At 41.8% G+C, this 71,917-nt stretch overlaps 4 protein-coding genes and 4 long non-coding RNA genes across 13 annotated transcripts in view; 5 read left to right on the top strand and 3 right to left on the bottom strand.

Annotated features, from left to right (window-relative positions):
- Positions 1 to 9,929: 9,929 nt before the first annotated feature.
- LOC135342677 (uncharacterized protein K02A2.6-like) lies at positions 9,930 to 11,771 on the top strand. The gene has a single exon (XM_064539485.1). It carries the CDS (start codon positions 10,275 to 10,277, stop codon positions 11,769 to 11,771), a length of 1,497 nt encoding a protein of 498 aa, XP_064395555.1. The 5' UTR covers positions 9,930 to 10,274.
- Positions 11,772 to 27,288: 15,517 nt separating this feature from the next.
- Positions 27,289 to 27,767, top strand: LOC135340402 (uncharacterized). The gene is made up of 3 exons (XR_010396342.1): positions 27,289 to 27,409; positions 27,463 to 27,594; positions 27,645 to 27,767. It is a non-coding gene; the product is annotated as an uncharacterized LOC135340402 (long non-coding RNA).
- Positions 27,768 to 30,859: 3,092 nt separating this feature from the next.
- Positions 30,860 to 31,460, top strand: LOC135340446 (uncharacterized). The gene is made up of 4 exons (XR_010396361.1): positions 30,860 to 30,971; positions 31,130 to 31,195; positions 31,256 to 31,353; positions 31,404 to 31,460. It is a non-coding gene; the product is annotated as an uncharacterized LOC135340446 (long non-coding RNA).
- Positions 31,461 to 32,067: 607 nt separating this feature from the next.
- LOC135340477 (uncharacterized) lies at positions 32,068 to 32,457 on the bottom strand. The gene is made up of 3 exons (XR_010396383.1): positions 32,411 to 32,457; positions 32,202 to 32,332; positions 32,068 to 32,134 (listed from the first exon to the last, which is right to left on the bottom strand). It is a non-coding gene; the product is annotated as an uncharacterized LOC135340477 (long non-coding RNA).
- Positions 32,458 to 34,278: 1,821 nt separating this feature from the next.
- LOC135340389 (uncharacterized) lies at positions 34,279 to 36,297 on the bottom strand. Of its 2 annotated transcripts, none has more exons than XR_010396340.1 (4): positions 36,078 to 36,297; positions 34,936 to 35,182; positions 34,800 to 34,870; positions 34,279 to 34,412 (listed from the first exon to the last, which is right to left on the bottom strand). It is a non-coding gene; the product is annotated as an uncharacterized LOC135340389 (long non-coding RNA). The 2 variants fall into 2 exon arrangements; XR_010396339.1 differs by lacking the exon at positions 34,279 to 34,412 and adding an exon at positions 34,688 to 34,730 and having other exon boundaries at positions 36,078 to 36,295.
- Positions 36,298 to 40,059: 3,762 nt separating this feature from the next.
- LOC135338734 (uncharacterized) lies at positions 40,060 to 45,154 on the bottom strand. The gene has a single exon (XM_064534814.1). The coding sequence runs from the start codon at positions 44,404 to 44,406 to the stop codon at positions 40,189 to 40,191; it is 4,218 nt and encodes a 1,405-aa protein (XP_064390884.1). The 5' UTR covers positions 44,407 to 45,154; the 3' UTR covers positions 40,060 to 40,188.
- Positions 45,155 to 47,787: 2,633 nt separating this feature from the next.
- Positions 47,788 to 56,542, top strand: LOC135338914 (uncharacterized). 3 transcript variants are annotated; one of them, XM_064535010.1, is made up of 17 exons: positions 47,788 to 47,960; positions 49,597 to 49,685; positions 49,829 to 50,125; positions 50,181 to 50,453; positions 50,503 to 50,567; positions 50,665 to 50,863; positions 50,929 to 51,264; positions 51,323 to 51,631; positions 51,701 to 51,808; positions 51,979 to 52,087; positions 52,371 to 52,392; positions 52,934 to 53,476; positions 54,316 to 54,436; positions 54,828 to 54,968; positions 55,441 to 55,500; positions 56,099 to 56,158; positions 56,318 to 56,542. In XM_064535010.1, exons 2-17 carry the CDS (start codon positions 49,619 to 49,621, stop codon positions 56,383 to 56,385), a joined length of 2,778 nt encoding a protein of 925 aa, XP_064391080.1. In that variant the 5' UTR covers positions 47,788 to 47,960; positions 49,597 to 49,618; the 3' UTR covers positions 56,386 to 56,542. The 3 variants fall into 3 exon arrangements, with proteins under 3 accessions (XP_064391080.1, XP_064391095.1, XP_064391087.1); XM_064535025.1 differs by lacking the exon at positions 56,099 to 56,158; XM_064535017.1 differs by lacking the exon at positions 55,441 to 55,500.
- A 13,752-nt stretch (positions 56,543 to 70,294) lies between these two features.
- Positions 70,295 to 71,917, top strand: part of LOC135339174 (uncharacterized) — a 3,611-nt gene continuing 1,988 nt past the window's right edge. For all 3 annotated transcript variants that reach the window (XM_064535324.1, XM_064535331.1, XM_064535333.1), the window contains exons 1-4: positions 70,295 to 70,407; positions 70,579 to 70,657; positions 71,322 to 71,624; positions 71,669 to 71,917. The exon at positions 71,669 to 71,917 is cut by the window's right edge and continues 24 nt beyond it. In XM_064535324.1, coding sequence (XP_064391394.1) covers positions 70,357 to 70,407; positions 70,579 to 70,657; positions 71,322 to 71,624; positions 71,669 to 71,917 — 682 coding nt within the window. In that variant the 5' untranslated portion in view covers positions 70,295 to 70,356. The remainder of the gene's footprint in view (positions 70,408 to 70,578; positions 70,658 to 71,321; positions 71,625 to 71,668) is intronic.

A 71,917-nucleotide genomic window follows, 5' to 3' on the forward strand; every position in this document is an offset into this window, starting at 1 on the left:
CTTGCACAATGGCAGCTAGCTAGCTAGCTAACTACACGCGGCCTTTGTTCGAGGTATCCTCCGTATTTACAGCTGAAGTGATCCCGTACCAAAAACAGTGGAAAAGGGTCACTACAATAGAAAGTTAGAATTGTGACTTGTTTGTTGCTCTGTTAGCTGACTCCAGGATCCCAGGAGTCATATCATACATGTACTTCTCTGAGACTCCAGGCATCTTTGCTGTGATCCTAGTCCACTGGGCATGCCTCATTACCACTAAAACTCTGTTCTCAATGCATGCCTCTAGTCTGGTTTAGTTTTATTGCTCCTGCATGAGTTGCTGTGCTAGACAGTTCAGTCATACACCACTACATGCATTGCATTATATCACTCTTCTGGTTTCTTTATAATCATGTCACTAGCCGAGGGTTTGCACTTCAGTGCTCTAGTTTCCACGTCAGCACAATGCACAGTACATCATAGGGTACAGCTAGGGATGATCTCACACAAAAGGTTGTGAACAATTGATTCGAGGCTCTAGTTACATACGCTTCAACTGCATCCCATTGAATAGTACATGTGTAGCTTATAATTATGACCACAAATCTACTGCTTGTTTTTTCCATTAGCCACTCAAAATCTGTCATCAATTCCTTTTTTAGTCACGGTTTAATAAAGCTGTTGTGTTTGACTATTCTATTTATTTATAGTTGTCTAAACTGAACATGAATGTTTATATAATGAGTGCACTTTTCTCATAATTATTATGATTGTGGTTGTTGTTGTCATGGTAGCGTTCTAGTAAACTGGTCAGCTTAGAATGCATTCTTGTAATGATACTTTTCCAGAGATTGATCAGACAATCTTTTTCATGGCATTTAAACGTACTGGTTAAACGGAGTTAATCAGGGAGACTCCCATACCCATCGTATAATCCTGCGCATGCGTACCGCTGGTCAGCTTAGAATGCATTCTTGTAATGATTCTTTTCCAGACTTCACAAAAGAATTTATTAACGTGGACATAATTTAGAGTTAATTACAAATTCGCTAAATTAGTACCCTTTTTCATTATCACTTGTCATATTCCTTTTGTAGGACAACCGGCCAGTAGTGAGGGTGTTTCTGCCACAAAGCTGCCAAACGGAGATGCATAAGTGACTTGTGCTGACTCTGATGTCGTTTGTCTTGTTTTGTTTCAGTCTACCATCGCTCTCGACAGAATTCTAGTTGCTCTCATTGACTCAATTGCGAGTTCAACAACCTTCTCTGTCAGCGACACCTTTGCTAATGGCCGTGTGATAGTTTACTCTTGGAATAGCTCACAATCCATCTTCGACGGGAAGGTATCACTCATTAGGCAACTCAATCCACCGACAAGTGGGTGTATTTGGTAGCTCATTTTCATACTGTTTACTGTGTTTTGTGTACAGGTGCACCTTCTACCTTGTCTCCTACCGACCCCCCACCTGTTACTGGGTTCCAATTTCCATTGGTCACAGGAGTAATAGCTGGTAAAGCAAAACAGTATTAAAATTAATGTTTAGTAAAAATAGTGTGAAAAGGTTCACTTGATAGTTGTAGATAAATGATATTGTTTCACCAGACTGCCATGCACAATTTAACAACCAGTTTATATACTAATGCCTGCACTAATTGAATTCTATGGTTAGTCCTGATGAGTCTTGGTGGATCTTGAAGAGGCATGCTCGATCTTGAAGATGCATGATGAGTCTTGAAGAGGCATGCTCGATCTTGCCAGGTCTATGTGTGTGTGTGTTCTACTAAGAGTAACAATAATGTGCTAACATAATATAATAAACAACATCCATAATTACATTATTACATCGTTCCCCTCTGAAAAAGAAAATCCGTCCCGGATTATACCAACAATCAGCCAAATACCGCATGAATCGATCAGGGGGGCGTCGTAATCGGTGAGGGTAATGTCGTTGGTGGGCTATCGGCTGAGCTGTAGCATCATTGTCATCTTCAAGCAACTGCAGGTGAGTGCCAGCAGGTGTATTGCTCGGTGAAAGATAGGCTGGTCTACTTTTACGGACATGTTCAAGTCAAATGGTTGGAGGACATGGTTTAAGCCGATCAAAGTGAATTATCGGACGTTGACGTGGGTTCTGCAATCGATAAACTGAGTCCGATAGTTGTTTGAGGATTCTGTACGGTCCCGTCCATGGTCGGTGGAGTTTTCCGCTGACACACTGAGGAATTACTTTGGAGTGTACCCAGACCAGATCGTCTTGGGCATAGGCTTTTCCATGTGCTTTCTGTCTGTCCTGGAGAGGGGCACGGTTAGAGTGCTTCTGTGGTTGCACAATCCGGACACGCCTGGCACCATTTGCAAACATCCTTGTGATAGCCAGGCCAGTAGAACTGATCACGTACTCTTGAGAATGTCTTCTCCTCCCCCAGGTGTCTCCTTTGTGCACCTGCGTGTGCTTCTTTGAGAATCTTGTCTCGTTTATTAACTGGAAGGACATAAGTCTAGGTGAGGTATCTTTTAGATACTGTCGATATAGTTGACCATTTTGCACGCTGAGCTGCCGTCTTGTCGGTCTGCTCAGTGCTTTAATTTGATTTTCAGTTTTGGTTTTTTGTCTTGAAGTTTAGCTCGTAATACAGGTCCAATAATGGGGTCCTGAAGCTTGTGGTGTAACCGTTCTCGTCCTCAATATTGCATGTCATTCCCATTGCGTGGTGGCTTTTCCAAAGGAATTGGTGGCTGTTGACAGATACTTAATTCTGCCTTCTCAAAATTGATGCTTGCCTTACGTTCTTGCAAAAAATCGAGACCCAAAATGGCTTCTGTAGTTAATGGACTTACCACAACAACTCTTGTTGGATAACTGTGCCCATGCAGTGAAATGTCTACTCTTGCTTGCCCATGCACTGTCAACGGACTCCCATCGACTCCTACCAGTCGTACTTCAGCCCATGGCTCCAATTGTCGCTGCATGTTGTCCCAGGCGTCCTTGTGAATCAGGGTGACTGCTGCACCTGTATCGATAAGAAAGGATAGTGCTTTTCCATTCACCTCGCCTCCGACACGAAACCCGCCTGTAGGTGTTACTATAGATACTATTGTACTCTATTGTACTTGTGTGAGTGTTTTTTAAACGTTGAGTCGTATTTTCAGTATATCTTTTCAGTATATCTACCGTCCTGCGTTGGGTCGCACAGGGGGTTAGAAGTTTTCCTGGGCCGTCTTTTGGGGGGCGTTGCATACTCTAGACGCATGGCCTGTCTTTCAATTTCACAATTTCACGATCAGAAACATCACTTCTCCCACCAAATCTGGCTGGCTACTTGCCTCCAGCTTCTCCACTCTGTCAATTAGCTTTTCTACAAGGGCAACCAATTTTGGGTCAGAAATACTGGGACCCGTGGTCCTCCAGCTCTGCTCCAGTGACATTAGCAACCTCCAGCTCAAGGGTTGCAGAAACAGTGGCGTCCAGGTTTGCAGGTGTCCTCTGTCGCACGCCAAAAGCGATCTGTGGGTTGTCCAGCTGAGCCAAATAAGCATTCAGGGCAAGCGTCTCTCGGGCTTTGTCGGGGTAAGCCTTGTCTGCCTGGAACAGGAGGTCTTCAGCTAGATCCGCCCAATTTTCAGTCTTCTTCTTTCGGCGGGTCTGGAACTCGGCCTGATAGCGAGTCTTTTAGCTTGCCGGCTCGAATCTTTCTTTCAGAGCTTCGGCTGTACTATTCAAACTGGCTTTTGTTTCGGCTGGTAGTCTCTGAAATGCTGTCTGGGCTCGTCCGGTCAATCGCACCTTCAGCCACTTTAGCTGGTTTGCTTCATCCCAATCATTGATCTCCACAACGTTCAGCTTCCTTGTCCATTGAATGCCTCTTGCCATTTTGCAATCCTGCCGAGCACGCCAATGTGAAAAGGTTTACTTGATAGTTGTAGATAAATGATATTGGTTATTCACCAGACTGCCATGCACAATTTAACAACCAGTTTATATACTAATGCCTGCACTAATTGCATTCTATGGTCAGTCCTGATGAGTCTTGGTGGATCTTGAAGAGGCATGCTCGATCTTGAAGATGCATGATGAGTCTTGAAGAGGCATGCTCGATCTTGAAGATGCATGATGAGTCTTGAAGAGGCATGCTCGATTGAGATAACTTCAATAATTCATTAAATCAGAACTCTGATACATACAAAATACACAGGCTATTTATACAAAAACAATACTAGAAAGAACCTTCTAGAACAATAGTACAGAAATGACTAAATAAGAACATGAAACCACTAGAACTAACACAACACAGTATTTACGGAATCACAGGTTTACAGTACAGTATTTACGGAATCACAAGTCTTTATCTTAATGTTAGTTCCATGTCATAAGGATACCACATTTCCTCCCCTGTTAAATGTTAGTGTACCCACCATATCGATCAGGCCTGTTGCGATTTCTTTGCGGATATTGTCGAGCTGTTAATGCACCAGTCGAGGGTGACTCATCAGGTGGGGTCGGAGACGGATCAGTTGACTGATCAGGGGAAACTTCAAAATCTTGCAAATCCTTGTGAGCTGCCGTATCGTCGAAATCGTTTGGATTTGTTATATCGTCTTGTGACGACTCGGTGGTGGAAAGAGAATGAGTTCTATCACGTATGTGGTCGATATGTCGACGTAGTATCCTGCCATCACCAATTTCCACTTTGTAAGATACTGGTCCTGTCTGTTGTACAATGCTTCCTGGAAGCCATGTACCGTTTGTTCGGAAATCTTTGAGCATTACTTGTTGACCAACAGAGAATGTCCTTGGTTTAGCATGTTTGTCATGTTGCTGTTTCTGTTTCATCTGCTTGTCAGATACATTTCCCTCTGTGTTTGGTTTGAGGAGATCGAATCGTGTACGTGTGAAGGAACAGTTCACTCGGTGAGACGTTAGTGGTAGCATGTGGAGTTGAGCGGTATGACAGTAAAAACTGAGCCAATCTTGTTTTCAAACTCAGTCCTTCTCTCTCTCCAGCTTTCATGGCTCTTTTGAACGTTTGTACAAATCGTTCAGCTTGGCCGTTCGTGGAGGGATGGTATGGAGCACTTCGTATGTGTCTTATGCCATTGGCTTGAACAAAATCGCTAAATTCTTGGGATGTGAATTGTGCACCATTGTCGGAAACAATCTGTTCTGGTAGTCCATATCGAGCAAATAGTGCTTGCAGTGCCTCGATCGTGTTTTGAGACGTATAGTGGAAGACATCTGAATCACTTCTGGCCACTTGGAATGGGCGTCTACAACCACTAGAAACATTTTGTTCAAGAATGGACCAGCGTAGTCAATATGGATCCTTTTCCATGGGCTGTTTGGCCAAACCCAAGGATGGAGTGGTGCTACTGCAGGTTTAGAGGCTTGTTCCTGGCACGATAGGCACGCTTTTGCTTGGTTTTCGATGTCTTTATCGAGTCCACTCCATCACACGTAACTGCGGGCAATAGCCTTCATTCGGGACATTCCAGGGTGGTTCTCATGGAGAGCACGAAGGGTCTTTGCATGCAGGTTCTGTGGAATGATTGTGCGAATTCCCCACATCAAGCAACCACTTTCGATGCCAATTTCAAGACGGCGGTTGAAATATGATTGTAGATCCGGTGTCACTTTCTGTGGCCATCCTGATTTGACATACTTTAACACCTTGCTTAAGGTTGGGTCACGTCGGGTAGCCGTCTGCACCTGCTGAGATGTTACAGGAAGAGCTTCGATTTGAGCCACATTGAAAGTGTGAATAGCATTATAATGTCAGCCGTTTCGTACGAATCTTGTACTGGCAAGGGGAGACGTGATAATGCATCAGCATTGCTGTGTGCTTGAGTGGGCTTGAATTGGATATTGTAATCATAACCTGAGAGAAAAATTGCCCAACGTTGGAGACGAGCAGCTGCTAGGGACGGTATTCCTTTCTTTGGGCCAAATATAGCTGTCAGAGGTTTGTGATCAGTGATTAACGTGAATTTCCTGCCATACAAATACTGGTGAAACTTCTTGGTACCAAATACCAATGCCAGTGCTTCTTTCTCGAGTTGAGCATAGTTTTGTTCGCTTGTCGTTAGCGTGCGTGAAGCAAAACAGATTGGTCTCTCAGCCCCGTCTGGTAGTACATGAGAAATAACAGCTCCAATGCCGTAGGCTGACGCGTCCGCAGCCATGTTGATTGGTAGGTCCGGGTCATAGTGGGTGAGCACATCAGATGATGTAAGTTGTTTCTTTGCTTCTGTAAAAGCTTCCTGACATTCCTGTGTCCATTCCCACTTATGACTCGCTTGCAGAAGTTGGTTGATTGGGTAAAGGATGCTAGAGAGATTCTTGATGAACTTTCCGTAGTAGTTCAGCAACCCGAGGAAGGAGCGAAGTTCTTGAACATTCTTTGGTTCTGGAGCCTGTGCAATAGCATCAACTTTACTTGGAAGAGCTTGGATTCCCTCTTTGCTGATCTGATGACCAAGATATTCTACCGACTTGGCCAAAAAGATACATTTCTCCTTCTTCAATTGCAACCCGTGTTCCGTAAAAAGTTTGAGGACTTGCTCCAGATTGTGTAGGTGGTCTTCTTCATCCACTCCTGTTATCAACAGATCGTCTAAGTAGCAGATAACGTGAGGCACTCCACGTAGGATGGTGTCCATCAGTCTTTGGAATATTGCTGGGGCTGACGCCACGCCAAAAGGAAGTCGACTGAACTGGTATAACCCTTGATGGGTGTTGATAGTCACGTATTTGGTAGAGTCCTTATCGAGTTCGACCTGTAGATACGCTTGTGACAAATCAAGCTTAGTGAAAAGGGAGCCATTTGCTAGTGTTGCGAATAGGTCTTCGGGTTTAGGCAAGGGGTACTGATCAACTTCAAGGTCTTGGTTGATAGTCACTTTATAGTCGCCGCAGAGTCGAAAACGTCCGTCTTTCTTGGGAACTGCGACCAACGGTGCTGCCCAGTCACTGCTAGGTATTTTCTGGATGATACCTTGTTGCTCCATGCGGTCCAATTTATCTCCAATAGCCTCTTTGGTTGCATAAGGAACAGGACGTGGTTTGAAAAACCGAGGAGTAGCATCTGGCCGTACTCTGAGAGTGGCTTTGTGTGAGGTCACAGTACCTAACTCGTCCTTGAACAATGAATCGTATTCGTGTAACAAATTCTTTAGTGTACCTGCAGGGGGAGATTTGACAGTTGCAATACATTTCCAGTCCAACTGGAGGTACTTCAGCCAATTGCGTCCAAAAAGACTTGGTCCACTTCCAGCAACCACCACCAGCACCAGCCGAGCCACCTGTTCTCCATAATTAACACACACATTAATCTGACCCGTTACCATCATAGCCTCATCTGTATATGTCTTTAGCAAAATATTTGACTTACGCAGCTTGAATTTAGAGAACTTGGCCTTTCTGGTGGCCTCAGAGATAATAGATATTGCAGCTCCGGTATCGATTTCCATCTTGAGTGGAGTATCCTCGATCTTGACTGTAACTGTGATCGGCTGTGTAGAAGGCTCGGTCAATCGGTATAGGTGGTAAGTGTCAGCTTCTGAGTCGGTCGAGCTGTTCCCATCTGGTTCCACTAGGTGAGTTTTGAATCGTCTCTTCTCTGTCTTCTTGAACTGAGAGGGTGGGTTGGAGCGGCAGGCTGGTGCTATGTGTCCCTGCTTTCCACATGAGTGACACTCTGCATCCTTGAAACGGCAATCAGCTGCAGAGTGATTCGACTTTCCACAGCGGTAACAAGGTTGGTTTGGCTGCGGTCTCCTTTTGCTTTGTATGCTCTTGATGGAGGGGTTGCTGGCCTTGAGTGCTCTGGTGTTGCTTTCTGCTGCTTCCATTCCCTGTGCGATTTCCATTGCTCTCTTCAAAGTAAGTTCTGTTTCGGCTAATAGTCTTCTTTGCATTGCTTCGCTTCGGAGTCCTGCAACGAAACGGTCACGTAGGGCTTCAGTGAGATACGCCCCAAAATTGCAGTGTGTTGCCAGCTTGCGTAGAGCTGCATCGTATTCTGCTAAAGATTCGTCAGGGACTTGATCCCTTTTTTGAAAATGAAAACGTTCTGCGATCACCGCTCGTGTCGGTTCGTAGTGCTTCCGTAGTGCAGCAAATATTTCTCCCTTTGTCTTCGATTTGGGAGCCTCAGGTGCAAGCAAGTCACATAGAAGACTGTAGGTCGTTGCACCAATGGGAATAGGTACTTGCTTATCATCAGGGACTGTATTCGCCGTGAAGTAGAGGTCTACCTGATCCAGGTAGGTCTTGATAGACTCTTGGTCTGGTCTGTAATTGTTGAGAGTTCCATAGTGTGTGGCTGCCATTGCTGTAGGCTACTTGATCCACAATCCTCGTCGCCAGATAACTTCAATAATTCATTAAATCAAAACTCTGATACATACAAAATACACAGGCTATTTATACAAAAACAATACTAGAACGAACCTTCTAGAACAATAGTACAGAAATGACTAAATAAGAACATGAAACCACTAGAACTAACACAACACAGTATTTACGGAATCACAGGTTTACAGTACAGTATTTACGGAATCACAAGTCTTTATCTTAATGTTAGTTCCATGTCGTAAGGATACCACATCGATCTTGCCAGGTCTATGTGTGTGTGTGTTCTACTAAGAGTAACAATAATGTGCTAACATATAATAAACAACATCCATAATTACATTAGGAATAATTGTGGTGGTGATTCTGCAATTGTTTGGAACAGGCATTGTAATTTGTATTATAAAAGATGCAGAATGAAGGTAAATAATATAATTATAAATTATAAGTCAATGCACGTCGCTAGATACAAATACATTGACCTTGATACGCAGTAACTATTAAAGCTACCGAGTCAGATGGAAGAGTGGATTGGTGCTCAACGTTTGCAGGAATTGAGCAGCCCAACAAAGCTTTTGCTCCAGTATTCAAGAGGAACATTGCTTATGAGCAAACAAAGAAACCACAGAGATAGAGGATCGATGACTCACAAGCCCCGGTAACAACAGAGGGAGAGTATGAGAGCATTGAGCCAGTTCATGAGTACGAAGATGTGCTTCCCAAAAACTAATTAATTTTATATCTCAACATTTTTGATTTTACAAAACTAGATTTAAATTAGATGGGCATGGCCCGTCCTCCATTATTAAATTGCTTTATTCATTATTTTTGTGGTCACAATCTTTTGTAGACCAAACCGTATAGCACGAAATTTTCGCAGGTGCAAATTTTTTGCTATTTGGCTCCAGAGCCCTCAGTAGAAATGTTCATGGGATCTAATATTCGCGGTTAATTGCCAGGAGACCACACCCACCAATAAGCAGCGCATGGGAGTGTATCCAGTTTTAATTTTCTGCCCTCGAAAAACGAAAACTTTTCACCTCACGAAAATTTCTCGCATATGCATGGATAACTAGATAACGCTAATAATGTAGTTCAAACAAATTCGTAGATCTAGAAGACATATTCAAGCGTATGACAGTGTGAGCACATAGAGTAAAAATGGAAGCTTATACACGTTCAAATAAAATCTCAATGCAAGCATAAAGTTGTAGCTGTACCCATTTAGCCAGTACCATATCACAAGTATGTAAGTTAAGAAAGATTAACTATACACAGAATTCATTTTAAAAAGTCAAACCATTGTTCTCGTGGAATATAGTTTTTATACATCTGCTTTAAATGGTTCAACTTTGTATCTTGGAGTGTTCGTATCCTTCCTAGATCGATATAGTTCTCGTTTACGCCTGGAAAGCAGTTAAACTCAGGACTTTTAGTGTGAATCCTTTCCAGCATTTCCATGACACTGATGAGGATAACGTACGTTAACCATTGAAGTATTAGGTATAGTTTTCCACTACTTCATAAAGGAAATGTCACATCCTTGAGGCATAACAACTCTTTCACTGAGGCGTTCTTCCTCCACTTTGGATTTTGTAATAGAACTGTAGTAATGTGCATAGTGTTTACTTTTAGTTGTGTTAATTAACTCATGTCCTGTGGTTAACTTTACTTCCTGTATTGTACTTTTCTGTTATTGTGGTTTCTGTTCGTTAGTAGGTTCTTTCTGTATAGTTGTTCTTTGTTCCCTTTGTGCCTAGCTATAGGGGCCCGCTCCAGGCGGCTCTTTGTGTATGGGAGCCTCTGCTCCACTGCCTTTTGTCTTGTACATATGCATTTTATCAGTTGTTGAATACGATTTCACTAAACTCAAATGTCTGCATGAACCTGCGACATAACAATTGGCGACGAGGATTACAACGGCAACCAAACCAAGTACTACCCCATGGCTCATCTCTCAATCGGCACTATTGGCTCCTTCCAACCCAGCACGGAGGATTGGAAAGCGTATACAGAGCGACTTGAACTCTTTTTTGTCGCTAACAGCATTGATGACGCAGGCATACGTCGTGCAACACTTCTCACCGTGTGCGGACCGTCAACGTATGGACTCGTCTGTGATCTCCTTGCTCCCGCAGCTCCTACCGAAAAAACATTCGAAGAACTTGTTGCTCTGGTTCAGGAACACCAGCAGCCTACACCCTCACCCATCGTCGAGAGGTACACTTTCTTTACAAGAGTACAACACTCAGGAGAGACGATCAATGACTATGTGGCCCAGCTCCGCAAGATTGCTAAACACTGCCAGTTTGGCGAAACCCTCAACGACATGCTCCGAGACCGTATTGTTTGTGGATGTCGAGATAAGAAGCTCCAGTACAAGCTTTTGGCTGACCTTGACAGCGCTCTGGCTGTTGCAAAGGCATCGGAACTAGCTGATCGTGGCACCAGAAATCTCTCTGGACAGGACGCGTCTGTAAACCGTCTATTGGACAACCGTCGACGCAAGCCTCCACCCCCTCGGGAGAAACCTCCCTCAATTGGCCCAACACAACCGTGTTTTCGTTGTGGTGCAGCTCATCCGGCAACTACGTGCAAGTTTCGCACAAGCACTTGTCACTACTGCAAGAAGCAAGGGCATATCTCAAAGGTCTGCAGAAAGAGAACAAGAGACTCAAAAGCAGACAAAACTGCATCTAGATCTACTAACCAGCTGACTGGTTCTGATGATGATGAGGAGGACACAGATGAGTACAGCTTGTTCTACTCCTCCGCTGGCCGCACTCAGCCAATCACTGTACCTGTTACTCTCAATGGACTGGATACGACCATGGAAATTGACACAGGTGCAGCCCTCTCTGTGATGAATGAACACACATACCGATCGCTGTGGCCTAAACGGCTCAAACCCACTTCAATCCGACTCAAGACCTACACTGGTAAGCACATTGTGGTAAAGGGCATAATTCGTGTGCACGTTCTGTACCAAGCACAGCAGGCTGAATTGGATCTCCTTGTTGTCGCTGGCAAGGGACCCTCCTTGCTTGGACGAGACTGGCTAAGACTGGATTGGCACAGCATTAAATACTCAACAATCGTGGCCGACGATCTCCAAGAGATCTTGGACAAGCATTCCACAGTGTTTGGGAAGGACCTCGGGCACATCAAGGATGCTCCTGCCACTATTCATATTGATCCAGCGCACAAACCTCGATTTTGCAAGGCCCGTCCTGTTCCCTACTCTCGCTGCTCGAAGGTGGAGAAAGAAATTTCACGTCTTAAAGAACAAGGCGTTATTGAACCGGTGAAGTTCTCCGATTGGGCAGCTCCTGTCGTACCGGTGGTCAAGAAGGATGGCTCTATCCGACTGTGCGGTGACTACAAGGTTACTGTCAACACTGTGGCTAAACCTGACACTTACTTACCCTCTACCTCGCATTGAGGACATCTTTGCCTCTCTGGCAAATGGTAAATCATTTACTAAGTTAGACCTTGCACACGCCTACCAACAGATCTCACTGACGGAGGAATCCAAGGTCCTGACTACTGTCAACACTCACAAGGGTCTCTTTCAGTACAACCGTCTACCGTTTGGGGTCTCAGCTGCTCCATCGATATACCATGGAGAGCCTCATGCAGGGTCTACCTCACGTAGTGGTGTATGTTGACGACATCCTCGTGACAGGATCCACTGAAGAAGAGCACCTCCGCACTCTAGAAGAAGTCCTAGACAGACTTGAGAAGGCCGGAGCTCGCCTGAAACGTGAGAAATGCAGATTCATGCTTCCCATGGTGGAGTACCTAGGTCACCGGATCTCTGCTGACGGTCTCCAGCCCACGGACACAAAAATCAAGGCATTGAAACAAGCACCCATTCCCCGGAATGTTACTCAGCTGAAGGCATTTCTAGGCCTCCTGAATTATTATGGCAAGTTTGTGCCAATCTGCTCGCCCCCCTTCACAGGTTACTACGGAAGGCTACTGCCTGGATTTGGGGCCCTGATCAGCAGAAGGCGTTTGACCAGGCCAAGCAAACGTTGACATCAGACAGAGTCTTAGCACACTATGACCCATCTCTACCTCTCATCTTGGCATGTGATGCCTCGCCGTATGGAGTTGGAGCTGTGCTCTCTCATCGTTTCCCGGACGGCACCGAGAAACCTGTGGCCTTCATATCCCGCTCACTTGGTCCGGCTGAAAAGAAATACTCCCAGCTGGACAAAGAGGGGTTAGCTATTATTTTTGGTGTTACACGTCTCCACCAATATCTGGTTGGCAGACAGTTTACCATATTGTCTGACCACAAGCCCCTGCAGCACCTATTCAAAGAGAACGCAGGTGTTCCTGTCCTCACCTCAGCTCGACTTCAACGATGGGCACTCATCCTAGGCGCGTACAGCTACACGATCGAGTACAAGCCAAGACCAGACCATGCCAATGCTGATGTCTTCAGTCGTCTCCCCCTCCCAGAATGTGCTACCGAAGTACCGACCCCTGGAGAGAATATCCTGGCTATCAGCATGCTGGAATCCCTACCAGTCACGGCAAAAGAAATCACATCCTGGACAGAGAAGGATCCGGTCCTCTCTCGAGTTCGCCGTATGCTTGCTTCTTGCTGGAGAGACAACACCGACGCAGAACTCAAACCCTACCAGCAACGACACACTCAACTTAGCCTCCACGATGGCTGTGTCATGTGGGGAAGTCGCGTGGTTATCCCACCTCCAGAAAGGGAGAGAATTCTCGAGGAACTTCATGAAGGACACCCGGGCATCTCGAAAATGAAGAATCTCGCCCGATGTTTTGTATGGTGGCCCGGAATGGACAAAGCACTCGAAGAGAAAGTCAAGCTGTGTGACGCCTGCCAGCGAACCAGGAAACTCCCTCCAGTGGCACCGATTCAACCCTGGGAATGGCCAGAACGCCCCTGGGCTAGGCTGCACATCGACTACGCTGGCCCTCTTCTCGGACACATGTTCTTGGTCGTAGTAGACGCCCACTCGAAGTGGATGGAGGTGAAAGCTGTACGGCACGCTACCACGGCTACTACCCTCACTGAACTCAGGTCGATCTTCGTGACTCACGGCATACCTGAATTGCTCGTGTCAGACAACAGATCAGTATTCACCAGTGCTGAATTCAAGGACTTTGTAAAAACACAAGGAATTCGACACACTACCTCAGGACCATACCACCCCTCAACAAATGGATTGGCAGAACGAGCCGTCCAAACCTTCAAGGCTTACATGAAGAAAGCCCCTGATGCCCCACTCAGAGACAACCTATCTCAGTTTCTCTTTCAGTACAGAATGACGCCGCACTCCACAACAGGCATCTCCCCATCTGAGCTACTACTGAATCGCCGACCTCACTCTAAGCTTGACCTAGCTCCTGACTCAGAAAGTTCGCGCAAAACAGCTGAAGCAAAAGATTGGTCATGATCAGCATGCTGTGGCTCGAAAGTTCGATGTTGGAGACAATGTCTATGTTTGTGATCTGCCCTCCAAGAAGGACTGGGTTCCCGGCACAATTGAAAGTACAGCTGGCCCTCTGTCTTTCAACGTTACCCTGATGACTGGTCAGACGTTTCGTCGACACGCAGATCATCTTCGCCCCCGCTCTACAGTCGAACAACAACCCCTGACTGATTGGACCGATATACCAGAACTAGATCATGATACCGAAACACCCGACTTGAACTCTGAACAATCACCACCACCACCAACTGGCTCGACACTAGTTGGTCAGCTCGAGCGACAACCGCTCCAGACTAACTTGTGGACCATTACTAGTTTGTAGTGAGTTATTTTATATGTTGATGTAACGCTTCCATCTAGTAGGGGAGGAAGTGTAGTAATGTACATAGTGTAGTTGTGTTAATTAACTCATGTCCTGTGGTTAACTTTACTTCCTGTATTGTACTTTTCTGTTATCTCTTTCCTTGGCAATCTGTTGTAGAAATTACAACAACGGTAACGAATCGTTATGATGAATTAGATGAAGTTGTATGTGAGCTCCTCCCTGACAAACAAACTGTAGTCTAGGTAACGGCCTTATCAGTCAAGTAGGCTAAAAATCTGTGTCCTTTGATGATGTAAGCTTTGATGTCTCTTTGTGCATATGTAGTTAAAAAAAAAAAAAAAAAAACCTTTGACTAGCTAGGAAGAGTAGCAGTAGTAGTAGGAAGAGTAGCAGTAGTAGTAGCAGTGCAAGCAGGACTAGACTAGATTAAAAAGTTGGTGGAACGAATAGCTGGCCTTTCTCTAAGCCACAAAACTGAGCAAGAAGCTGAAGAAGCAGCTAGACCGCAGAGACATGTACCTAGCCTTGAGAATTGGGAGGCGTGGCTCAACTAGTTAGCCCAGCCCAGAGGAATTGTTACCGTAGGTACTGAACAACCGTAGTACGTAGAAGTAGGGCTACCCCTGGCTTTACTGAATTAACTAGCTGTGTCTGCTGTCTAGTTGGACCAGATTTAGTTAGATAATGAGGTAGAGAATAGTTGAGCGGTGCTGTGTGTAGCTTGAACTGTACTGGCTGGCAAGAATCTAGTAAGCACCCTATGCACTGATAACTCGTCAGAATGGAGGTATGTTCTAGGGATCTGGACAGCTGTACATCCAAAGGAGCCAGGGAGTGCCAATCATCTTCTCCCAGTCTCTGACACGCTAAACAAAACGAGCTAGAACTTAGTCTCGAATACCCGCCTCAACCTAAAAGCTGAGCTTTTAGGTTGAGGCGGGTATTCGAGACTAGCTAGAACTGGGAGTCCCAGCTAGAATTGCTAGCCGGATCTAGACTAATAGAATGACATGGAGGCGTGGTGAGGCCGGATCCACACTAATTGATCGACCTAAAGACGCTCCTGTTCCAGACTTTCACGAATGGTAAGGAAAGGGTTAACGTGAGAGAAGGGGGCGTCTCGCTTGCGAGAGGAGGGAGCATCTGGCTTGTGAGGAGAGGGCGTCTGGCTTGTGAGCAGAGGGGGCGTCTGGCTTGTGAGAGGAGGAAGCGTCTGGCATGCATGGCAATCTTCGAGGATTCTTGATTTCTCCTCATCGCTGCGCACACATATCCTCCAGTCAGCTGCATCAGCAGCTTTGGTGTGCTTCTTGTAATAGAGGCTACCATTTTCAAACTTAAAGTTCTGCCTGCATTTTCTTCTAAAGTTTGCCTTCTCTGTTTTGCTGTTCTAGTAGGAGGGTATTCTCCTTTTCGTAAATAGTTTTCAATCTCTTGTAAATTCTCCATTTCTTGCTGCCTTCTTCAAATGACATGACTGTGAACGATCACTGGTTTTATACTATAGATCTAGCTGTCACTTGCTGTCAACTACAGGATGGAACAATTAACCTTGCAACTTTGCTCTTCACACATGTAGATCTATAGGTCTACATTCCAGCTGTTACTTGCTGTCTACTACAGGATGAACACTTGCTTCATTGCTACCTTGCTACTACTAACCTTGCTCTTCTTCATTCTCTACTATGAGGAGTGCATGAATGCATGTAGATCTACTCCTGCTACTATATACCGAAGTTACATAGATGGAAACAGGTCACATTGGCGGGAACAAACATGTGCATAGGGGAGTCATTCACTCCTGGGGGAGTCACCCACACCTTAGGCAGGAATGACCGGGGGTCATTCCTCTGACAGCGGCACTAATTAAATTAAGCTATAGGCCAATTTAGTAGAAATGAAAAACATGGGCAAAAAATTTTTTTTCACAGGTGCTAACTTCAGCCCTTCCTCTTACCTACCTGTAAAAATTTGGCTCTCTACGAAGCTTTAAACAGGTCAAGCCCGGAGTTGAAGAAACTCACCGCACGTTCATTTTTTACAATGAAATTTACTGTCTACGCGAGGGGAAATTCCCTATTATTGTTAATTATTTTTAACAAAAAAAGATTACAACTTGTACAGGACTATTTTATCAGCCCAGTACTTACAATCATCAAGAGGAGTCAGGTATATTATAGCTCCACTTCTTAACAAACATAATTTAGCAACAAAAATTCATTAGAAAGAGCAGCTATCTAGCTAGCTAGCTTGGCGTAGATCCACTCTTGTTTCTTTAGATGTATGTATCCCGTGCCACTTGTCTTCATAAACCCTCCATAACAACCTACAGATAAGTAGTAAGTTAAGATAGACACAATATCAATGTCACTTACATTCTAGCCAATAGACTATTGTTTCTCAGGCCTCCGACACTCGCAACGCCTGGGGGAACCATCCATATAAATGTTATAGGACAATTTCACAGGGTTTCCTGGGCTCTCCAAGATGTGATCACTCATCCCATCAGGCCTGCTAATACTAAGCACAATGGCAGTGATACCAATACTAAATTAAAGGAGGAAAGCTTCTTGTAAGGCTAATAATAAGTTGGATCTAGCATATAGACGAATACTAAGTGAAAGGCCACCTATAATAGATCAGACAGGCTTCCTTAAGCTTTATGAAGAACAGAGACACTTTTTGTAGGCTCCATACAAGTGAGCGATCTATTATAAGACTGATACATGACACAGAAAGTAAGTACAAGCTGATAACAAGACATGAAAGCTACCATTGGAGCGACGGGAGTCTTTGTCTTTTTATTTCTTCGAAGATCCTTCCTAGATGCCAAGCAATCCAGCTACATAGCTATACTAGCTAGCTAGAGAGTCCTAGAATGCCTAGCCTTCATCTAACTAACTCGTCTTCTCCAGAAAATCTTTTACTAAGCTTTATGAGTATACGGAAGTGCCCGGAAAGCAATAATTGACTTCAATTATTCATGACGTTTGAGCGTCATCTGCTCAAGAGGGCGTTGCAATACTTTGTAGCGTTCCCTCGAACATATCTCAGGATAGAAAATAGCTAGGAGGTCGATCTTACGCTTTATCGGATTCAACAATAATAATAAACTCTGGTATACCCGCGTTAAGGGGTGTTTTCCTAGGCCCTGTCACATATTCTGTCCAGGCGGCGCAAGGATTTGAGTGTGAACAGCAGCCCTGGTGTTAGCCTCGACTCCAGCCCCTTGAATAGTGGGCCTGGTATTTACTGTTGGCGCGTGGGTGGACAATTAATTTATTATTTACCGTATTTTATCTCATTGAACGTTAAAACAGTAATTGTGATAAAGAACAGAAAAAAGAAAAAGGAGAGGCTACCTCTCTGTATATACTGTAGATAGAGACAGCTAAGTAAAACATCAGCTCTGTAGATTTATTCATTAACTTGAGGCTCGGATCGGATACACACTCAGGCGACAAGTTAATCTCATAAGAAATTAGTTAAACCTGTGAGTAAAAAATAAATGTGGATAAGTACAGTGGCTGTGACGTAACATAATGTGAGGACTACTTATTGATTTACACAATAGATTTACCATTGAAAGCACTATCCATTAATACACACTCAAGCAACAAGTCCGGATACACACTCAAGCAACAAGTCCCTCGGATCGGATACACACAAGTCCCTCGGATTGTAAACACATTCAGGCCACACAGTTCTCGGATCAGATACCACATACTTACTCTGTGACCAATTTTCGGCAAATGTCACAACAATACTTCCTTCCAGAGCTAGAGAGAATGGCACTGAACGTCGAACAGACACACCAACACTTTGAAGATGGCTTCACTCAGAGAAACAAGAGGAGAAATCACCATCACAACACTTCTTTCAGAGAGAGGTGCACTGGTCCTGTCAAGCTTCACATCAATCAAGAAAGGGAGTGTCTGGAAAGCAGATGGACTTGCTCTGGGACTTGCCATAGCCGGTCGGTACGGTACCCACATAAACACCAGCGTACATACACTTCAACGCCTCCAGCTGCTTGTCTTTCAAGACTAGACCTGGTTTTCCAACACAGGATAACGCGTACGCAAGAGCAGAAGAGAAGGTAGCAGCCATTACACAACTTGGTATGAGAGGTGAATAGTGCCAAAAGAAAACGAATTTGCTGTGTTAGGAGGCGGCGGTGTTTACTTGGTGGCGGCTTAACCTCGAGGGTGGCGGCAGGTGTCAGTTGTTGGCGGCGGCTTAACCTCCAGGGTGGCGGCGAGTGTCAGTTGGTGACGGCAATGTGGTTGGTGGCGGCGGCTTAGCCTAGAAAATGTAAAGGCCAGCCGTGAAGTTAGAACCACTTGACCTTAGCTAATAGAGAAACAGAGGGTTGCTCCTGTGCTAGCTAGCCTCGAGACCATGAGCAGCCTGATATCAGGTCAGGGCTAGAGCAACTGTGGTCTTGACCACTCCACAATCCCTCCCAAACACTAAAAACAAGCTTGAGAAGTAGTCTGCCAATAATTAGTTAATTAAAGGTCAAGTGGTCCAACATTATCTTATTCACATCCACACATTAATATATTCGAGGCTAAGCCGCCGCCACCAAGTAAACACCCGACATAACCTCGAGGTTAAGCCGCCGCCGCCACCGTAGATAGAGTCTCTACACTCTCATGCCGCCACCAAAAAACACCAGCCGCCACCATAGATAGAAGAAGGAAACAGCCTCCGCCACACTCGAGGTTAAGCCGCCGCCACCTTCGAAGTTAAGCCGCCGCCAGCAAGTAAACACCCGCCGCCACCTTCGAGGTTATGCCGCCGCCACCAAACAAACACCCCCCTCCTAAAAACATCCTCCTTTTGGCACTACTCACCCCTCATAACTTGGGGCTAGATTTCTTTTTTCAATGACATCATTATAAATGAAACGGATATCAATGTTTTACAAACTAATGCGGAATAAGAATACTGATAAATATACTGCAATTTACGATTACCCAGATTCTGGGTAATTCTGGCGCATGCGTAAACAGTGTATACCAGGCCGTCTTTCTCAGCGGCCTGGAATCGAGGCTACCCTGGTGTGAACGAGCTATCTTTTCCTAGTTGTCTTCTTGTTATGCCTCGAGGCGTAGCCGCACGAGGGATACGGTAAAGCTGACTGTGTGTGTGTCTGTGTGTGTGTGTATTCCAGCTATAACTGCTCAACGGTTGCAATGTAACGAAAACTAACAGCTTCTATAGGCTTCTAGCCACGTTCTCTTGGATTTTGATTCGTGGATTAGCAAACTAAAGCTTCTTTCTCGAGTTATGGCTAGTTTGACTCACATTGAAGGCTGTTGCAGTCTCTTCAGAATCTTTCATAGCATCATCTGTCCGCACAAACTTTCTATTCAACATATGAGTTGGCCTTGCACTAAAGCACTAGCTTTTTGTTAGCTACAATACTCAGAAAATATCTTTTAAAACAGCTAGCTAGCATTAGCCATTTGTGAAATTGATCTCTTTGGACACACCCTTTAATTATTCCTGTGGATGTAATGCGCATGCGCGCTCATTCCCCATGTGTGAGAAAATAATATCCCAAGATCCTCCTGGCAGAATCATCTTTGTCTTGAGGGCCTGGTATATAAGCCACAAAACACTACCATATAACAATATAGATAACAATATGCATGTACACAGGTCTTTTCTTCTTAGATATTATATACACTGAACTACAGATCCTGGAAGAATCAATTTTCTTCTTTCTTGAGATCCTGGTAAGCCACATAATACAACAATAGATGCATGTAAATAAGTCTTTTCTTCTCAGTGACTTTATATAGATAAGCTAACTTTAATACTAATATAACACTCTAATACTTTTAAGCGAAAGCAAAAACATGGCGAGAGGCATTAGCACAGCGCCAGCTTGAACACTAGTTTGAATAGTGTTGCTATGTGGTAGTCATTCAGCTTGATGCATAGCAACCAGTCAGCCAATCAGATGGGACATATATATCAATTAATGCACAGTGCCTCGGGGTTTATGACAGTAAAACACACCTCCCCCTCGGGCTTACGCCCTCGTAGTCGGGAGGTTTACTGTCATAAACCCCTCTACACTGTACATTAACTTCTAGGTCGGGGGGGGCCTAACAGGGAGGGCCCAAAATTTTATGACACCGGCCCCCTCAGCTGCTGTTAGTGCAGTGTCACATGAAAATGAATAATTATAGGAATATCACATGTTCTACAAGGATAATGAATCAGCTTGCCCGGCGCCGGTGCCCATATCATCCGAGTATATATCTAGATCTCAGAGGAGGTACGACACGCGGTTAAGCTCACGTGACTGCTATTTCTTGATTGAAGGCAAGAAAGACAAAGAAGTCGTTAACAAACTTAACACATTCCAATCTTACATAGAAACCAAATCTTTCGATTTAGTATGCATAACTGAAACATGGCTGTACCAGATGATTAAAGACGCCCAAATTTTGTCTCCAAACTACACAATCTACAGAAGGGATCGTATCTCCCGTGGTGGTAGGGTTCTAATCGCTGTTTCGTCTCACATACCTTCACAAGAAATTCCTACATGTTCGATTACATCTGTGGAAATGGTCACAGTTAAGATTTTTGCCCAACCAATATTTTATATCTGCTGTGTATATATCCCCCCAAATTGTGAGGAATCTTATCAACAACAACTAATTATGGAATTGAGAAACCTCCCATCAGACTATGATTTAATAATTACTGGTGACTTCAATGCCCCGGACATCTGCTGGCCCTCACTTTCTGCCCATCAGTCATTCTCCAAAGATATCTGCAACATTTTCTTCTCTTTAAATCTCCTACAACTAATCAATTCACCAACACATGTGTGTGGCAACACACTAGACATAGTGGCCACAAACACTCCGGATAGGCTGAGGAATGTCATAGTGGACGATAAAAACAAGTTTTGTTGCTCTGACCACCACTTCATCTCTTTTGGCATTGCCATCAGACATACTCAAGCTAGACCAGTGAAACCAAGAAAGATCCAACTGTATTCAAGGGCAGATTTCCCAAGTATGGACACTCACATAACTAATTACCTATCAATGCATCCTTGCCCAGCACAAATTGACCCTTTTTGGAGTTTGATAACAAGCGCCTTATCTTCTGCTTGCCAGCTCTACGTGCCATCTATCACAATACCAAGAAAGAATCTCCCAAAGTGGTTTGATGGTGAAGCTAGGCATCTCCTTAAACAAATCCATACCATAAAACGCTCTGTTAAACGGAAGTGCACGGTGGCTAAGCAAAGAAAGCTTAACCGTCTGGAAGAAGAACTTACTAACAAACTAATCTCGGGTAGGCGTCGCTATGAAGAAAAACTTATCCAGAAAGATCTCTGAGTGCATCCAAACACAGCTCCAGTCAGTTAATTGTCAACTCTGTCCCTGTCACTGACCCCCTTGAACTGGCAAATATTTTCAACCAATACTTCCACTCCACTTTCTCTAAGAATAATTACCAACTCCCTCACACCTCATCTCTCCCGGCGCCGGCACACCAGCTAAGTAACCTCACAATAATGCCTGAGGAGACATACAAATGTCTATTAGAACTTGATCCAAGCAAAGCTCCTGGCAGCGACAACATTAGTGCCCAGGTACTCAAAAACTGTGCCAACTCACTCACAGATGCACTCACGGAACTCTTCAACCTCAGTATCAAGAATGGCCACTTTCCGCAACATTGGAAAATCCACAAAATTCGTCCTATCCCCAAAAAGGGCTCCCTCACAGAGGTTACCAACTACAGACCAATCTCTCTTTTCAGCATTACGTCAAAAATCCTAGAGAAAATCATCTATAACAACATCATTGACTTTGTTCGTGACAAGCTAAATGTTAACCAATTCGGCTTCCTCAAACATCGCTCATGCCTCAGCCAGCTCCTCATTTTCTACTCAAACATTGTCAACTCAATGGACAGCAAAATCCCAACAGATGTGGTGTACCTGGACTTGTCGAAGGCATTTGATACTGTATCGCACAATAAACTGCTCTACAAACTCTGGATGCTAGGCATAACTGGCCCTTTGTGGCAGTGGTTTAAAAGTTATCTTGAGAACAGACAACACTATGTAGAAGTTGAAGGCAAGCACTCTACTTTACTTCCTGTGCTATCTGGAGTTCCACAGGGGAGCATACTAGGCCCCCTTCTGTTTCTGGTATATATTAATGATCTTCTGGAAATTGTTCCCTCCTCACAAGTGTTTCTGTTTGCAGACGATACCAAGCTTCTCCAAACTCTCACCTCCAAAGGAAACTGTACCCACCTTCAATCTGATTTACTGGAAGTCTCAAACTGGTGTAAGAGATGGAACCTAAGCATGAATAATAGTAAGTGCAAAGTCATGCGCTTTAATCAGCCTGTACTGGAGGAGACCAACAGATACGTCATAGATGGAACCCTTATAGACTTTACGGACAACTACAAGGATCTTGGAATACTAGTATCGAGCACACTAGATTGGTCTAATCACTATTCACTCATCTGCTCTAAAGCCTATGGGGCTCTAAACCTCATTAGAAGGACTGTCAATAGCAACATCCCCAACAAAAAGAACCTATACATCACACTAGTCCGCTCTCACCTGTCGTACTGTTCGCAACTATGGAGACCTCTACACTTTAAGAATGTAACCAAGCTGGAACAAGTGCAGAGAAGAGCAACTAAATATATTCTCTGGGACTACTCCTCCAGTTACAAACAGAGGCTTTTAACTCTAGGCATATGCTACCCCTAATGTACTGGCTGGAGCTGAGGGATATCATGTTCCTAGTCAAACACCTAAAGCAGCCCCAAGATAATTTCAACATACGCGACCATGTTCGCTTTGTCACTACATCAACCAGGCTCGGTAGCAACCTAAAACTGTCACACAATTTCACCAGATTGAACAAAACACGACACTATTACTTCAATAGAGTAGTACGCCTTTGGAATGCAATGCCAAGCCTGGATCTGGAAATGTCGTACCGGAGAATAGAGAGACTCCTCTTCAATTTCTTCTGGGATTATTTCAATACAAATTTTGACCCAGACAATCTATGTACTTATCATGTCATTTGCCTTGCTCCAATTGTATTATTTAATTTAATTAAAAATCCTTATTTCTAGTATAGTACGTACTCCAGCTAGACTTTTAAGAAGTCAAAGACTGGCAGTGTGCTCTATTCCTTACTTATACTCAGTTTTTTATTCATTTTTGTTCAGCACTACTGAAAAGTTAATAATAATAATAATAATAATAATAGCATTCCAATGACGACATTCAACTGGTGGCAAGTAAGCGCCATAAAGAAACAAGCTAAGAGCATAAAACTCAGTGAATTTGTTGCTGGCTAGTAGCTAGAGTTTTACAAGTAGAGATTAGATTTGTTGCAACAACCAAGGCTCAGATGTTGGCAGTGATCCTATCCTGAATGCAGGCACAGAATACTCTAAAACAGAATTACACTAAAAACAATAATATCTCAAAATCTAAGCGGTGGTTGAAACTGGTTGAAAAGCTATTTCACATCAGTATAAGCCCAGCAATGAACCATCCTGATCTTAGAAACATCAAGTGTATTTCTTGAAAGATACACACCAAACCAAATCCACTATCAAAGTACACAGTCTTGAATGATATTCATGCACAAGTTAATGAGATTCATAATCCTTTTGGCTGGTCATGTGACCGTGTCGTACCTCAGAGGAGGCGGGAAGCACTTAACCTTTGCTTATTAGGTCTCTAATTGCCGTTGTGTTAATTGCATGCCAGTCTCATAAATTAGCCGCCCTTCCTAAGTGAGAGACCTAGGAAGGGCGGCTGATTTGTGAGACTAACCAACAAGCTGAAAGACATCATGCAAGACAGCCTGGAGCAAAGAGCTTGCCATCAATAGAATCATGTCAGGGAACACTCCAAAACAACCAGCTATAAGAAGCCATCATCTATGATTAAAGAAGTTATATCCAGGACCATGCATGTACCACAGCAGAAGAGCCTGAGGCCTCCTTTTACAATGTATATACGTTTATAGTGGACCGTACATGCATGCTATATGCAACAAAGGCCAGCTATTGAGAAGCCTGGCCAAAATCTCATCCGCCCTGTGTTCGACTGTGGGAGGGAGCAGCTCAATACTTGACTGAAAGTGGTCGTCGTTCTCTGTTTTACGTTTTAATCATCCATTCTCATTTACACAGTTAATGTGCATGTGACGCTCATTCAACTCCAAAATGATCTTGTTGTTGCCAAACCAGTTCAAGATACGACAAGAAATGAAGATTTTGATGAGCTCAAGCATTCTTCCTCATTAGTATTCACACCTGAGTTTGCCAATGTGGTCAATGTCGATGGATTGAGAATTAAAGACGGCAAGGTGTTTGTTATTTGGAAGTGGCAGGTGCTACATCCACAAGACAAGACGGTAATAATAGTGAGGGGAATTGCTGTTTGTTTTCGGCCAACGGAACCCTGGACTATTCAGACGCAGAGTCTGAAACAGTCACACACCATACCTTTCAAGGTGATCGGATGTATTAAGGAAAAACTATATCCAGAAGTACTCTGAAAAGCAAGTGTACTTATTGACGAAGGTGTCCCTGTACCTATATATAGAAGTACATGTTGAACCTGACAATCCTGTGACTCCAAATGCAATTGTGTTGGATACGTAGTGAAGGAAGCACGGGATGCTGTGTACGATGCCCTCATAAGGAATGACATTACTGTTGTAACATTCAAGTGGGTCAAATTAATGTTGAAGTACACATTAAGTACTGTTGTCGTCTAACCTAATTTTGCGTTGATCGATTTCCAATGACTGCATTAATTTAATTGTATAACACTCGCACGACTATAAACAATCATGTTCTAATAGCATTGTTCACCCACCACTCATTCATTTTTTGTTGTACATTTCTATTGAAATTCAACCAAGTGCAGCAATAACATGCATCATAATTATACACGTATTAATAGCTGTTAGCCATGAATATAATGCTCATGATTATCAATGTCCAATTTATAAATAGTTGTGGTCAGTTATATTGCAGTAACTTGTGAGGGAGGATGATTAACTGGCACATTGTAGTATAAATTCGCACATACATCAAATGAAGGCATTTGATAAAACAGTAATAATTGATGGCAACGAGGGATCCATTCGTTTGGGAGAACTTTCCTCCAATTTTAATACTTGACGGTGTGAAGTGTAAAATGTGCCCACCATATCTCTGAAGAAGCATTCCACATCTTACATCTTCAGTTGTGGAAGCTCTTGAATGTTTGATATCTCATCAGTGCAAGTGAGAGAGATCTTTATAGTAACTAGTAGTTCACTCCTGTGTACCCGTGGTTAGGCTCTTGAATCAGCCGCCCTTCTCAAGGTCTCTCCTCCCTCAGGTAGGAAGGGCGGCTAATTCATGAGACTGGCATGCAATTAACACAACGGCAATTAGAGACCTGATTAGCAAAGGTTAAGTGCTTCGCGCCTCCTCTGATCTACATGTATTAGAGTTATTACACTTTCCAGATTGTGGCAATGGACTCTGATAAATCAGAGATACAAAAGAAAGGGGATTGGAAACGAAATTTTTACGAAATTTTTGTGTGAAGCATTCCGCGTTATAGGGCGTGGCTAAAACTACAAAGGATTATATTTATAGTCAGCATGCTCATTACCTGTCTTGACTGCTCTACAATGTGCTGTACATAGAAACAGTGAAATTGATCATTTTTAATGTTGATTTTTCTAAAAAGTAAAGAGAATTTAGCTCTAAAAAGTCGACTAAGCAACGCAGCCACTATTACTAGACAAATAAATGCTATGCAAGAAGAAATAGCCTTTACTATGAAGTCGTAGGAGGGACAGGCCCGTGGTGTGTCTAAAAGTATACTAAAGCAGTTTAAAGGACTATACTGCAAACGTTTATGAGCAGTACAGTTTATTTATAGCATGAAACCATTCTATGTAGCACTTAGATACATAATAACCAAGTCAAGCAATGTCCTTTGCTGTTTTGACTTCACAGGAGGGACAGAGAAAAGTTGACATAGAGTAATTCAAGCTAAACTCAAAAAAATTGGAAACAGAGTAAAGACAACGGACTTAGAGCTTGTCAGTGGTATAAGCTTACTTCTCTCAAGTATCTCCCAGGCCCTGAGTGATCTCTAGTGGATAGGAGAGCTAGAAACCAGGGATACAAAACCGTAGCGCAGTCCTCCATGTAATTATTTGCGAGCGCAATAATTACACGGAGTGCTTCACCGGATGTCAGTCCTTTTACATAGGGCGTGGGCGATCGTTTCCAATCCCCTTTCTTTTGTATCTCTGGATAAATGGACCAACGGTAGATTACGTCATGAGGAGGCTGAGAGCCTGCAGGGTGGGTGGGGCTCACACAAGCCCCATGCATTACACAGTACAGAGCTAGAGCTAGACGCTCAAGTATCCCTGCAGCATGTAGATCTACTGTTGATTGAAGCATAGATAGTAGAAGAAGTAACGGAGTAGTCTCTCGAAACATGTCTGTCGATTTCTATATATCTATAATTGAAGCAACAATTTAAGAGGAACAGCTGGTCCAGGTCTCCTTGGTGTCCTTTCACTCCCTACACAAAGTACAAGCATTTAAACATTCTCGATATGGCTCCGTTGGTATCAAGTAAACCTGAAAATGCATTCGTTGGTCCATTAAAAATCCTATTTCAGTGGGTGGACCAACGGGCTGGATAACAAGCAAGAAAATAGTTTACTTACTTTGCACGCATTCTTTTTTATAGCCGTATCCGAGCTCATTTAAAAGCTTGGTGTCTTCGTTGGCATCAGGAAAACCTGCTCGTTGGTCCATACAGGAGGCCGTTTCTGGAAACTAGGTGGACCAACGGCCTGGACGACAAGTAAAAAAATAGTTCACGCACTTTGAATACATTCTGTGTTCCCCAGGTTGGTGTGATTATGAGCTCATTTCAAAGCTTGGTGTCTCCGTTGGCATCATTATAAACTGGAAATCCTGCTTGTTGGTCTATGAGGTTTCCTGTTTCTGGAAACTGGATAGACCAACGGCCTGGACGACAAGTAAAAAAATAGTTCGCGCACTTTTAATGTAATGTGTTCTCCAGTTTGGTGTGATTATATGAGCTCATTTCAAAGCTTGGTGTCTCCGTTGGTATCATTATAAACTGGAAATCCTGCTTGTTGGTCTATGAGGTTTCCTGTTTCTGGAAACTGGATGGACCAACGGCCTGGACGACAAGTAAAAAAATAGTTAGCACACTTCGAATGTGTTCTTTTTAATGTGTTCTCCAGTTTGGTGTGATTATGAGCTCATTTCAAAGCTTGGTGTCTCCGTTGGCATCATTATAAACTGGAAATCCTGCTTGTTGGTCTATGAGGTTTCCTGTTTCTGGAAACTGGATGGACCAACGGCCTGGACGACAAGTAAAAAAAATAGTTCACGCAGTTGAATGCATTCTTTTAATGTGTTCCAGGTTGGTGTGAGCAAGCTTGCATGGTGTCTCCGTTGGCATCATTAAACTGGAAAACCTGCTCGTTTGTCCATAAGGTTTCCTGTTTCTGGAAACTGAGTGGACAATTAATGGCCTGAACGACAAGTAAGAAAATAGTTCACGCACTTTCTTTTAATGTGTTCCAGGTTGGTGTGAACTTCAAAGCTTGCATGATGTCTCCGTTGGCATCTTTAAACTAGAAAACCTGCTCGTTGGTCCATAAGATTTCCTGCTTCTGGAAACTAGGTGGACCAACGGCCTGGACGACAAGTAAGAAATAGTTTACGCAGCTTGAATGCAATGTGTTCCAGGTTGGTGTGTCAGCTCATTTCAAAGCTTAGTGTCTCTTGTTTGCATCAATTAAAGGAAAACCTGCTCGTTGGTCCATAAGGTTTCCTGTTTTTGGAAACTAGGTGGACCAACGGCCTGGACGACAAGTAAGAAAATAGTTCACGCAGCTTGAGCATTCTTTTAATGTGTTCCTGCATAGTTGGTGTCAGAGCTTGGTGGCTCTCCGTTGGCATCATGCAGTTACACTAAAAAACCTGGACGTAGTCGTTGGCCCATAACCTTTTCTGTTTTTGGAAACTGGGTGGACCAACGGCCTGGACAACACTGACAGGTAAGAAAATAGTTCATGCAGCTTAGCTTGCATTCATTCTTTTATTGGAAACTCGAAAACCTGTTCCCTGCATGGTCTATCAGAATATCATATCCAGCCGGAAATTGGATAGACAACAGCCTATACAATAGGTAAGGTAATAAGTAACACACGACAGTCTGGTATGTACACTTTTACAGCTGTGATGATCACAATGATATTTCTTGATATTTTTACTAATTCAAGTCTATAATTATTTGTTTACACAATTTGTCAGACTACTGTCATAAAAACTCATCATACAGCTGCATCAGACTCTATTATACATCAGACTGAATGAAAGCCTCACTGCGACTCTGTATGCTGAAATCTACAATGACAGGGGCGTAGGCAGGAATTTGAGGAAGGGGGGGCTGAGCTGTTCGTGCCAGAAAGTACTTGGCGCGGAGCGCCGAAAATTCCGGTTACCGGAAGCCACACCCCCTAATTAATGACTCATTGCGCATGTGCAAGAAATAGCCACACCTTGCTTCAATTAATAATACCGTATAGCGCGAAATTTTCGAGGGGCTTAATTTTCGCGGATTTCGTGGGTTGGAATTCTACACGAAAATTAAGTCCACGAAAAGTGTTCATTAATAAGAATTACCTGCTATCATGCAAATATTTAAAGGCGTGGCTTCCGGTAAGCAGTCATTCCGCGAACATTGTGCAACGAAATGGCTTTTAGAGGCTAATCCACGAAATATAAGTGCCTCGAAAATTTCGCGCTATACGGTATTGCTAAAGCTAGCTAGCTAGCCGTAGCTAGCTAGCTTAGTTGCACTAAAGAATCAAAGTTACTAGTATAGTATAGCTAGCTCTTGGACATGCTGTTTGTCTGCCACTAATCTATACCTAATTCCCAGGCTGAAGACTCATCAGAGAAGGTGGGGCTCTTAGTGCAGTTTTTGCAGAGAAAGGGGGGGCTCCAGCCCCCAAAGCCCTCCCCCTCCCTACGCCCCTGAATGACATTTAAGCTAAGAGCTCAGCTTGTCTACTCACTAGTGTATTTTTGTCAAATGTGGTTATACCCAAAACATGTGTGGTGATAATATTGTATAAGCATTGCTATTTGATGTGGTTAATTTTAAACCTGACTAATCATTGAGTTATGCATGCTTCAGTAAGAAAAAGTCTCTCAGTTGAGTTCTTTGTTGTTTGACTATCTTCTATAAATGGGTGATTCTAATGAGGAGCAGGCTGCTGCCACAGGCAGCGAATAAAATGAGTTCGAAGTAGCCTCGGTGAGCATTATGCAGCCTAACTAATTAGACTAAACTATAGTTCTGAATTGCTCTTCTGTGTACAGTAGTAGATATATATGGTTCGCTGCATGATAGACCTTTCTCCTATATCCGCTATATATAATCAAGGGTAAGGAATTCCAAGTTGGTTTGAACCCGAGATCTACCAAGCGTGACGTTGTTGATGAATCCAATTCACAGCATCCAGCAAGTTATTGATATGATGAGCTATATATATGCACACATGCATGGCATGCACGTTTGTTTACCCATGCAGGAACCAAAAAAACAAAAGTCTTGTGAAGAAGATGTAAGGTTGCGTGCACGTAATTATAAAGTATAGAGGTGTAAATGTATAATGGCTTAGTATTCACTTGCTGTGTATATACAGCAAACCTTCGCAACATCTGCTTTTGCTAGGGCTCGATCCCGGAACTGTAAGCAGTGGAAGTCATTGTGCTCACGGGTATGTTTGATTAATGTTGTTTAATATGCATTTTAATTGGATTTGCCAGACATAATAATTATTGTAGCTACTATATCAGACAGGTCTCATCAAGAGATTCTTGTTCCTGCATGGATTTAACTATAGGAATACTGATGATGTGTATTTCCTCGCTTATCTGAGTTGGTCCATTTCTGTGGCTTAGCCTATATATAATGATTAATATGTATAACGTACTTCAATGTTGTTTTATTATATATATATTCGGATATATAATTATAGGCCGATAAATGGCTAAATGGAAAGAAATACCAAGTGATTGTACCCAACTTTGCCATTCTCTATTACAAGAGGGAGAGGGGCCGGCCCTCTCAAATTGTTTGGAGAGGTAGGTCTACTACAAACCACAACACACTTGATTCATCGTATATATACCTATAATTATATCGACATGCAGGGTCTGAACATGCATATGAAATCGTTCGTTGAGAATGAAGCTGTAAGAGATGAATTTCTTAGAGCTGCAGCACAGTCAACATCGTCCAGTTAGTTTATGATGCTGTAGACATACAAATACACACACGCGCACTCACTCACATACAACATGCCATATAGAATCAGAACAACCAGCTGGAAGGCAAAACTATCCACCTATACAGTACCAACCATTCCCATCTCAACAACAGATTTCTCAACCTTGAAGTACAATGTGCTTGGAAAGCTTTCCAATAGAGTTCTCAACCCGTTTCGTAAGCATGCAAGTTATGATACACTTATAATAAGTGTTACATTATCTTCATGCAGGTAAGAAAAAGGGATTTTATTGTGACTTAGACAGGCTGAGGTGGTTTCCGGAAGAACTCCGCTTCCAGTCGCCAATTCTGTCACTTTTTACTGAGCAGGCAACACAAGACATTGTTCAATTCTTAAGCATGTGCATTCGATCACCTGCAAAGATGGATATACAGTGTGTGAAGGTATATAATTTATAGAGTGCACATGCATGGGGTAATCATAAAAGTTAAATTATTGACTTGCTTAGTTGCCCCAAATGCAATTTTTTTAGTCTTCTTAGATACTCCACGCACTCCTTGTTTCGTGATGGGTTTTATTTCACGAATATTTATTGTATTAGGTGGCCGCTCAGGATGGAGTTGAATGTGGCATTCATGTGATACACAATATTATGACAATGGTCAAGGTACGTGATGGTATATACGTAAAAGCATTCATGAGTATTTACACTAACACAATTGATCAGTTTTCTGGGCTACCTGCATCAAAGCACCTGCAAAAGTCTGTAAACACTGCTGAATTACGTGGATTGATCCTGTTATCATGCTACTCCACTCAACAAAGGTAAAAAAAATGATTTTGGCTACTCCCTCATGTGTACCTATATACTGCAGCCAAAAGACATCTCACAGAGTCAGAAGGAGTAAAGGGTTGCTAATACAGATCTGCAGGTGAGTACACCATGCACACTGACACACACTCATGATTGTGTTCATGCATTCACAAACGTTGATTGCTATGTACTTGTATATAATGTGTATATGAGCATGCTTCACTGCATGCTGGTATATAAACTATACCGACATTGTCTACTATGCAATAGACTGATGATGATGCCAGTGTATCTGTTAAGAAGACAGCAAAATCGAAGCCTTAACTGCTAACATTAATTGTATAGCTTGTATAGTATAGCTCAGAATGTTTATTTACTAATTATGTGCAATAATATAGTTACTAGTTTCCCTCATATAGTTTCTCATCTGTTATTCCCCCATGCATATAATTATATGATTGTGTTGTGTGTAATTTCTTCAGTCACCCCTTATTGTAACGCATGCATGATAAGTCAGAACAAGTGACGCCACAATTTTAAATTTTATATGGTTGTAAAAACAAAAAGTGCATGACAAGACCATCATGCATGTGAGTACAATAAAATTATACAATATTATACTTATAGTTTTTCTGATTGTGATATACCATAGATAAAATCCACAATGTGTGAGGAAATTTCTTTTATTCAGTGACGATTTGATTCTCTTCAAGCATGAATTGTTCTACCATCTGGCTGTTCAAGGCATCATATTGTCTATATAGGTGCTCATTTTGTAAGCACCACTGCATCCTGTATGATATATAAGTGCATGGTAATTAAAATCATATAATATACTTAACATACAATTATTATATACCTGAATGATTTGGCCAATGGAAATGATCTACTAGAAACCGACTGTGCCTGAAAAAGGAGGGCTCTCTATTCAAGCAGTATTGGTGCATGCAGGTTGCAACTATTGTCGTATAATTATGATGACTTCAGGTGCTGCAGATACAAGGGCATATAATTATATTATTATGCAATTGCATGCCGGAAGAGTTCGTCCCGATATAGCATTTATACCTGATGAGAATCGTTCATATAAGATAGTGAAAGGAATGTTGGGGGATTCCTGAACTTCCATCAGTTAGAATCCATAGCAAATTCCTATACAATATTGATGCAAATTAGTGTACCATAATTATTACTAGAATGTTTTGCGAGCATCAAACATTTGCAAATTTTGTGAGGGTTGATCAATAAAATCCGCAAAACCTAAATTATTACTAGTAAATACTTGCCAGAACACAATAGTTAGATAGCAAAGGGTCAAATTTTCTGCTGATTTGGCTCATTCGCAAAGGTTTTTCACCCGCAAAATATTCTAGTAATACAGTATGAGGCGTAATAATTATAATTATCATGCATGCAGCATTACCATGCTGACAATATACAGAGTAAATATCCCCTGTAGCAGTGATGGATGTCTTGAGCTTTTTTTTTGTACATACAGAGGATTTAGAACTGTCAGCCTTATAAATCTTTTGTTTTCTTAGTGAAGGAAGCTTTGGAAAGTACGATATCACATTAATGTCAGTGTGCATGGTCACCAGTACTAGACTCTGTGAAGTCTTGCGTAAATGGGGCTAATGATAATTCCACAAGCCTTTTTAGTATAGGCTGAAATGCTTCAGTGGGGTAAGAAGGAAGACATTCAATTAAAGTGTACAGTACTGGAGCTTCCTTTTGTAGAAAGGCCATCTTTTTTGCATTTGACTTCAAGGAGCCAGAAGACTCCATTTCCTTTAGCATTTTGTGCACTTCTTCTGTAGGTGGTACCAAAGCACACACATGCAGGTGATGCTGAACTGAGAGCTTGCAGTAAATTAATCCAGTGCTTGCAACAGGAGACAGCTGTATCAGCCTCGTTGACTTCTTTAGCTATTGTGGTGATAAGTTTGACCAAACTTGGTGCGTGCAAATGTAGTAATTCTAGAAGAGAAGTGAATTCATGCTGGCTTATACACTTATTTGTAGTAAACATCTTCAGCTGCGTGCGTGTTGTCTTGTTGTTTATGTATATCCGATCATGGAAACTAGTGTTGAAAGAAAATAAATACAGTTCTGTAACTTTTCAGCTGTCTGCATGATCCTAAACTTATCACAACAATAATTGCTGAATAAGTAAAACAGCTTTCGCCACACTGTATATATGATTACTATGATGAGAGGCACCTTCTACAAATGGATTCAAGTTTTGAATAAATCTGTGCATGCATGCTTGGCAAGGTTTGTTTTAGCTCAGGGAGGACTATCATTATAATTATATATAATCATTATACATGCAGTGTTTGATCACATGGGAAAATTTGCACTTATCTTCCAGTACATGCAGCTGATATAGGGGATGAGGTTTTATGAACTCCAGAACCGTTGAGTTGGGACTTCCAGGGCATAAGGTCTTTTCTGAATGCTAAACTAGTAGCATCCATGACAACAATGGGTGGACAATCTCCACACGCAGTGCACTGAAATCCTACTTGATAATCAATGTCTAACGGGTCAAGAAAGGCATACCACGACAACCGATAGTGATTGTATATGTAAACATATACTTATTAAACTGATCGCCGAATCCTGCATCTTCATGGTTTTTAACCAACACACAATACTGGGTATATATAGTTGTTCTGAAGAGGAAATGTATCGTTAATAGTCAAAGTGCACACACATGCAACCTTCCCAAAAGGAATTGATGCATAAAACCTCGCAGAATTTAACTTCATAGGATACCAGGAACTTGCCCATATTCAATAATCCTACTAGTTGGCCATCAACTTCTTTACGTTTCTTACATCCTGAGCAATACCTAACATGCACTGTTTGGTCAATATAATAATTGTTATGGATTTATACTTCTAAAGCTACCTACCATTTGCATTGAAAACTGTATTGAACAGTATAATTTTGCTCCGTACAGATTCCTGCTTGTCTTCTTCATCTCGTGTAAGCGTACTGCACACTTTACAATATGTGTCGACTGAGCCCAAAATAGAAGTGTTGTTTACAATGTTGAAGCGATCAGCTACAGTACATGCCAGTTGTTGAGACAATTCACTTGATAAATTGAACGGTATACTGCTTGATGAAAGGGACCGATACTGATGCACGTGCACTTGTCTATTCTGCTGCACACTATAGACATATCTTTTGCAATTTTATTGAGGCAGTCATGTTTATCCTCATCCGGGCTATTCAATGCTTTCTCGACAATGTCCACATGTGAACAGTGTTGTTTATTGTATTTGCATGTACAACAGTACAGACCCCTTAATTGTTTATCATCAATACGAACTTGTATATCAGCTCTTGTACATACCGCCTGCCCAATAGAGCATACAACCTGTAAATCATTATAATTATATAGTTGTGATTGGAGACGTACATGCATGCACAATAGTGTCCAACTTACCTCTGTGCCAACATTTATACTGTAGGAGGTGTCCTCCTTGTGAGGTTCAATATTCAAAGTATACGAATGATCTGAATGGGTATGAGGATAATTCATAAATATTAGCTGTGCATGCACTTTTTTAGAAGACATGTACCTGATAATTCTTGAGCTGATGTAATGTTGTGAATATTGTCAGTCTCTTGGATAATCAGTCTAGTTGCTTCGATGTGGATACATTCAGAGCCAACAATGCTTGTGAATGCATCATATGTGGAATCAACCGAAGTGGAGCAGCTATTTAGTAAGTGGCCACGTGCACTATCACAACTGCACCAGTATACCCACTGTATACCATCACTGAAGTGCAACCCACAGCGTGAGACGAAAAGAAACTCCATGCTCTGTGAAGTTAATAGATCAACAGACCAACTACATGAATATAATTATACTTCATCTCTCTATAATTATATTATATGCATGCAATTATACCAGAGATACAAAAGAAAGGGGATTGGAAACGATCGCCCACGCCCTATGTAAAGGGACTGACATCCGGTGAAGCACTCCGTGTAATTATTGCGCTCGCAAATAATTACATGGAGGACTGCGCTACGGTTTTGTATCTCTGGTTTCTAGCTCTCCTATCCACTAGAGATCACTCAGGGCCTGGGAGATACTTGAGAGAAGTAAGCTTATACCACTGACAAGCTCTAAGTCCGTTGTCTTTACTCTGTTTCCAATTTTTTTGAGTTTAGCTTGAATTACTCTATGTCAACTTTTCTCTGTCCCTCCTGTGAAGTCAAAACAGCAAAGGACATTGCTTGACTTGGTTATTATGTATCTAAGTGCTACATAGAATGGCTTCATGCTATAAATAAACTGTACTGCTCATAAACGTTTGCAGTATAGTCCTTTAAACTGCTTTAGTATACTTTTAGACACACCACGGGCCTGTCCCTCCTACGACTTCATAGTAAAGGCTATTTCTTCTTGCATAGCATTTATTTGTCTAGTAATAGTGGCTGCGTTGCTTAGTCGACTTTTTAGAGCTAAATTCTCTTTACTTTTTAGAAAAATCAACATTAAAAATGATCAATTTCACTGTTTCTATGTACAGCACATTGTAGAGCAGTCAAGACAGGTAATGAGCATGCTGACTATAAATATAGTCCTTTGTAGTTTTAGCCACGCCCTATAACGCGGAATGCTTCACACAAAAATTTCGTAAAAATTTCGTTTCCAATCCCCTTTCTTTTGTATCTCTGATTATACGCACGAAAAAGATAATATACTTACATTCAAAGAGGAATCGATTCTATTGATTCCCTGTATAACAAACGACTGGAGAGAGTTGTCCAATGAGTTGAAAGCACACTGTTCATGTACACTGATGAGATATGCAGACAGCAATGGCACTGGAATTCCAGACGGCTCTGTTTCTGACTTTGAAACATTATCCTGCAATGGCATGATTGTAGAGATCTAATGTTTGAGTTTGTACAATTACCTGTACTTTGTATCCGGCTTGACTTATATTGTCATAATTATCCATCAAAAGGCTCATTATGGCCCTCTTGCATGGTCACTCCTGAATTGAGTTGACACGATTCCCTTTCCCTGAACAACTCGGTGCATTTTCTTGATCTGACCTACAAATTGAACGATATAATACACACTTGGGATTAATTCACTTCTTCGTGATCACTTAGCAATAGGTTGTGGATGGTACCGTATATTGGAGGATAGTTCTTTCTACTGCAAACTGCGAATGCATAATTCGCAATCGAAATAAACGCAAAGAAAGAGCATGCGCATGCATTTCGCAATAGCAATCAGGCTTGCATGTACATCAATATCGAATACCCCGCATTCATACCCATATAGATTTATACATGATTATGCTTTAATTCTCTTACTATAGGGTAGTGTTTCCTCTTCTTCTTTAACTTGTTTGAGCAAAATGAATATTTATCTTCGTTAGCCTCTCGAATCCGTTTCCATGAGTGGCTTATAACTAGATCATAGGCCTTCTATAATTGATGACGTGTTTTATTGCCACGAGTGCATTTGTACATAGCACATGCACAATGATAGCTATACATTATTATAGCGACTCACTACATCAGTGTTGCAGATGTTGCATGAATGAATAGGAATCACCCATGCAGTGGTACCCAACCAATTATACTGATTACTCATATACATGTCATTGGATACAATATATATATAATTGTACTATGGTTGCACCAAAGATCAAAGGCTTCAGTTGTAGTTTATACTACTTATACAACCTGTCTGACCACAGCCATGGTATATGGCAGCTATACCCTAGTGTATAACTGCCATATACCATGGCTGTGGTCAAACTACATGTACAGCTAGAACTGAATACAGTATCCCACCTTTGCAACAAAATTGACACACTGTTTCAATTAAAACAATGACACACTACTCAATTCAATCAATATTAGCAATATTAGAGTTAGAGAGAATTCAATACAAAACAGACTACTAATGATTTTAGTCAACATAAAAAGAGCCAAGTTCGAGCGATGAATAGTTCCAAAAAGGAGGCAAATTTGAAAGAACTCCGTGATCGTGAATCGAACGATACTGGTTTGTTTGTGTTGCTTTTTTTCAACTTTCAACATTGGTTGTCACAACCTGCTTATTACATTGCTGCATGGGACCAGGAGCAGTAAGAAGGGTCCAGACTGCCAAGTGTTTCTCAGACTAAAGAGACTGCACTGCACTGGGCCAGTACAGTAGGCTTGTGGAATGATATTTTGGGGTACATTTGCACTCTTTGTAGACAAGTAGCACCAGTGTACTTTCTTGAAGTGCCTTCTATAAAGATGCAGAAACACAGCCTTCACAATTGCTTGCTTCTAAACATAGTAGTACAGTTCTAAACATAGTACAAGCCAGTTAAACTATGGCCTCTCGTGGTATATTTGCTTTACACGCTCGAGTAATCAGATAAACCATAGATGATACAGTACTGACGTGGATATGAAACGTTTCAGGATTCCGGTATTCTGCTTGAAGCTATCATAGTAACGGGCATATCCGAGGTAATTTACTAGTTTTCATAAATTAGGCAATTTGTTCCAAATAAACGCCGAGGGAATGATCGAGGTTATACCAAGCAGCTGTGTAAGTGAGTTGGCAGAACTGGCCAGAGACAGACAAAAGAGAATCTATGTATTAACAGAGAGGATATTGATGCTGCAAGTGTATTAAGCGAAGACAGTAGTAGTGACTGTGAGGAGGTAGAATGAGTAGAGGAAGTACAGTCCAGTGCAAGATGATATTTAACTATTAAATTAAGTCTATAATTATTATTTTATAGTAGATCTACCCCTGTACCCATGTAATTATATCCAAAAGCAAATCACTCAATGTTGGTAGCATGCATGTAGATCAAAAGAAGTGTGGCTGACTCATAACACTAGCATGAGATAAGCAAACGGGTGAAAATTGTTGATGATCTGTACGTGTACATGCTAATAGAATTTTATATAAAATAATAGTCTGAGAGTATTAATATTATTATAGTACACGATAAACTGTTTCTTGATCGTTTACGAAGTGGCTGTGAGAGAGACACATTCCAACTTGCCGGTTCGAAATTCCTATACAAGTGTAGATACACGGCACTTGAAAAGAGATTGGACGTTTAATGCTGTCTTCACCGATGGTGTTGCCTAGAGAAGTAGCACTCGAGTAGGTTCTGGGATAAATTTCACTTGATAGTATAATTAGCTAACATTTGGCAATTGATATCTTAGCTCAGCGAAAGACAACACTGCAATTTGGAAAGTTAATGACATGTACATGTACGTGTGAACTTATTGATAGAAATCATAATAGTAGTTAGTTGTAATAAGAACGTAGGATTAATTTTTGTTTAACATGTACATGGATTTAACAGGATTTAACATATTTTTCTTGAGGCTGTATTTTTCCAATAACTTTACTGTATGCTTAGTTAATAGATTCTCCTGCTGCATCAATACACGAAGGTTTTCATCAGCTAAATATGCAAAAAGTAGGCTCAACAGGTTTAGAAATAATCTCACGCAAAAAGTGCAACTAACTCATGCTTTAGCCCTTTCTATAGCACTTAAACTTTCATAACAGTTGTCAAACATAGATTCTCCTCGTAGTTTACAGTGTACTTAAAGTATTACTACTGAATGGTAACCTGAATATTTACTGTCCAAGCCAAAAATCTCACACAAAGTATTTTTACAGGAAAATTTATGCTAAAATATGATATTCTCCCATGAGCTTAGAGAAACTAGTCTTACCTACAAGCCCACTGCAAGTATCAATGTGTGCCGGTCATTTTCACCAGTTTTCAGACAAGGAACACTGTTTACTACGCTCTGGTTGCTATATAAACATGACAGTTACAGGGTTTCTAACATAATCTGCTCGTTACGATGATAGCTTCAGACAATTCCCGTGGACCCCTCCGGATACTAGGCCGTTTCACATCCACGTCAGTACTGTATCATCTATGGATAAACCAACTCGGCTGCGCCTCGTGGTTTATCAGATTACTCTCGCGTGTAAATCAAATATACCACTCGAGGCCATTGTTTAACTATAACATATATACATGGGTATATATAATTATTATTATATAATAATTATAATAATTATACTCATGCATGGCAAATATCGTCATGGTCAATGTTGCTAGATTAAAAAAACCGATTCAGGATCATAGGCCTTCTATAATTGATGACGATATGATTGATGGATGTTATAGAGGTCCGGGATAATTATATTTATTGTTCGCCCAAAAATAGCAATATAATAATATAGATAGGAGAAGTATCAATTTCAGCCCCACTACGCCCCGTGTATGTATGTCGGGGTTTAGTGGGGATTTGATTTGCATCAATATCCTGGGAGCCTGGGTGAAATCAAATCGCCTCTTTCCCTCCCATATACCCCCACTTAATAACCTCGGGATTTGACTATACACGCGTGCATGTGCTATACACTTCTCTCCATGGATATATTGCTGTTGTAAGTTTGTATACTAAGGAACTCAAATTCTCACCCTATATCCCGCACCTCAGGGTAACCAAAACCCCACTATGTCCTACAGGGGGAGGGGGGGCAGTGGGGACTGACATGGATCGGTGCATAATTCACTTGTGCATGGTATCACTATTTTTATATATATAGATCTAGGACTGAGGCTCAGTATTAAATAATAAGGATCAATCCTATTTGTTCACGATATTAATCAAAGTCGATATTGTTATGTTCACATGAATCAATGCTAGACACAACTGAATAAATGGGTATTGGTCACTAGCTAAATACGTTCAATGTTCAATATTCTCTATCTCCCTTCCAAGTCTTCAACCGAAGGATGAAAGACTTTTTAGTAGAGCCGGTCGGGGGGTTTTCTTGTCCTTGTGGATCGGCGTAGGGGCGGGGGAGACATAGGGTGGGGTGGGGATGGAGACATAGGGTGGGGTGGAGGTGGAGGTGGAGGGGATGGAGGGCAGTCAGTAGGATTGGCCACAGGGTCCGGGGCAGGGGTGCCTGGTGAGGGTGGTTGAGTGGGAGGTGGGGCGGTGGGTAGGGTGGGAGTGACATCAGAGGGTGGGAGGAGAGCCATGTCATCAAAGATTGATCTCCGCTCCCTTGGTGGGGATACTGGGGTGTATTTCCGTAGAAATTTTCTGTTCCTTAGGGTTGGTCTGCCGGATCCATCAACGCGGATGAGGTACTGGTGGTACTGACGAACTTCAATAACTATGCCAGTGCAATCCCATTTGTTGGGATGATGGCCAGTTTGGTTTTGGAGCCGTACTCGATCCCCTACATGTAGAGGTGTGAGGGATTTAGTGTGTTCACTCCACTTCTCATGTTGAATGATGTGGCGGTGTCTTAGTGCCTTTTCTCTTAAGTTGAGGGAGTCTCTCCAAGTGTTGTGTGGGCGGTATTGGCCGGGTAGGATCTGAATGAGATCTCTGATGGGTCTTCCAAAGACGCACATAGCTGGAGAGAGTTTGGTACTTGGGTCAGGTGTGTTTCTGTACTGGAGGATAGCTTTCTGGAAAGCATCAATGTTGAGTGATCCGTTGCGTCCAACGTTGCCGGTAATGAGTCTCTTGACAGTCTTTACGCCAACTTCTGCTCTGCAGTTGCTATGGGGGAATGCCACAGAGCTGAGGCGATGTTGCACTCCCCAAGTTTGCATGAATTGCCTGGTGGTGTGAGCTGTAAATTCTGGGCCGCCATCTGATGACAATTCATCGGGGATACCGTAAGTTGCGAACGTTTGTCGCAGGACGTCGATCAATCCTAGGGCTCCATCTTTAGCTCTTTCGACTATGGGCCAGTTGGAGTATCTATCCACTATGACAAGATAATTGCAACCTTTGTAGTGACAGTAGTCTGCACAGATACATTGGAAGGGGTATTCCGCGAGGGTTGGTGGTGTGGGGGGAAGTGCCGACTGTGATGGAGCCATTCTGTTGCAGGGCGAGCAATTGGTGCGAGTGGCTTGGATGTCCTGTGTGATGCCAGGCCAAAAGATGGATGATTCCGCTTTTGAGATCATACTTGCTGTGCCTTGGTGGGCAGCGTGGAGAGCAGATAGGCATGCAGGTCTCAAAGAGGGTGGTATAACGATCCTGTTCTTGTATATCACAACGCCGTCGCTGCTGTAGAGGTGGTTTCTGTGTTGGTGATATTCTCTGATGGATTGTGGTAGGTCGCTTTTGAGTGCGGGGATACCGTCTTCGATGGTGGACAGCAGGAGGAGCATGTTGTCATCAGATGATGTAGCCGTCTGAACTTGCTCCCAATTCACAGTATGTGTGGAGTGGAGTGTAGAGAGGAGGGTCTCCTGTAGTCCGTTTTCCATCAGATGTGAGTGTAGTTGGTCCTCGGTATTGATGCCAGCGATTAGTTGGGTAGGAATGTATAAAGGAGGTGTATGGGCGATACCACTGCTATCTTTGATGCTCTGGATATCGTCTTGGAGGCCCATTTTAGGTGGATGTGGATCACCTGTGGGGTATCTCGAGAGGGTATCAGGGGCTCTGTGCTTGATACCGGGGATGTGTATCATTTTGAAGTGGTATCGGAGAGTTTTTTCCTTGAGGTTGCGCAGTCTAGTGTTGGAGATGTTATCCATGGATCGGTCACCGAAGATCTTCAGGAGAGGTTTATGGTCCACTGCGATAGTTAGGTTTTTGCACCCAAGGACAAAGTGTCGCGCCTTGTCTAGGGCATCTGCCACTGCGAGTGCTTCGCCTTCAATGGGGGCATACCGGGATTCGGCAGCGTGGGTGAATCTGCTCCCAACTAGAGTAATCTTCCATCCTTGTTTACAGCAAAATAGGTCAGTAGATGGGCAGGAGCAGTGTTTTTGAAACAGCCAGTAACCTATGCCGTTTTTTGACCAATCGGTTGCCAAGCATGTGGGTTTCGTTTTGTCGAAGATCTTGACTCCATTGTGGATTTCTTCGATTATGGTCAACTTTGACTTGTCGAAAGCTTGTTGCAGATCTTCGTCCCAGTGGAATTTGTTGCTAGGCTTGAGTAGTTCTCGGAAGGGCAGCATTGTGTCAGTCGTGCTAAAGGCGTATGATACCTGGTTGATCAGACCAAACCAAGATCTTACATCTGTGAGGTTCTGTGGAGTTGGAAAGTCGGAGATAGCCCTGATATACTTCTTGCATGGTCGCACTGTGTCTGTCGTGATTTCGAAACCAGCGAATTCAACCTCGTCTTGGGCAAACCTAAATTTCTCGGGGTTGAGGGTGATGCCGTTTCTGCCACAAAGGTCTAACCAGTTGCACGCTTGAAAGAAGCTCTCTTCAATGGTATCAGACCACAGGAGGGCGTCATCCACACACTTTGTGTGATTGGGTATAGACGAGGCGATTTCGTCATATCTCCTGGTGTAGCCATCTCCCGATGAGATGTAGCCTTGCGGGGCTGTTCTGTATCGGTAGCGACCCCAAGGTGTTATGAAGGTTGTATAGTGTCGATCTTCTGGGTGGAGTGGTACGCTGTGATATCCATTCCATGCATCAAATACCGATTTTTTCTTCCCCTGGGGGATAGATCTTGCTTGGTGGTAAGGTGATTGGGTATGGTGGGTTTCTCTGGTTGCGTGGACATTGAGGGGTTGAAAGTCGATGGTTCGTCTTGGCTTGCCATTTTTCTTAGCGCAGATGACCATGCGGTGGCACCATGTGACTGGTTCTCCAATGGGTACCGGTTCGAGGACTCCTAGCCTCACATCTCGATCTAAATCGGCTTTGACCTCGTCTTGCCAATGGAGGGGCACAGGGATAGGTGAGTGATGAGCCGTGGGGGTTGCCTGGGTGTCGATTAGTAGTCTCATGGGTGGTCCATCCATCATGGGCAGGGTTTGGTGCTCACAGACGTTGAATGTGCTGGATCTGTAATAGTCCAGGAGGTATTGTGTGAGCAACTCTCTGTTGGTCTCTGTGGCTGAGTGTGGCATGGAGGTAGGGGGTGGTGGTGGTTTGGTCCTTCTGGGGCATCGACATTCCTCTTGGTGTGTGGTGGTAGCAACACTGACGGGATCGCTTGTGTGAGTCTCACATCTTTCTTGGTGCGATATGGTGACAGTATTGATGGGATCGCCTTTGCCCATTGTGGGGAAATTGTCGGGGATTATTCCCAGATCCGTGCACCCTTCTCTGCTCAGGAACAATTTGTCGGTACAATCGGTGACGTAAACCATTTGCCTGGTTGATTTTTCTTCTCCATTGCTGTTTTTTCCAGAGAACCGCAGTATTATGGCACCTAGGATTTGTATGTTGTGGTTGTCCGCAGCGTGCATCTTGAGGTCAACGGGGATTAGGTCTTTGGTAGAGATTCCGAGCTTCTTAACTACTTGGAGGCCTGCCAAGCAACTCTGACAGCCTGTGTCGGCCATTGCACTGACAAACGATCGCTTGGGTGGTGTGCTGAGTTTGTATCCGAGTTGTCGATAGTCCTCTGACTCAACGCTCATCTGCAGTCTGACATACGGTTGAGGTTTGGAACGTTTTCTGATCCAATCTCCTGTGGGTTGGTCGAACACATGGTGGTCTAGCGTGACAGCTCTTGTGTTGTCCACCGCCGTGATGCCGCATAGTGTGTCGGAGATAGCATCCTGCCGTTCCGTGGCTTTTGTCGACTTGGTACTGTTCTTGGCTCTGCATACTCTCTCAAAGTGGTGTTCCTTGCCGCAATGGTTGCACGTGGTGTCGAATGCCGGGCATTCGGTCCTTCTGATCCTCGTCGGAGGGCTTCTTCCATGCCCTTTGGTTCCGCAATACGTACACGTCTCTTGTTCCTTCGGTGGGGGCCTTTTCTGCTTCTTGTATGAGCTACCGGATAGTGCGTCCGTTGCTTGGGGCAGGAGTAGGCGAGATGCTGACCGTTTGCCTGCCTCTTTTGCTTCCACAAACCTAAGAACCTGCTCCATCGTCATATCTTGATTTTTGTCCCCCAATTTTTGTCCCCCAGTAGGTCTAATTGTATTTCGGTGTCCCCTAGGCCTTGGCATAGTACATCCTTCAGTATGGCCTCGGTGTAGTCCACGGTGGCGTCGCATCCTGTACATTGCTGGGTGAACTTACAGACGCTCGCCTGTCCTCTAAGTCTAGCTCCATACGCACGCACTGGTTCATCTCGGTCCTGTCTCATATTGTGCAGGGTCACCCTTGCTACCATGGTGTTTTCTTCTCTTACAGCTAGCCTTTTCATAGCTGCAAACACTTCGTCTTCAGTCATCTCGGTAAGGGTGCCCCGTGTGTTCCTAGTGAGGTCTCTTCGAAGCTCATCGTCGCAGCACTCTAGTAATTGGATGACACGGTCGGTTCCTGTCAGTCTGGTTGCCTTTACATAGTCGTCCCACCTGGACTTAAAGTACTGCCAGTCTTCTGTTGTGCCCGAGGAGGTTATGCCTGGTCTCTTCACCTTCTCGACCGCGGCTGCCTGTATTGCCCTGCTTGGTGCTTGGTGGCTGGTTGCATGGGCTGTGATCAATGCAGCGGCAATTACTGGGTCCACGTCCGGTGTGTTGTACTCGCACCCCTCTATTGGGCATCCGATTACTGGCATTCTTGGTTTTCGGTGGTGGTGCTCCTTAATTGGAGATAGTTATTTTCTGTTGCCTTCTGTTGCCTTCTGTCCGGGTTATCAGCTTCCTTTGTGTTAGTGAGTTGTGTCTAGCATAAATAATAAGGATCAATCCTATTTGTTCACGATATTAATCAAAGTCGATATTGTTATGTTCACATGAATCAATGCTAGACACAACTGAATAAATGGGTATTGGTCACTAGCTAAATACGTTCAATGTTCAATATTCTCTAAGTATCACTGTTGCTCACCGAGAATTCAAAGTCATCTTGTTCATTGCCTGTGGGAGCCTGCTCTTCATTACATTATACAGCCTAAGTATAGAATTAAGCTGATGCATATTCAGAAAGATCAGAGTTCATTAGATGTCATAATCAAACCGCAGCCAGGTTTAATCAACCACATCAAATAGCAAAGTTTATGCAACAACACCCACACACACATATTCAAAAGATAGAGCTGTTGAACATTTTGAATGGTGTCTAACCACAGGATGTCAGGTCCCACACTGAGGCAGCATGCACTGTATGTAATAGTAGTCAACAACTGGAGAAACATAATTATTTTCTTACCTGTCGTCCTGGCCCTTTAATTGGTCCATCGAATTTCCAGGAATAATTTTTATGATACTTATACGATGGGGCCCCATGCAGTTATCTTGTTTAATTAATTGATGCCAATGGAGCCACCAAACTTGGAAAGTTGAAACCAACACAATAAATGCAAGCTGCATGAACTCTTTTCTTACCCCTGTTGTCTGTTGGTCTACCCAATTTCCAGAAACTGGAAACTTTAATAGATCAACAACAGGTTTTCAATGCTAAAGGAGCCACCAAACATTGAAATGAGTACATGAAATCAAACTGCGTGAACTATTTCTTGCTTGTCGTCCAAAGACGTTGGTCCATCCAGTTTCCATAAACAGGTAACCTTATGGACCAACGAGCAGGTTTTCCAGTTTAATGATGCCAAAGGAGACACCAAGCTTTGAAATGAGCTCACACCAACCTGGAACACATTAAATTATGCATTCAAGCTGCGTGAACTATTTTCTCACTTGTCGTTCAGGTCGTTGGTCCACCTATAGTTTCCAGAAATAGGAAACCTTATGGACCGACAAGCAGGTTTTGATGCCAACGGAGATACTAAGCTTTGAAACGAGCTGACACCAATCTGATACCAACATGGAACACATTAAATAATGCATTCAAGCTGCGTGAACTATTTTCTTACTTGTCGTCCAGGCCGTTGGTCCACCTAATTTCCAGAAAAAGGAAACCTTATGGACCAACAAGCAAGTTTTCTTTTAATTGATGCCAATGGAGACACTAAACTTTGAAAAATGAGCTGTGACACCAGCCTGGAACACATTATTCAAGCTGCGCGACTATTTTCTTACTTGCCGTCCAGGTCGTTGGTCCACCTAGTTTCCAGAAACAGCCTCCTATGGACCAACAAGCAGGTTTTCCTGATGCCAACGAACCCCTGCAAGCTTTGAAATGAGCTGCCCACCTAGAACACTTTATGCAAGCTGGGTGAATTCTTTTATCAGTCGTCCAGGCAGTTGGTCCATGCACCTAATTTTAATAGGCCCCTTAGGACCAACGAGCAGGTTTTAATGATGCCTGGAGCAATCAAGCAAGTGTAACATGCAACACTGTTTGCTGTAGATCCTGTGAACAGAAGTTTGCAATGAAACGGATAAAGAAACTGGCAAACTGTAGGGCAACCCAGACATGCATTAAAAATTAAAATGTGCATGCAGCCTTCCATATCCTTTTGCTTCAAGACATAGTACATGCTGCAGGGGGGTACTTTATATAACCATATTTTTCTGTGCTCTATTATCTATGATATAACTAGTCTATATATCTCTAGCTAGCTGTGTGTGGTGGGGCTCACACAACAATTGCAAGCTGATACCACCCACCATGCAAGCTCTCAAGCCTCTATGACGTAATCTACCGTTGGTCTATTTATCCATAGATACACGAAAGAAAGGGATGGGCAACACCCAGCACTTCGGTTGGATGAGGCGAGTTGCTAAAAAGGGGCGTGTAATGAGCAAAAAGGGGTGTGTGCACTCAAAATGTCAGTAAAGATATTAATAGTTTGTAGTATTATAGCAAACTGTGCTCTTGAGGAGACACTAGATACACTTAGACATAGGCTATTAATCTTTTAGAGCTACTATATGCAAAGTGATGAGAAAGTGAGCTCCAAAGGGGGTGTACGTGTCAGTACACTCTACAAACCATAACAGGTCTGTTTCCAAGTCCTTCAAATGCCATCTCTTCGATCTCACAATACAGATAAAGATACTTGTGTTCCACTTTCTAATACCTAAACTGTGTCTTAGAGCACTTCAAACTAGATTACCATGTACAGTAAGAGCAGGAGAGGTACGCAAACTTTCTGGACTTCGGACAAACGTTTCATGGTGCTGCTACTACTTCACTGCACTGAGAGCTGGAAAATATGCTTTGTTCCATGCAGTTATAAACACACTTTAATTCTGTGAAACGTACATGTTATAAAATTATTTCATATTGGAGATATAGGTACATAAACTGACAAATCGGTGTTTTTTCACACAAATCAAGCTAAACAAAAGAAAGCTCGGCACTAGCATAGCAGCTGTAGCTATCAGTAGTGCTGGGTGTATGTGTGCATGATGCCTGATTGCTTTGAATTTCTCTTTTAGGCCCCCTACGAGAAAAATAAGCAGATATAGGGATCATTGTGTACTTTCTTGAGCACAACTCGCCTCCAGCTTTGCTCGCTTTTATTCGATACAACCAGAGGGTGTGACGTCACACACTGCATTTACCTAGCATCACGTGGGGCGTTGCCTATCCCTTTCTTTTGTGTATCTATGATTTATCAGAGTCCATTGCCACAATCTGGAAAGTGTAATACCTCTCTATTATTATAGTCAATAATATTAATCTATAGTTGATAGGCGCTAGCTAGGCTGAGAGCAGAAGTTTAAAAGAACGCGTTAAAAGAATTTATCTCAGAGTCTATCAGCAGGTAAGCTAGTAGATTGTATTATAATTAGTACAACCAGTAGGCTGTACTGTATAGGATTGACAGTGCAATTGTGTGTTTTCAATCATTGCACAAATTTTGATTGTAGATCATCATCTAATATAGAGTAAGTCGCGAACTCCGTCAGACATCAAAATGCGTTAGGCCACTCCAAGTGATACTCTGGTTTCTGGTCCACCGCCCGCATCAGATTTTATTCTTGGATTTCTATCTCATTATTGGATTTCTATCCCATTATTTCTACTACGCGTGCGCATAATGGTCATGTGTGGTACAAAATAGTGTGATAATGATATTCATTTGCAAAATAATGAGATTCATAAGGTGAAATTGATAATGACATAATGAGAAAACCCGCCCGCCCGCATGCAATTAGAAAAACTTCAGGACCAGAAACCAGAGTGTCACTTGGAGTGGCCTTAGGTAAAATGGCGTGTAGATCTAATGCACGAACAAAACAAGACTGATTCAAACTAATTACACACGTACACACTAACATGTGTAGTCTCGAATACTGTCAACCTGTTTTTAGAGTTAGCTTTTTCGTTGCAAAACACGTGCACGTTAAATGCATGGGCGTTTCGTGCTACTTTAATTACGAATGTACTATATGCACATACAACAGAAATGATACAAGTATGGCATTCCGTGTTTGGTTGTCTGTGGTATACTTACATTTAGATCATGTTTGCCATAAATACTGCAATTTGATTGGCTAAAGGAAGTGTTCTACCCAACTTAGAAAATCATGAAAATCATGTACTTACTTAGCCTCGACCCCAGGCCGATCCGTCTCCAATTGAACGCTTCGTTCTATAAAAAAAAATCGGCCTGGGACCGAGGCTAGTACTTACTTAGAAAATCATGTAGCAAAGATTAGATAAGAACATTCAAATCTGATTGGCTAAATACTCATGGTTGCTATGATCTAAAATGCTTAGACACTGTTTAGGAAGTTTCCACATGATTCAGGGCTAGTAGAACCATAGATAGAAGAGAAAGGGATTGGCAACGGGGGCAGTTTACGTGATGCTTTTACATTGAATGTACACAGATGGGCCTGAAACCATCCGTGTTTCGCCATAAAAACTCCCGCGAAAACCCGGGAAACTTATTGTTTCTAATGCATACTCCAACACTTAAACACGTGCCCCCTGATGGTAGGTATCATTTAGAAATGAATAAATTATAATCTTGATTTTCGTGAAGTAGCTAGAGGTACACAGAGCCTCTGTCAGAGGCTTTTTCATGCTTGTGTTCTTATAGCACTTACATGTATGATAATTATAGCTAAGATTGTGTTACTAAGTAGTGTGCTATGTCCCAAATCGCCACACAAATGAGGTGAAGTTGATGTTTAGCAGTAGAACTGCTTGTAGACTTTTTTTACAGACGGCAAAAATAATTCTCATGAATTATCATGTTTAGACTACCACGTTAGAAGTAAGCCTCGAGGCGAAAAACGGATGGTACCGGAAGTGCATTCCGTTGCCAATCCCTTTCTCTTCTATCTATGGTAGAACCCTCACTGCGTTCGGGATACTACAACCAGCCCTTTGGGCTTCTAAATCATGTAGAAACTTCCTAAACAGTGTCTAACTATTATATATACATGTAGGTTCATTATTGTTGGCGTCACAATGGAGGCCCTATGGGTGTTGACTGTCATTACTATTGTGCTCACATATCTGATTGTTGCTGGAAAAGGTACATTTTCGACATTTAATGTGAGAAAACTAGCTATATGCATGTGGAATTTTTTTGCGTGCAGTGATACGTACAACACCAGTCACTGTTTATGTAGCACTGCAATGATCAACTGTTTGTTTGTTTGTTCTTATTTCTCACAGCTCAGTTCACAGTACAGCCAGTGTCAGTGGAGAGAGCTGAGGGACTGGAGGCAGTGTTTAGTTGTCAATATCAAGCAGAGGGATTGACTGTTACTTACGAGTGGTTTCTAAACAATTTAATAGTCGGAGACGGTACAGAAACTGTTAGAACACTTCGACGTACTGGTGAACCAACTACACTGACAATCTTGGCCACTCCACAGCACAACAACTCTACTGTGTACTGTGAGGCTACAATCAGAAATGGCTCTAATCGTCCATTTGAGATTTCATCCACAGCATCTCTATTTGTTCGTGGTGAGTCAATATCTTGATTGTCTCGGCATAATTTGTCGTTCTTTTATTACATTAGAGACGGTCCTCACTCCCTTTGTTGTTGCACCAAACACCATCACTGTGATATGGAATGCTCTACCTCTCACTGAGTATTGTGTGGACATCAACATGACAACTCTAGACTTCACTGAAACAGTGGCTCTTCATTCTGTGTGTGGACTGACTAATGAGTACATCTTCATGTACTCTAATAACAGTGTGTGTGCCAGATTCACTGTGACTCCTACTGATGGAGAGATGAGGGGAACAACCAGTGAATTATGTACCGGGTTATTTACGAGAGTAGAAGGTGTGTTTATACCATAATCATAGTATTACACTTCTATAATATTATGCAGGTAGTGGAGAACAATATCGTATTCTTGAAACTAAAAGGAGCAAATTAGTCAAATTTGAGGCCACTGTGAGTATTCAATTTTAGTTGTTTGTTTGTTAGTTTTTTTTGGTTAGTTGGTTATATAGGTTGTTAGTTTACATTTTTTGTTTGTTGGATCTACTAGGTTCCAAGTTGTACACAGTTCACTCAGTATCGTGTGGACTCTGACCTATTGACTCCCTCCATCAACCTTCCAATCACGAACCCTCTTCTGTTTGATGGCTCACTCAGTTTCTCCCTCCCCACTGACAAGATGACAGAATACAGTGTCACACTGACTGATGAAAATGGAATAGACCTCGTGTTTGAGAACATTCCAATCAGTGAGTTCATCACGTTCATTTGAGCTGATAAAAATATATTTTTGTGTGATAATTATCTCTATCAGGTACATTTGACGTTCAAGACCTCCTAGTGTCTGAATGTCCTGGTGGCGGTGGTATTTGTGTGAGCATTGAGTATGTTGAAGGTACCCTCTCTCCCGGAGCTCTCGTCTGTGTGATACGTGTCGTTAATGAAGTTCTTGGAGAGCTAGAGCTTGATTTTGCTAACATGAAACTTGTCACCATCCCTCGGAATCCAAGTGAGAATTTCACCATTCCTGTTCCTAGTGGAGAATACCGAGTGATTGCTTTTGATCTGGAGAACAACGATTTACCAAACATGCCCGTCTCTATGGTAGCACTCAGTCAAGACAACATGACAGTGAACTCGACTGGTGAAGGTACGTGCTTTGTGTGTTTTTGCTCTGCTATAATTATAAAAATTGTTATTTACCGTAGACATTACCAGTTCACCACCCAGAGAGGGCATTAGTGCAACCAAGTTAACAAATGGAGAGGTTAATGTGACTTGCTGTGACCGGAATTGTCTAGTCTTGTTCCAATCCACCACCATCTTGGACCGAGTGCCTGTTGGTTTCATCAACGCATCTGAAGTATCAAATTCAATCTCTGTGAATGATTCAACTGTCCTCTCTTTAAATGACACCTTTGGTGGCTATGTGGTGGTGTACTCATGGAATCGTTTGGAGACCATCTTTGAAGGGGAGGTATCACTCGTTAGACGACTTGATCAACTCAATAGTACCTGTAAGTGCCTATGTAGATTATCACAACTGATAATCAATTATTCCTCCTCCTCCCTCATTCCTATTGCAGCTGCTCCCACTACATGTCCAACAGCTCCCACTACACCTCCAACGTCTGATCCACAAACAGACCCACCTCCTCCTCGTATGGAGTCCCTGCTGACATCAGTTATCGCTGGTGAGTTAAAAAACGTGTGTGCTAATATCATTACTTTAAGTAGCATGTGAGCTAGATACACTATTACTATTACGACCTATTAAATAATTATAATATTATTATTATTTTATTATTAAATTATTAATTGATATAAGTTTAATTTAGCTCGTAACATCTCTCTCCCTGTTCAGGTATTATTGTTGCGATGGTTATTATCATCACTTCGATAGTACTCATCATTCTTGTTGTTTTGTGTCTGGTGAAGAAATATAAACGAAGTGGCAAGGTGTTTTATTCCAGGTACAATCATTATCAATTTGAATGGTACTCGTAGCAGTACGTAAGAATGTGGTTGTCATGTGCTACATCATCTAATTTAAAGTGTTCAACACCATTTGCCAGCATTCATGTTAATTATGATCTACAAGCAATCCAATTAGGCCGTAAACATACTACATGTACAATTATTACGCGGGTGCATATAGTATGATTGAAATAGTGATGTTTCACAACAATATCCGTTTAGTAAGAATCTTATGTTCACATTTCTTAATGTTAAAATAATAATTCTCTTAATTCACAGTAACTCTGAAGGCGGCAGTGTGGTGAGTATTACACTTTATGTTGCAATGATAAACTCTCTACATTGTGTATTTGTGCTGATAATGCGCTGACAATGTGTTTTGATTGCGCTGACAATATGTTTTGATAGCCCCCACACGTAAGAATCTTTCCAGTACATAATTATGTTTGTACAAGTACTACATGTAGCTTCCTTGTTTACCCAAACTAGGAAGCATGTTTGTGTTCACTCATGAGCTAATGCTATGGTTTCGTATTAGTAACGTCCTGTGTTCATGTTTCAATATCCCCATCAGTGACAACTATAATTGCCGACATGTAGATACTGATTTTTATTAGTCATTTGAAGGTACATGTATATTTAGGTACTGCTACATGTACATGCATAGAATCAAAAAGTATCTACTCTTGATACAATGTATTGTGTTTTCACAGGTTGTTATTCCACTATCAGATCCCTGGGGGACAAGGCTAGACAAGTCTAGCCTTGTTTCAGCAGAGACTGATCTGTATTCGTGTTGCTTGAAGGAGTAAATAATAATGTTTAATGTGTGTTGTCTACAGGATGTGGGTGCCTTAACATCTCAAGTAGCATTTTACGATGTCGCCCGCCCTGAGAACATGTCTCTGGAACGCAACACGGCTGACACTGACGATACACCTCCACCAGGTTATGATGTCGTGCGTAAAGAGAACTTGCCAAGTCCTGAATATGAAACTGTACCATCAGCTAAGGCAGGCAAACCTACACCCACCACTAGTGATAACCCTCCACCTCTTCCCCCTCCTATGATACGAGGAGACAGTGATGCACCTGATCTACCACCTGCCTACAATCCTGCCGTGGATAACGAGAGTGTTGTTGTTATGTTAGCAGAGAGCTCTATCAGCCACGGTGTGGAGAATCAGTCAGTAGATGGGGAAGTTGATGAGTCATTGAAGATAGATCTATCAGTCAGCGACACAGAACATGATGGTACTACAGAAGAGGCCATTGGTAGTACTGCAGCTCAACCAGATGTCAACCGTGTAGACACAGTTCAATGTGCAGAGAGTGGAGCTGGTAACAATGACCATGGTGGACAAGAGGCAATGATCACTGCGCAGGTGAGGGTAGAAGTAAATGTTTTCTGTGACGCTTTCTCCTTTGTCTCTTTTACATGATTGTGGTTTTTTGTAGCGCGTTTGTATACGTGTATACACACTTCAATAATTCAGTACAATCAGTGTTTCATGTAAACATTTGCTAAATGAAACCGTGCATGACAATATGTGCATGCATGGTTACAGCCCATTGAGCAGGATACAGCTGCATGTAGTATAATACCCGTGTTGGTCATGTGTGTTTATGTGTATTGTGTGTCAACACGCAGCACCTGGTGATCCTTAAGTGTGTAAGGAAAAGCACCTGTGGTACATTATTATAGTGTGTCCAAATAAGCTCAAATGGACACAAAGCGCTCATTGTTACTTAATGCCAAGTATAGTTCATGCACGTACAATGCTACTTACATTGTACTGATTATTACCATTTTTTGTGAAGTTCCAGTGGTCTCCTCTGTAAGCACCACAGCATTTTCCAAACCTTCATCTCCTCGTATTATGGGAGGGGGAAGGGGTAGAGGGTTCTCACTAATGGTGAATGTAGGTTCGCCTGCCTTAGCTAATGGTATAGTTCCAGGGAAGGAAGCTCTACATGTCGGAAGCCTCCGTGCTTGAATACAATGACATCTTTTATAGTAATAGTAATAATAATAGTGGGAAAGTACATATTACTAGTCTCAGTCTGTGTCCCAATGTCATTAAGGCTGGATTCATGTACATACGTTACAGGCATTGTGTGTCAGCATAATTATAGTAGACAGGAAGTGTTGTTTACTAAAATTAATTATTTTTGGCAAATTGACTTTACAGTAATTATTAGCACCCCACTCACTCCCACGCAGCACCAGTACACGCTGGTGGTTCCCAAGCCAGCCAGCAGTGACGCCAAGGTAAAGGACTCGTCCACCGTCATTTATTCTGTGGTAGACAAGGAAAAACTCAAACCAGTCATCCCAACACCAGGTACTAGTGCATGTGTATACAATGAATGCTCTTAATTGTGGGACGGTATATACATGCAGTGGAGCCCTGAATGATAACCTGTTCAATTAATAGTGTTTCAGGCAGACATTATTTTTGGCAAAGGTATCAAGTAGTATACATGTATACTGTAGATACACACTATAATTATATTATTATGTGGGAGAATAAATTTTGGGGATAGTGCTTACTAGTACATGACATCGCGTGTCAGCTAATTCCCTAAGTAGAGACGGTTGACAGTTTCATGTGTGTACATGTAGTGTAACTCCAACACTTTGTGCTGGTAGTTTTTGAAACTAGTTGGGCTGCTTTCATCATGAGAGGCCAGATATCTCAATAACTTGTATATGTGTTATGCCTTGTCCTATAGTTGCCAAAACACAAGGGCAGTATATTCCGGTAGAGACCAACCCAGCCAACAGTGATACCAAGGTGATGGACTCGACCAAGGTCGTCTATGTCGTGGTGGACAAGGACAAACTGAAACCAGTAGATCCGAACGACCCACCAGGTAGGTCACTCTTATCCACTCTGAATATACCCTCTGACCTAATTTCTACCTACCTACTTATTCTTTGGAAGTGTTTGTTGTTTTTTAGAGCGTCTTTATCACAATGCTCATTCCCTTAATCCCACTTGCCGACTAAACGGAAAATGAATCTCAAAAGCCAGTCAAGTTTATCACCTCTCGTGCAACAATTGTTGTTTTGGGTGTTTATAATGTTATTATATCAATATTTCCTACCGCATTCAAGTCCTTTCAGGAGTGAGAATTTACCTCCACATACATAATTATACATTTAGGTTTCCTATGCAATATTAAAGGAAATGTTTCTCTTATTCCATACTTGATTGGCTGTTTACTGTTATAATTGTATTCGTGCATGTTTTCTTAGAGGACATTTTCCCTTATTTGGTGCTTTATAGATTCACTGTTGTTCAGTTGTAGTCCATGAAACAACTTTCATTGTCTCCCTCTCCAGCTCTTCCACCACGACGCCCTGTCACTAATACTGAGGAGCTGCACACAGAGAATACACTAGGTGTGTGGTTAGTATACTTACAGCGGGTAATTTTCATGGGGAAAAATATTCGTGGTTGAAGGTCTGCATGACCACGAATATTTTACCCACGAATGAAGCATTTTGCCCCTTGAAAATTACCCGCTATAATTATGGTACTTAAACGAAGTAGTTTTTAGAGTGGACACCATATAAATTATTGTCTTGTTTTCTAATATGTATATTGTACAATGTAAGTCACTTTAAACTGTGGGAAATTAAATGTTGGCACTGTCGTTCGTCAAGTGGTAGTTAATACAATGTCGTGATTGGTTCCACATTACACTAATTTCCCAAGAGTTCATGCAATGCAGGTGTGTCATTTATGATTGTGTGTACAAGTGAAATATTGAAAACATTACTTGTCACTCTAAGAAACATACATTTATATAATTACGTTTCCTATGCAATATTAAAGGAAATGTTTCTCTTATTCGGTGGATGTTTACTGCTAATTGTATTCTTGTGTTTTCTTAGAGGACATTTTTCCCTTATTTGGTCCTTTTTAGATTCACTGTTCAGTTGTAGTATGACCGGTAATTGTAGTCCATGAAACAACTTTCATTGTTTCCCTCTCCAGCCCTTCCACCACGACGCCCTGTCACCAACACTGAGGAGCTGCACACAGAGAAGACACTAGGTGTGTGGTTAGTACTTACATGCTGCAATACCGTATAGCGGGTAATTTTCGTGGGGTAAAATGCAAATATGTCAATATGTCCTTTGGAAGCGAAGCGTACTATATGTACTATATGTACTATACATCTGTTTATTATTCTCAACCAATATCTCCCTCCAGCCCTTGCACCACGACAACGCCATCCACCCCCACCACCCATCCACGAGACGTCCTTAATAACTGTGTGAGAACATAATAACTTCAAATAACTTACTCGGCATATTAGGCACATGCACCTCTTTATATTAAATGTAATTTACTAACACGTACATTGCACTGCTGCTTGTGGCATGTAGATGATAGTGCTGTTATTGCTGCTTTAAATTTCTTCTGACTCTTCATGGATTGTATCAAATATCGGTAGAAACTGGATGGGTGGTCTATGCATGCATGCATGCTCTAAATCAATTCAAGTTATTATGGTATAATTATTAACCGAGGCCGTGCCGCGACCAGCGGGTATAGTAGTCCGTTGGTTTGTTTGTTTGTCTGTCTGTTTGTAATTTTGAGCCTGCTCACCTGGATGCCATAGCTCTGCGTTTACAGCATGGGTAGCCTTCATACAATAGTTTTAACAGATTTCAATGTTAAAACTTCGTTGTCGTATATATAAGCGAGCAAAAGCTAAAAAGCTTGAACTTCCACGTTGGTAGCTCTATACACGCGACCATTATTCGAGGTAAATCTACATAATTATTTGCAGCTGAAGTGATCCTTTACCGATCTCTATATAATAGTTATAGACTGAGTCCAAGGTCTCTATGGGGTTTTGAGACCTGAAGGCCCGAGGCTGTAGCATCTCGAGCGTAGCGAGGGTGCTACTAAGGGCCTGAAGGTCTCAAAACTCCATAGTGACCGTTGACGAGGCCTATAACTGGTTTAGAATAGTGCTAAGCAAGCTAGGCTATATTAACACAAAGAAGACTCTGAAACCAAGAGTTTCTACAAGCCTCAAGCAACGTTAAAGCTTTGCTCTGGCTAGTCTACATAAAAAAACTCACATTGATGAAGGCAGTTTCTGTTTCTTGAGAATCACGCATTGCAAATAAAAAGTTGCTATTGTCATAGTAGTTAGCTCTGCACTAGAGCACTAGCTATTGTAGCTGCAAGAGAGAGATAAAAGCTGCAAAGCGGCACTGCAGAACGCAAAACTTTAAAAAAAATTAATTTTTAATGATGCACTGTATCATCGTTACTATGACTTCAACATAAACTGTGTGATGTTGCCATGTTCCATACATGTTAATCTTGACATCATCTTGCCTGTAGGCATAATCAGTATAATAGACCTACTTAGAAGACCTCAGGTCCATAAGTGAAATAATGGACCTCTCAGTGACCTATCAGATTGCAGTATTACTACAAGCATTTTCTAATAAAAGTTATTAGTTTGTTGCTTCTTTATTACCTTCGGTTTTTATAGATCTATTTATTCATGTCAACAGCCGAGGGTTAGCACTTCTGTGCTCTATACTTTACAATCTCTTTGAATTACTGGATGTACTATTTTTTCATGCAGTTAGATTTTATTATGCCTCGGTGCGCATGCGCAAGCGAGGTATACGTAGTGTGTGTTTGTGTGTGTGTAGACTGCTACAGCTGCTCAAGGATGAATCAAGTGCAAGTAAGAGTTTCTGTAGGCTTCTAGTAATGTTTACTTGGATTTTAATTCGTAGATTTGCAAATAATTGCCTATGATTATAGTTTTTGCTTACTTGGAATGCCATTGCAGCCTTTTCAGAAGAGTGCGTAGCGACACTCGTCCATGGAGTGTTGCTACTCTACTTAGTAGTTAGCTCTGCACTAGAACGCTATAGCTATTGGTAGCTGCAACAGTGAGAAAGAGAGCTGCAAGGCTCTACTGATGCAGCCATTAATCTTAGCTTGAACTTTTGGCATCGAGCGTTTTTAATAACAGTCATGGTCGATCATTACCCACTCTTTGAGTTTCCCTGGATTCTGCCTGCATGCAGCAAATTAAATGCAAGATTGTTCATCATGTTCATTCATGATAATTATAATAATTATGTGTGTGTAAACGCTATTAGTAGCTTTATGTTATGTAGCTTTGACACCTCCACCGAGGCATCAGCATCCGCGGTGCTTTCATTACTATAGGAAAAGTACCTTATAGTTTAGTCTCATTATTAGGCCAAACAAACTCAATTATTAATTTCTCGTCCCCGCCCACTCCTACCTGATACCTTATGCCACCGCTTGCACGCTCATTATATATGCCTGATCAGCCATAATGATCATAAAGCTACCTTTTTGCTTGTTGTGCGCATGATTCATGTAAAAGTTGATAAGGGATTATAAGTACAGAAAGCAAATATCGTGACCGTCCATGACATGCATATACACAAACAAAATTGTAACATTGAGGACTATAGGTATAGGGACTCACTTCACAGTATATAGACTCTCACTGTTCTGGCTCTCTGAAGTACGGTCACCTCGATAATTTATACTGGTCGTTTTGTTTAATTGGCACAGATTGCTAGCTTACTGCACAACACTCGTCCTGAAATGTGGGCACTTACTATTCCGGATACTGGTCAGTTCTGACTGGCGCCCCAAACTAGATTTTTAACATGAAGCACTAAGTCCCACAGCACATGTATAATTATCATGTCTGCTACTTATCATGCACCTCATCATACAAAAAAGACTGCTAATGTCAATATTGAGTGCACTTTCACGGTTGTAGTTTTGTGTACCAGCATCTCGACCAGTACATATGGCCAGGTCAGCTTACAATTTTTTAATGAAGCAATGAATGAGACTATATATTTGTTGCCCAGTGAGTGGGCAGATTAAAGCAATCCAGTGCTCGATCTGTATATTATGTCATGTTACATCACTACCAAGCAACCATATATTGCACTGCACTGACATTACTGTATAGCGCGAAATTTTCGAGGCACTTATATTTCGTGGAATGGCCTCTAAAAGCATTTCGTTGCACAATATTTGCGGAATGACTACTTACCAGAAGCCACGCCTTTAAATCTTTGATCTAGCAGATACTTCTAATTAAAGAACAATTTTTGTGGACTTAATTTTCGTGTAGGATTGCTAACCCACAAGATCAGCGAAAATTAAGCCCCTCGAAAATTGAGAGCGGCCTGGAATCGAGGCTAATGCTATATACAGAAGGAATATTCTTACTATGAAGTCGTGGGAGGTCAAGGCCCATGGTGTCTCTAAAAGTATACTAAAGCAGTTTGAAGGACTATACTGCAAACGTTTATGAACAGTATACAGCTTATCCATAGCATGAAACCATTCTATATATATATATAGCACTTAGATAATACATAATAACCAAGTCAAGCAATGTCCTTTGCTGTTTCGGCTTCACAGCAGGGAAAGAGAAAAGTTGACATGGAGTAATTCAAGCAAAACTCAACAAAAAGTGTAAAGACGACGGACTTAGAGCTTGTCAGTGGTGTAAACTTACTTATCTAGAGTACCTCCCAGCCCCCGAGTGATCGCTAGTGGATAGGAGAGCTAGAAACAGTTGAAATACAACCTGAGTACGGTAAAGACTACAATATTCGCGAGCGCGAAATTATAACGCGGAGTGTTTCACCCGTTGACACAGGGCGGCCTGGTCGTTTCCAACCCCTTTCCTGTTCTATCTATGGTTTTATAGGCTACTACCTAATGCACTAGTTGTGGGAAAAAAACCTAAAAATTTATTTATCGAATTCACTAAAATTCCTCAAAACACATGTCTTTAACAATTTATCGTGCTGGGCAATAATACATAATTCTTTGATTCAATCCTCTTTTTCTCCAGGCATAATAGCTTTGTTGCCTTTTGACCTCTGAGATGAAAGGCATATGGCATATTGCACTGTGGCCAGTTTTCTGTATAATTATGGCATACAGAAAGTTGACCTTTTGGTGAAGGTTCCCACCTCCCACCCAAACTGTCACATCATTGATTTTATATAGTGAGTCTTTATAGTGACACTCTATGGTTCCTGTGGGAAATTTACTAGTGACACACTATGGTTCCTGTGGGAAATTTACTAGACAGCATATGCATGGTTTCGATGCAGTTATTGTAATTCCAACCACCAAACACTTTTTTAAATAGTAAATATTACATGTATTGGAGTGGCAGAGGCTGAAATAAAAGTAGGTATAATACAGGCTATAAATTATAATTACGTACACAATAGTTGCGTTCAGACAGAGAGGTTGGAGTCCGTAATGGTGAGATCCACCGATGCATGCAGCTATGAAGGGTGACTTCGAAAATCTGGCGCCTCTCAGACACATGAGATAGAGGATCTGAGTGGTGAGAAAGATATTCTACATCTTAGCCAGCCAATGGTGGTACTGTAAGGTTGCTTCCATTTGTTCGAGAGCATGCTGGCTAGGCAAGCTGCAGCTGCTGGGCCAAGCCCACCTGTGGTAGTGAAGACAAGGGGGGTAAATGATAAGTGCTTGACTTATCTTATACGCTGTTGTTCGTAGTGCCTCTTTTTTTTAATTCTCCTGACGGCGATAAGATGCAGATAATGAGGAGCGTCTATTCTAGGGACCAAACGGGTTAAAAACCCTAACGTTAAAACTTCCCCAAAAGCCATTGGCCAACTACATCTATAGACGGGAACCATTCAGTCGGTTTGCGGTGGTTCTGTTGAATGTTTCACTTGTTATAGGTTGTAGTGCCAACTCCATGGGAGGTTTCTGCGATGCTGTGATATCTCTCAGCTCATTGTGCCTTATTGAGGGGAACCCTCCTCTAGGGCAGGAGAGGGCATGTTGCACTGAAAACGAGTGGCCACAGACACAGTTTGAGGGGATCTGCGATGGGGACCAGCCATACTGAAGAGCAATGGCATCACGGAAGGCTGTTTTATGGAGTGCAAAGTCGTGCTCTTCTAGCGTTAATTATAACACAGTGAGCCAGTTAGCTAGCTGGAAGCGGCTTTTTCTCGGGACTATTAGCCACTTCTAGTCCTGTACGTCTTCTTCTTTCTTTTATTTTGTTCTTTGTGTTGATTTGGTGTAGGAGGACTTCGTATGGGTAGTTTTTGTTTTGCGATGCTATTAAGTCAATAAGGGGTTTTGTCACCTGTTGTGATGCTTTATATTGATCTTCTGCCAACGACGCAGGATTTTCTATATTTAAACCTCCTAGGCGAGCAGGGAGGGCAAATAGACTCCTCTCAAGATCGTTGGGTGCCTCTCTGCCTATTAGTTTTGGCAGCAAGGTGGTTCGAATAGAATTCTCCAGGGGAAGCAGTAGTTGGTCAATGCCTGGGGTATAGTTCTTGAAAGGTAAGACCATTTACTTGCAAGGCCGTAAGTGATAGCACCGTAGGCTGCATATATGGTTGGCTGTCTGCCATTTCGACAGTTTTCAATTTCCGGTATCCAGTGTGATACTTTTCCTGTGACAAAATCAGATATGAACTCCTGCTTGCCAATCGGGGAACCTATATATAGCACTGGTCTTCTTTCTGTGGTGATGTTGACCTCAAAATCCCCAAATATCTGAGAGGCGGTGGAGAGGGAGCCCATCTTTAGTGACTAGCCAAGTTTTCTTGGGGTTAACAAAGTAACCAAAAGGTGGACCCAGTTTTGCCAAGTTGTCCCACCATTAATTTTCTTCAGGTCAGAAATTTTACCTGCAGCAGCAGTGGCGTCATCAGCGCACCAGATTTGTTTTAGGTCACGTGTTTCCGTCGTCAATCTGGGGTTTTGTTGCTAGGGTATAGAAGGGCATTGCCAAAGGATCTCCTTGTGTGGTGGGTGCCCTCTTGAGAAAGCAGGGTGTTGGCACCTAAAAGAGATCTGTGCTTTCTCTGTAGATGTTAATTAAAGCAGTGGAGAAGGGGGGGGGGGGGGGGCAAAGAGTTTGAATGTTCCACCAAAAACAGAACAAACTACCAAATTTTTTTTTTCATAATTATATATACGCAGAAGTGCTGGTTTCTATATGCAGCAAATGGTTTTCAAGGCAACTAGATATTACATGGCAATTCATGCCACAAACAGTTTATTGGCCCTTGTAGTAGATACTGATCTCGGGCCTAAAGGCCCTTGACCACAATCTACTACCGGGCCAATCAGAGGAGGTACGACACGGTCACATGACCAGCCAAAAGGATTATGAATATCATTAACTTGTGACGAAATCATTCAAGACTGCATGTGTACATGTACTTTGATAGTGGATTGGTTTGGCGTGTATCTTTCAAGAAATACCGTGACTTGATGTTTCTAAGATCAGGCTGGTTGATTGTTGGGCTTATGCTGATGTGAAACAGCTTTTCAACCAACCAACACTTAGATTTTGAGCAGGATCATACAGGGGGAAAGGGGGGATATCCCCCCTAGCCCCCCCCCCCCCTTTGAAGTACTAGTTGTATGACTAAGTGTCCATAGCTGGGTATTGAGTTGAACTTTTTTTTAGCAAAATTGTCTGGTTACTTTTCTCATTTCCCCCTCTACTTCAAAATCCTGTATGACACCCTGTTGAGATATTATTGTGTTTTAGTTGTAGTTTGAGTGTTTAATAAGTTTCGTGCCTGCATTCAGGAATCACTGCCAACATCTGAGCCTTGATTCTTACAATAAACCTAACTGGTTGATTGTTGGGCTTATGCTGCATGCACACAAAATATAATCAGTATCTAAATTAACACTGAATGCACAAGCAAGGTTACACTATATATATGTAATAGTTATTACATGGCTATGAGTGCCACAAGCTGTTTATTGGCCTGCAGAGGAGGTACAACACTCGGTTAAGCTCACGTGGCTGCAATTTGTTGCTGGCTAGTAGCTAGAATTTTACAAATATAGATTTGTTGTAAGTATCAAGGCTCAGATGTTGGCAGTGATCCTATATCCTGAATGCAGGCACGGAACTTATTAAACACTCTAAAACAGAACTACACTAAAACAATAATATCTCAAAATCTAAGTGGTGCATGGTTGGTTGAAAAGCTATTTCACATCAGCCATGCACAGAGTGCTTTAACTTATTCCCAGACACCCAGGCTCCACTATATATAATAATGGCTATATAGTCTGTAAAAGGTGTACGTGTCAATGCACTATTACTGCTTATATGCTGTATTTACTCACGTATATGCATGCCTCCATGGCAGGTTTGTATATAACATTTTTTTATCTGTACAATGTAAGTCACGTCTGTGAACTGTATGAAAGTAAATTTTGGGACTTGACACTACAAACTTGGCTATAGAAGTAGTCTGCAAGAATTTAATTAGCTAAAGGTCAATATGGCAAGTGGTTTCAACATATCTTATTCACAGCCACCTTAACATATTCGAGGCTAAGCTGCTACCACCAACTATAGGATAAGTAAGTTGCCGCCACTTTCGAGGTTAAGCCGCCACTACCAACTAAACACCGCTGCCTCTACATTTTGGCACTATTCACCCCTCAGACACAGTTGTATGATTGTGTACAATGTTAAAAATGAAAGTTATGGTGTCGTATATTATTTTGATCTTTACCAGTCCCTATACACCATAATCATTGTTCATATAGGTGACTGCATTGTAGCTGTACTAGAGTCTATACAGTCATACTATAACTAGACTGTATTTTCTACTAGATCTATATACTAGCTTAATTGGCATGCACACCTAGTACTAGTATACTTTGATAGATGATTACACTAGTTTGACATTCCTTCTGCTTGCAATTGCAGGGACATTCACTGTAGCTGTAAAAGGTAAGTTAGCTATGCATGGTCTATAGGCATTATTTTGCTATTCTGCAATTAGGTCCCAACATCACCTTGTGTTTGTAATGTTACCATAATTATTCAGAGATTGTGGCTGTAATAATAGTACCATAAAAACTCGATTTAAAGCGACACATATGTTTTGCAAAAGTAAAGTTTTAAAGTACACAAAAAATTATATGGTGCTAATAATTATGAGCGAAATGTCCAAGTGTCGCTTATTTAGAGGGTCGCCTTAAATCGAGGTTTTACGGTACCGTATAGCGGGAAATTTTCATGGGGTGCAAAAATTTCCCGTTTTTCAAGGCAACTAAGTTAACGCGAAAATATACTGAGAGACTCGATCTCCCACGCACCAATATATTTCACATGCAAAGCTCTTGGTGGGTGCATGCATGGGTTTCCTGGATTGAAACGCGAATATTAGAACCCATGAACATTAATTTCTGCTGAGGTCTCTAGGGCCAAAATTATAGCGAAAATTTACACCAGCAAAATTTTCCCGCTATACGACAATGGCTCACAATTTGTGGCCAGTGTATTATAGATACGTTACAATACCGTCTTTCTTCTAATTACAGTACCTAAGAAGCGCGCCACCAATTGAGCGGCAATGGAATTATATTTTGCTGGGGCTTATATTATGTAATTATTAAAGCGGCCTAAAATCAATAATCTCTACAAATTATAATTCATACATTTGACTCATTATAGCCTTGTTGCACGGCTACTATCACTCTACATTCTAACGTCTAATTACACTAGCACCACTCCAATAAGTATAAGTGCCAAACTAGCTATTTGTGTGTGCCATGCACTGTAAAACCACAATTTTGTCGCTGCAATTAGAAGAAAAACGATAGATCTAGTTAGATCGTATAATATCAAAATAGATCTATTGTGCCTAAATGGACAACTGAAAGTAACACAGAAATTTGTTTATAATTATCATTTTACACTTAATAAGAAGACTATATTTACCCCTATCTAAGGTAGTGATTATAATGTACAGTATATAGGCACTTTCTGTCTGCCTAATACCTTATAGTCTATAGTGTATATATACTGATCACACAGCCCAACAGTTTACAATTGAGCCTGAGTCAGTGGTACGAGCCGAGGGATTATTGGCAGAGTTTGAGTGCCTGTCTCCTGGAGCACTAGCTCACCCTTGGTTTGTGAATGGCATTGAGTCTACAAGCCCTAACAGTTCATCTGAAATCAGAGTAGCTGGAGGTATTTCAGGTCGTCCCTCAGTGCTGACCATCCCAGCCAGTTTACAGTTCAACAACAGTGTCATGCATTCAGTGTCTCGCAGCTTCAGTGAGTAGTGTAGTGTTCTCAAGGAATGCAACATTGATAGTTGGTGAGTTGTTATAATTATTTGTAGAGAGTACACCTATAGACACGGTTGCCTTAATTTAATGAGGCCTTTTTTCAGAGCGTGTATCTATTGAAGTGGTGAATAGTGAAACCCACCTTGCTGTCTCTGTGACGAATAACTTCACTCTGAATAATGTTACCTATCGTGTGGACATCTCGCTTACTGCTCTGGGCACCAATGAGATGGTTGCACTTCCTCCTCTAAATGGGCGAACAAATCAAGCACAGTTTAATTTCGGATACCCTAACCACACTGTCTGTGATATATTCACCTTCATTGTGACTCCAATTAGTGAGTCAGGAATGAAAGGAAGAGATCCAGTGAACCTGCAGTCCCTGCATGGGTTTTTCCTACGAGTATAACAGGTACTGCAGTACATTTTGTATATTGATATTTTGCACTCAGCTCTGTGTTCTTCCACGTACAGGTGATAGCATTGCCCCACTCATCAGCCGGAATGAAGATGTGTTGATGAAAATTGTGACTTTCATTGATGCGGTAACTGGAACTTCACCATTATAGTATTAATGCTCCATTTTGCAGGTGCCTAACTGCCGCAACTTCACTCATTACCGAATAGACTCAGCTGCTTTGCCAAGTCCCATCACTGAGATCATACAATACCCACTGACTGTGCTGAGTTTCCCTCTTCCCTCTGACATAATAACCAATGTCACTGTCACACTTACTGCACTGGGGGGTGGAACTGATATTCCAAAACATAGCAATACGTACGCCATAATAATTATTGGAACAATAATTATAATGGCTAATTGTGCATGTTTTATCCTTGTAGGAACAACTGATGTTCAAAATTTGACAGTGAACATTTGCCCTGAAGGAAACTGTATTAGTGTGAGCATTGTGTATGTTGAAGGTATACCCTCTCTCCCGGAGCTCTTGTCTGTGTGATACGTATCACTGATGGAGAGTTGGATTTTGGTAGCATAAAAGTAATTACCATACCTCATAGCAGGAGTGACAATTTCACAATATTAGCTGTTCCCAGTGGAAACTGCAGAGTGATTACGAACGCAATTTTCTGCCGAGAATGCCCATCTCAATAGCAGCTAACAGCAGGGACATATCTGTTATGGTGTCCTCAGGAGATGGAGGTATTTCTGATCATGTGTATATTATAGTGTCACTTGTCCTATTTATTTTGTATATAGGACAACCTCCCAGTTGTGAGGGCGTTTCTGTCACAAAGTTGCCAAATGGAGATGCACAAGTGACTTAATTGTGCTGACTCTGATGTCGTTTGTCTTGTTTTGTTTCAGTCTACCATCAACAATCTCGACAGAATTTTAGTTGCTCTCATTGACTCATTTGCAAGTTCAACGACCTTCTTTGTCAGTGACACCTTTGCTAATGGCCATGTGATAGTCTACTCTTGGAATAGCTCACAATCCATCTTCGACGGGAAGGTATCAATCATTAGGCAACTCAATCCACCAACAAGTATAAGCGTATTTGGTAGCTCATTTTCATACTGTTTACTGTGTTGTGTATATACAGGTGCACCTTCTACTTTGTCTCCTACCGATCCCACACCTGTTACTGGGTCCCAATTTCCATTGCCCGGAGTAATAGCTGGTAAAGCGAATAGTATTAAATGTGTAGCTAAAATACACCTATATAATTTATAATAGGGATAACTGTGGTGGTGATTCTGCTATTGCTTGTAGTCATTGTTGTTGGAGCAGGCATTGTAATTTGTATTATAAAAAAAAGAAAAAAGATGCAGAATGAAGGTAAATAATGTCAATGCACGTTGCTAGATACAAATACATTGACCTTGATAAGCAGTAACTATTCAAGCTCCCGAGTCAGATGGACAAGTGGATTGGTGCTCAACGTTTCCAGGAATTGAGCAGCCCAACGAAGCTTATGCTCCAGTACTCAAAAAGAACATTGCTTATGAGCAAATAAATAAACCACGGAGACAGAGGATTGATAATTCACAAGCCCCGGCAACAATAGAGGGAGAGTATGAGAGCATTGAGCCAGTTCATGAGTACGAGGATGTGCTCCCGAAAACTAATTAATTTTATATCTCAACAGTTTTGACTTTACAAAACTAGATTTAGATGGGCATGGCCCGTCCTCCATTATTAAGTTGCTTTATTCATTATTTTGTGGTCACAATCTTTTGTAGACAATTGCAAACCATGCAGGTACCGTATAGCGGGGAATTTTTGCCGGGGAAAGTTTTTTTGCTATTTTGGCTCCAGAGCCATCAGTAGAAATGTTCATAGGATCTAATATTCGCGGTTCATTGCCAGGAGACCACACCCACCAATAAGCTTTGCATGTGAAATACCGGTGCGTGGGAGTTTATCCTAGTTTTAATTTTCTGCCCTCGAAAAACGAAAACCTTCCACCTCACGAAAATTTCTCGCATATGCATGGATAACTAGATAATACACTTATGAATAATTATAGTTCGAACAAATTCGTAGATCGAGGCTAGAAGAGTGTATGAGCTTTGACTTCCTATATATACTTAATTCACCATGAGATATAATTATGCATGTACTATTAATACACAATACTCCAGCACTTTTAAAGCCTCTCGCCATGTTTTTGCTTTCACTCTGGCATTTGCTGAGCAGCTGTCATTTGTTGTGAAGTAACTTTTAAGTGCTGCCTTATAGGGAAGTGGGAGATGTTCATGCTTATATTTGTACATGTACTTTTGTACATGTACTCAAATAGGAATACATTCACTTTGTTGACACAAGGGTATGAGTACTAAAAGCTAACATTGTTGTCATACTTGCAATGTTATTGCATTCTAAAGTGTAGTACAGGAATGACCTCATGAGAAGAAGTGCGGCCTTGGATCAAGGCTATACATGTAGTTAATACGCTTCAACTGCATCCCATTGAATGCACTTCACAACAATAAAATCGCAAAACCTGCTGCACACGATCCTTGCCAGAACGCAAATAATTAGATTGCAAAAGATCAATTTTTCTGCTGATTTGGCTCATTTGCAAAGGTTTTTTCACCAGCAAACATTTTAGTAATCGGTATAATTAATATGACCACTGCTTGTCTTTTCATTAGTTGACATAATTATGGCTATTTCTTTGTATCAATTCCTTTTTTAGTAACGGCAATAAAGCTGTTGTGTACGATGTTTGTTTTTAGTTTGACTAATTTATAGTCGTCCAAACTGAAGATGAATGTTTATACACATTCTCTATTGAGTGCACTTTTTCCATACATGATTGTGATTGTCATAGTAGTTTCGTAAACTGGTCAGCTAGAATGCATTCTTGTATTTGATGATACTGTCAATGACAACGTGCAATTACTGGACCGGATGTGATACGGGATTAATTGCTGTACACTCTCCAGTCACTAATAGTACATCATACGATCATAGTAATAATGGATCAGCATACAGACAATTTTTACAATAATAATTACATTTTATGACATGGGAGGAGAGTGGGATAACGATAAACGTTCAGTTAACGAGCCGAGTCGTCTTGTGATAATAAGATTATTACGCCAGTACAACCAATTTTGGATCTAGAGTGAGAGAGTCTAATGAGATAATTATTGGTACCATGCTACTCGTGAATGAGGTTGTGAGAAACCCAGTTTAATTTGGCAATTTTACTGACGATCGATTTTTTAAAAGTGGCACGTTAGAAAGGTTTTTTGCGGATTTAATTTTCGCGAATAGGAGCCGTTTTGCAGCAAGCATATGCGATATTAAATTCATTGGTGTAAGTACATGCATGCTCAGCGAAATCACAAACGTTTATACCCTCGAATAACCTGCTATATATACAGTATATACATGACACGAAGATTTTGTGAGTATTACGATGAAAGATTTAATTCGGCGCGCCTCAGGTGTGGCTACTCTGCCACTTTAATATTGGTGGCTACTTTTAACATTAGTAAAATTTGCCAAATTAAACTAGGTTTCTCACAATCTCATTCACGAGTAGCATGGTACCAATAATTATCTCATGCGACTCTCACTCTAGATCCAAAATTGGTTGTACTGACGTAATAATCTTATTATCACAAGGCTGCTCTGACAAAACTACGCATGATATTTGGTTTCAGTATACGTGAATTAAAGAACATGCATATATACGAGCCTGGAGGGACCTTGCAGACCAATTATATAATTATAATAGGCTAACTGCAGTACCAGCAATAATTATCGAGCACTGTGCTGCACAATAATTATACACGACTGCATGTATAGCTCCTTTATCTATTTTAGCCAGACACCTCAGTGTGTTTTCATAACTATGACAATTCTCCTACTATAACTGCAACAAACAGATCTTCCCTAGAATAATTATATTGCTACACACCTTATGCAGATATCACTATCCAAACTGTACACTGCACCTGCCGTGATAAGAGTCCTGCAGACACTTTGCCCATGCATGTATGGTGAATGGTAGTAAATTGCTACACGGACAAACACATTGCATGAACAATCCAAGAGCGGAGAGGCACAAAAAGTATAGCAATGCAATGTGAGCTAAGAGATAAATAAAAAGATGGCATATGCATCAAAACAATGCACGTGCATACAATTAAAAACAACTGCCTTGGAAACAACACGCCTTTTTACAAGAACCAGAATATTAATTACGTATAGCAAATAGGTTGTTCAGTCTGAGTTTCATGCCCGGATGGTGGCACTGTAATGATTTAATCGACAAAATTATGTCACCTCAAGTCAGTTCCATCCGTGAGAAATGAGGAGAGACAGGTCTGGGATAGGGTACCCCGCCACGCTGGGGTAGATCTAGATCGGCATGCACACAATCTTGAATTGTATCCAAAGATAATACTAGACAGTGCATCTGGGATATGATGGAGGGTAATACTTAATAACATTAAAGGGTGAAGAGGTGGCCTTGTTCCTTTAATTTCCTCTGAAATAGTTCTGCAAGACTACGATTGGTAAAGATCGCACTAGATAGTCACTAGACATCCAATCCTAGAACTCTTATAGATATAAATTATTGGGTTCTGTTGGCTGCATGGCTTTAATATATAAAAGTACTAAATATATCTACTGTCGTACAGTAAAGGTGAGTGATCTGAAGGGGGGTATGTGGGTGTAGATTGTGTCTAGCTGTTGCCATGCATAGATATGGCTAGATCTAGTCTAGACTGATCTCAGTATCAGGTATTAAACTAGATCTATGTATTAGAAATCATATCTATCATAAATCATATCTATGATTAAATCTTCCACATAGCTTCATGCTCTGATGGACAAGAGTTTGACATCTTTCACTTTTCTTTTCATGGCAGGGTCATTCATCATAGCTGTAAAAGGTAAGGCTATTGGCAATACACATTAATTTCAGAATACTGCTGCATACAAACAGAATAATGTTGCCACAAGAATACTATTCTACATGTAGATCGTATATACTGAGTTTCGAGTGCCTTAGTTATAGTCAATTGCGAACGACATTGCATGTATAAGCCTGAATACTATTGCAAATTGCACGTGAAGCATACTAATTGTATGCTCCTTGCGAGTCAGATCACTGTTTCCTTTGCAACTGCTATATATAATTATAATTATACGCAGCCAGAGATTGTGACTCATAATCATAGTCCAACATGTGATGCTCCTCTGCATGAGTACCACCACTATTGGCACACTTTTGGATCCATTTTCAGTTAGTTACTGCTAGGAGTACCGTCTTATAGTTTTTGTCAGTGTGTGTGAGAGCCTATACTGAATTATTATCTCCCCCACCTCAGAATAATTAAAATACATGTAGATCTGCACATATAAATTGTGTGCTGCCAAATTACTGGTGTGCATTGTACTTTTGAATAAACTACTGAAACACAGTTTACATGACTGTATTATTTTGTCTAATTTAGACAGTGATATCTAATTGACCTGATTTATAATAATGATTTTATAATTATTCTCGATTAAGGTAACCTATAACAACGTCTGCGTGCTAATACTTTCTTACAGCTCAGTTCACAATACAGCCAGTGTCAGTAGGGAGAGCCGAGGGACTGGAGGCAGTGTTCAGGTGCCAGTATCAAGCCGAGGGATTTACTAATAATTATATCTGGGCAATAAACAATGTTGTAGTGGGACAAGATACAGAAACTGTTAGAGCTCGTCGACCTTCATCCCCTGGTGGACCAACTACACTGACAATATTGGCCACTCCACAGCATAACAACTCTATTGTGTATTGTAGTGCTGTTATCATAAATGGCACTGATATTACTTTAGTAGATTCATCCACAGCATCTCTAGTTGTTCATGGTGAGTCAATATCTTGATTGTTTCAGCATAATTTTCTTTATTAGAGACGGTCCTCACTCCGTTTGTTGTTGCACCAAATACCCTCACCGTGACGTGGAATGCTCTACCTCTCACTGAGTACTGTGTGGACATCACCAGGACAACTCTAGACTTCACTGAAACAGTTGTTATCGATTCTCTGTGTGGACTGACTAATGAGTACATCTTCATGTACTCTAATAACAGTGTGTGTGCTAGATTCACTGTGACTCCTACTGATGGAGAGATGAGGGGAACAACCAGTGAATTATGTA

Source organism: Halichondria panicea, chromosome 1, assembly GCF_963675165.1.
Source record: "Halichondria panicea chromosome 1, odHalPani1.1, whole genome shotgun sequence".
Lineage (NCBI taxonomy): Eukaryota > Metazoa > Porifera > Demospongiae > Suberitida > Halichondriidae > Halichondria > Halichondria panicea.

Coding starts and splice junctions, on each gene's coding strand:
- LOC135342677 (XM_064539485.1), top strand. CDS start 10,275: ATGGCTCATCTCTCAATCGGCACTATTGGCTCCTTCCAACCCAGCACG.
- LOC135338734 (XM_064534814.1), bottom strand. CDS start 44,406: ATGTACAGGATGCGACGCCACCGTGGACTACACCGAGGCCATACTGAA.
- LOC135338914 (XM_064535010.1), top strand. CDS start 49,619: ATGGAGGCCCTATGGGTGTTGACTGTCATTACTATTGTGCTCACATAT. Junction 50,568..50,664: donor TAGTCAAATTTGAGGCCACT/GTGAGTATTCAA, acceptor TGGATCTACTAG/GTTCCAAGTTGTACACAGTT. Junction 50,864..50,928: donor GTTTGAGAACATTCCAATCA/GTGAGTTCATCA, acceptor TATCTCTATCAG/GTACATTTGACGTTCAAGAC.